Below are 64,486 nucleotides of genomic sequence, written 5' to 3' on the forward strand. Positions count from 1 at the left end.
TGCGCAAACAAAGGACATCTTTGTATATGTATCTGTGTGTCTGTGTTTGTGCTTAATGTATGTCCCCACCGAAATGCGCCCAAAGATAAAGGTAAGCACTTCACTAGAGATGAGAGCGTGACACGAAAAGGGGGGAAAAACATTGCATACTTAACAGATGAAAACAATTGAGGGCTGTACCGGATTGCTATAAAATTTAAATAAAAAAATAATAATAAAAAAAAATGTAAAAAAAAATAAAAAAAATAAAATAAACATAAATAAAAAAAATTTAATTTTAATTTTTTTTTTATTTATGATGCCAAATGTTGCGTGTGTTCGAGAAATAAAATTTAAAAAATAATTATTATTTTTATTAATATATAAAGCTATACAATAAAATAGTTTACAACAGCTATAAATATAAAAAAGAATTATATTTTTTTTTAAATAAAATAATATTAATAATAATAATAAAATTAATAATAATAATAATAATAATAATTAAATTAAATTATAATAATAATAAAATATATATGTCTTTGTATATTTATAATCAAAAATTATAGTATTTTTGAATTCATATTTATTTAAAAAATAAAATAAAATAAAATTTTTAAAAGTGTTTTTTTTTTCATTAAAAAAATGTATACCCATTATTCTTATATTTTAAAAGATTTCTGTTTATTATTTAATACAAGTAATAAAATTAAAAATATTTTCTTTCAATAGTTTGTTTTTAACCAGCTTAAAATTAATTGATTTTAAAATAGCTCCACAAAATATGTGTTTGTAAAAAAAATACCAAATACTTTAGATATTTGAAAGTATCTACGCCCATCTCTAGTCTCAACTGAAGCTACTAAACGGAGCGGGCGAACCCATAAAAAAAACGAACTTCATTTATTCGCAAAGAAATAAATCTTTTAATGCACATCGGAGAGTCGTTATTCGGGCATTGTTTTCTCATTTGCCACAACACCTACACACACGCACACACACAATCACATATACATATGTCGTGCGGCGCGGCCATCGAATGGACACTTTTGTCCCGTGCTGCCTCACTGAGCAAATGAACCTTGAATGGTTCCATGTATTTCAATGATTCTAATTATGGCGACGCCCCGCCCCGCACCACCCACCGCCCACCGCCCATTACCCCACTACCCCATTGTCCCACGCCCTGTTGCTGGAGCACAAAACTTTCTTAAGTATCGCGTGCATCATTGTTATTGTTTTTGTCCTTGGACGAGCAGACCAAATTGCTTTGTTGTATGCCTCGCCATCCTACCTATACACACACACACACATCAACATAGATATATGTGTGTAACTGTTTCAGTGCGTGGGCGGTACGCTCATTAGGTTTCCTGTGCCGCCATCGCTTCGCTGCGGCTCGGTTATGGCCCATGCAAAATGTCCCACAAGGGGCAGCCAGTTGTCGCGTTTCTCCTGTTCCAACTTGATGTTATGTGTTTATGTGTCCATTTCTCTGCAAGTGTGCGTGTGGGTGGGTATGTGTGTGTGTGTGACCTGCGAAAATGTCTGTGTCAAGTTGTGAGTAATAATGCGGAAATGCCAAAGAATAGAACAACCAAAATAAGCTCGTAAATAGCCAAGCAAGATGGAGATGATTTCATGCTAGCCGAATACAAGATACTCTAAGAATTCAATGAACAAATTATATATGTACATCAAAAAAAGATGTGACGAATTAGTAAAATGTAAAAATGTTAAAATTATAATAATAAAATATTTTTAAAAAACTCTTTAAAAATAACCGAATCATTTGTATATATACATATATATATATATATATATATATATATATATATATACATAAATAACCCAATCAGATGTATGTATATATATACATAAAATACACTATAGCATGAGCTTTTTGAAAAGTTCCACTGAAATTTAGCAAAAAGCTTTTGCATGAACTTTAATCTGAGCCTTACAATGAAATGCATATGTATCAAAAAAGTTCTCTAAGAACTACACAATAAACTATACAAGGACAACTTTAAAAAAACGTTACAAGGATCTTTAACATAAACCTTACCACAAGCCTTTTGATTAAAATTTACTACAGAACTTTACCATGAACTTCAATTTTAACTTCTCTTTAAAGTCTATTGCTTATATAACATGAACTTTAGCTCGAGCCGGTTACAATGAGCTTTATTAACTGACATGTTTTTTTTTGCAATTTTCATTAGTATGCCAAACTCTATTGTGCCCCGAATTCATAAAGGACACATAACACTTCATAATACTTCATGGTATTTTTGCCAGCTGGCACGTAATACAGCATATTTACCAGCTGACATGTGTCGCAAAGTGGATGACATATGCGATTAGATCGCTTAATTCGCAGCTGACAAATGTGGCGGGAATGAAAGGCACATTAATTAGCTGTACGTGTCCATGCATTACAGAAGCATTTGTTGTCCTTTTTGTGGCCATTGTTGTTGTTGTTGGTGTTGTTGTTGTTGGTGTTTATGCTGCGGGTTTGTCAAGCCGAACCAAATGACTAAAAGCTGTGACCCAAGCGCGACGAGGCGAACGCTTTCTGATGCCTCTCAGATGGATGTGTCCATGGACCACGTACATAAGCACATAATTACGAATCTTTCTTGTTCTGTTCATTTATTTTATTTCGTTTGTTTTTTTTTTTTTCCTTTGTGTTTTCTGTTTTGGTAGCGGGAAAGTTAAATTGCAGAAATCGCAAACTTTACTATCTGCAAGCAGAAAAATAATGGAATTGTGTAATTAACGAGACTCCAGGGTAAAGACTTGATGAAATGCCTTTGCCAAGAGTTATGCTCGTTGGCCAACTTGGGCCATTCTCTCTGTGTGTGCGTGTGTGTGTGTGTGTGTGTGCAGAAATTGTCGCCATTCAATCTTTAGTTTAACTTTAACCAAAATGCCAAACAGAATTTGCAACGGGAGAAGGAGCAGCAAGAGAGAGAGGGGAAAAGGAAGAGGAACGAGAAGAATAGGAAGGAGGGAAGAGCGAGACATTTTTGGTTCAGCATACAGCATACAGCATACATCGTACAGCATACAGCATACAGCATACAGCATACAGCATACAGCATACAGCATACAGCATACAGCATACAGCATACAGCATACTGCAAAAATATTTATATATGAATATTTTTATATAAATATATTTTTGATTTATTTTTCTGATAATGCAAGTGCTACCGTAGAAAACAAAATTTTTTATAAAAAAAAAACTATTATAATTTAGGTTAAAAATTGTCTTAAGAACTAAACTTTAATCTCTGCCAAAAAAAAAATGCATAGATATTAAAAAAATCATGATAAATTGAAGTACAATTAAATAAAATATAGAAAATTCTAAAATAGAAAAAAAAATATTTAGAGTAGATTAGAGGTATCTCTAAGCAAAAAGAATGCCTTGAACAATATTCGTGGGAAAGAGCATAGGCCAGTTAGAAGATTTGCTTATAGTTGGTCGAATTGTCGCTTCGTTGCAGCGTCTTCAATTTCTTCTTGTTGGGCTTAAAGGCCGCGGGCTGTGCCACGAGCGCTGCGGCTGCGACGGTGGCTGCATTGCGATCCTTACGGGTGACGGGCATGTCGTACGGCGTACGCACGATTTCCGGCAGATGGGCATAGTAGACGACTCGCTCGTTGCGGTTGCGGGGCGACGACAGCTGCTGCGGCAGCTTGGGCGAGACATATTTGTTGCTGTAGGAGTCGAGCACGGGCATGGCCATAGCCATGGGATCATCGATATAGCCACGCCGCGACTTGATGTAGTCTGCCGGCGGTGGGGTGTCCAGATGGCGATCGGGATACATGAGATAGGGTTCCGGATATTGGGGCACTCGTGGACTGTAGCTATCGTAGGGATCGAAGCGCTGCCGATGCACGTACATGTCCTCATAGTACGGCGGATAGGCGCGATGGTACTGCTCATCAAATCTGGGGGGGAAGGGAAAATGCCAAATTAAGGAAATGCCTTAGGGCCCACCTGTACTCACCTGTCGTAGCGTCTGATGTACGGGTCGTACGACCTGGATGGATACATGGCAATCGATTTGCCCGTATACTGTCCATACCAGGGCAATGGATTGGCCATCCTCTCGTCCGCGGGCTTCCGTACGTAACCCAAGCTCTGGTCTCGCCCAGGTGTGCGTATCGCTGCAGCGCCACTCAGATCATTCTCACCTGGCACCGTGTCCATTGTGCGCCGACCCGTTGTATAGTAATCGTAGTCCGCATACCTGGCCGAGGATTTGCCAGCCACTCTGAGCTGTTTGCCCGTTGCTCCATGCTCCACAGACTCAGCTGCCTCCACGTCCAAAATGCTGTCCGGACTCTCGAGTTCAGCATTCCGATTGCTATGCTCGTAGCCAGGCTCCGCACTCACGGCTAGCATCTGCAGTGAGCACAATATGAAGAGACCTTTCAGCTCCATCTCGATGCGATGCCAACTGCAGCTGCCAGTTGGCCAAAATAGACTGATGCCAAGCTGCGGCCCCTGGCGAAATAGACGAAGCCACGCAAATGGCTAACAATAATCCGGCGACATGGTAAGTTAAACTTCAATAGGCAATTGTATTATTTGATTTGGCTCGTTCGTTTTTTTGGTTCTATGGTCAGTCTATTGAATCAGTCAGTCCATGAAGCGCAAGAGTGCACAATTCAAGTCAAGCAGCAAACTACCCACTCGAATACCCACTAAAAAAGAGCAAACTATGCGCTGAGAGAGTTAGTGCCTGCTAGTGCTGGAAATATCAGGGCGAAATTGTTAGAAAAATATTTGCAATACAAACGACTCGGACCCACTGAATAATACTGAATAATACAGTTATGTTTATGTGAGAAGCGGCTCCACATAGAAGCTACAACTACAGGAGCTCAAAATTGTAGTACTTCAGCAGGAGCTCAGCCTTGATTCTACTGCCATACGTAACTCTAAAACTAAGACGTATAGACGCCCCTATGGACGGACTATATAATCCAGCCAAACAGAAGCTCTCCATTGATTCTACTGCCATGCTTAACAATCTTAACTCCAAAGTCTAGCAATGCCCAATTTTTCTTCCGCTGTACCAAGCAAAGGGGAGACTATATATATGATTCCACTATGGGTCAATATTGGATATTACATCCAATTACAAAAGTTTGTAAAGTTAGCGGTACGGCTATAGCCGTATACGTTTGCTATGACCTGATTCTATTTTATTTATATATCCAGACATCAAACATCGAACCATTAACCTTAACTCAAATTATTTACAGAGTAACTCAAATCAATACGCTCATTGAAGTAGCGATGCTCCACCTATATTTGATGTCACTTTGTATATATCTAACACACATACACACTCACACGCACACGCCCATCAACACAGCATAAAACTGCATTCTCTTTGAAGTTCAGAACAATAGCAGCTCGAACTTGTCCAAGCTACGCTCCGTTGGCTGCGACAAAATGCATTTTGTGATTTGCATTCGAAAACAATGAGAGTGAGAGAGAGAGAAAGAGAGAGAGGGAGAGAGAGGGAACAGGCAGGGGCTCGAGCTAACGGCATTTCTAAGTGATTAACAATATGGTCAGGGCTTTTAAGCTCAGCAATTCAACAAGAATTCAATTAATTGTGATTTTAATTATTATGAAATTTGTAATACAAATATATATTTCATAAAATTTCATAAATTAAATTATCAAGTCTTAAATTTAAAAATGATATAAATTAGTTTTGAATAACAAATTAATATATGTATATATATATAGTATGTATGTAAATCATTTGTAATGCTGGACAATTGTTTTGCTTTTTAACTTTTTTTTTTTTTTTTTTTTTTTTTAACTAGGTTTTTTTTTTTTGCTTGTTAAAAAACAATCATGTTTTGTAGCTGTGACAGCGTTGACCCAAAATGTATCGATTCCGGCAGATTTTTGATTTGCAACAGCCATCTTTGGCATTCTAGACACTTCCGCTGGCGATCCTCGCGTGTCACATCGACGCCCAGCCCGTTGGCAGCCCAAGAGTCCAGATTTTCTTGGATCATTGGCAAGAAGTTTGATAATATGATGCGCAGCGTATCGCAGGCTCTTGTGAAATGACTGCAAATGATGAAATGATCAATCAATATACATATATGATTCAAATTATGTATATATGCAATTTTCCTTACAATTTGTGTTGACTTTGCAACAGTTCATAGAGTTCTGGTAATACAAATGTACAAAAATCCAAATTCAATGAAGACCTAAATGAAAAGAAATTTAGAAAATATAGAGAAAATAGAGAAAAAAGCGAACATCAATATAGGGACTTACGGCTTCTCCAGTATTGCACCTAAAAGATCTATAAAAATGGAGCGTCCAGCTGACTTGGCCAACCTAAGTGCACTTAGAACATCATTAACACTAAACAAGTGGTAAATAAATCTATAAGTATCTCTGTTAAATATGGTAAATCTGATAATGCTCACCGTGTCGAATTGCGTAGCAAATCGAGACTGGCTTGACGATTGCTCAATTCCTGGAGCACAGCTTCGTGTGATCTCGAGAGCATATCAAAATCGTATTGTTCATCAATGAAATTACGATTCATATTCTTGCCCGAGGTTGGTATCAAATCCGGACGGTAATTCATTGGCGGCTATAATTCAAGATTTATCTTAGAATAACTGAAATTTGTTTGTTGTTCAATTCAATAATACATACATGGGTAGGCTTCTCCTGGACCTTTGTCTGATGTGCTGGGGTACGCATATCGAGGGTCGTACGGGATCTTATTGGTGGCTTCGTAATAATCTCCACACTTATATTCTTCTGCTGAGCATTCTCTTTGTAGTACTGACTCTGCGAGCCCATCATCGTTCGCTTGTTCTTGTTGACAACCGTTGTGGACGTTGACTTCTTGAGTACCATATTATCGTCGAGCTTGTGCAGCTCCATTGAACTAACTGAAGACGTCTGGCTCAGCTTGTTGTTGCCAAATATTGACGTCGAAGTCTGTTTGGTATTGCCCATCGCAGTGCTCCGTTTGTGCAATGTTGTCGTTGTCTTTTTAATTGATTTCGATGAGGCGTTTATTGTTGATGCAGGTACTGTCTTGTAGTTGCTGGCTGTGTAGTTCTGGTTGACTGGAAAGTCTTCGGCCATCTCACAGTTATCATAGTTATTGAGTATTGGCGGATTGCTGTCGTTAGGACTATACTCGACGTCATTTGCAATTGCAGCCTTATCCAATGGGTAGAGGTTGTAATCGTCTGGCACGTGCAATGAGCTCGGCTGATACACGTTCAGTACACGGCTGGAGCCCATCTCTATGCCATAGTTATAAGGCAGATTGTGTAATGATGACATTGACGATGATTCGATATGTTCCAGTGCAGCCTCATTGACAACCTCCAGACTCAAATTTGGTGACGATTGCTCGTCGTAAGTTTGACTTTTATTGTCCTCCTGCTCCTCCTCCACTTTGGCCGGCTTGGCTCCGCCCATCGATATTCTAAACTTTTGGGTACCGCGTGAGAAGCTCTTGCGATTGGTTGAGTTATGCTTGAAATTGGGCTCAGCATTTGCCGGCTGATAGAACGGTATCACACAATCAAGGCTAACTGTATTAATTGACACGGTATCAATTTCATGGCAGCCACAGATCTGAAAGGCAATCAAATACGAATTAATGATGCTATAATTAATTAATAGCTTTGTAGATAGCTTACAATCTTATTTTTGATCACTTTCATGTCATCCAATGAGACCCAGTTACCTTTGATGTGATCTAATTCACGGTCTGGTTCCCATCCAATCACAGTTATTCCGGCAGCGCTGCCCACAAACAGACACTCGCCATTCTCGCTAATGGGAGAATTGTTGTTATTAAATATTATAATAGATAGATGATTGCCCCCAATGGCTTACCTAAATGTAATGCATCTGATAGCCTGACCATAGAAATGAGTTGTTTGGGAGACAAGCAGTTGATGTTCCAAATCATAGATAGACACAGTGCCATCCACTCGGCCCGCTGCAAGCAGAAACTCAAATGGATGGAATTGTATGCAAGTGATAGCCGTAACGGGTGGCTCGGCTATAAACTCCATTATCTGTTTGCTCTTGCGTATATCCCATATTAGGATTGATCCTTCCAGGCCAGCGGAAGCGATCCAAAGTCCATCAGGTGAAAATTTCACAGAATTCACATGTGATATGTGTCCTTTGCAAACTTTAATGCATTTATTTTCGTTTTGAACATCCCATAATCTAAAAATGTAACAAAATAAACACAAAAGTTAATTAAATAGGAAAAACCGTTTAAACATAGCTCCTAACAATTGAGTCGACTAATGTAATTTGCAGAACAAACAAGTAAGAACGTTGCAGTCGGGCGATACCGATTGCAGAAGACTCATTCACAGCCCAAACGCTGTCAACCAGAGTATATAGTGCAATTTTCAAGTCTAGTGCGCAGCAAAAAACACGGCATTTTGCCATTAAAATTGGAAAATCATCGATAGCTATTGCATTCAAATTACATACATATATAATTTATACAATTTTGATTTTTATTATATATGTATTTATATCCATACATTGGATACCGGCTTCAAGCTAACAGCAGATCAGCGCGATTTTCCTATGCTTGTGCACACACTCATCGTATATTCTATGCGTACAGACAGAAGCGCGCCTTTTCTCACATTCTTAGAATTTCGATTGATTTCTGGACTTTCTAGCCGTTACTGTAGTTTTGTCTGATGACGCTCTCTTATTAAGCTATTCTATTTTAGCAACTGATTTCTCGATCAAAGCAGTGGCGCGGGTGCTAAGGGCGACACAAGTAATGTTAGAGTAGGGGAGGTTCGAACCTCTACTATGTTATTATTATTATTTTTTTTTTCATACATATTTCGTTTTTTATAAAATAGATATTTTATTGGGAAGGTGCGAGCTTGACTGAATGGCACTTAATACTTTTCATTTTCTTAGTCGAATAATTTTATAAGTTTAAATTTGTTCTTCTTAAATAGCCCTCAAATACATATACGCAAATACATACATATGTATATATAATTATATATGTTTGCCTGCGCGCATAGCATCAAGCATTCCAGCCTTATACACGCGCTCATTTGTATGTGTGTATGTATGTACACATAAATGCGTGCTCTAGCATATTCTAAGAATCCCGTTGCGATTGATTTGTCTGCATTGTTTTTGAATTTCCAGCCACCACTCTGGCTTTTCTTTGCTATGTGGCGTCATAACAATAATGTGATTTCATTTTAACTACTATTGATCGAAACGACGCGGTGGTGCTGTAGGCTGAAGCGCCGGCGATCTTTATTTTAGCTATTTTGACAAACATGCTGTTTGGGTTGGGTGCGAGTTCAAATCCCGCTGAAAACAATTTTTTGTAAATTGCAAATTTTTGTTATTTTAGCTTTTTTATATTTTATTAATTTTATAAAAATGTTTCCTTCCGTGCTATCAATGCCTATAAGCCTACTTATGTGTACATATACATAAATAGATGACTGACGCATATAAATGTCGCAATTCGGGCACTGTAAATGCCGATTGCCACGCCCCTAGTGGCCGTCGACTCCTCAATTTTAGCCAGTTCTTAGAACGAGCAACCGGTTACCTAAATGCAAAATTTGAATTCTTACGCTCAAAAAATGTGAAAATTACAGGGTATTTTTCGATATGCCACGCCCCTAAAGAGGCTTAAAAATTATTTTTGGGGCATCGATAGAGGAGGCCACCAGTAACTTAACTATCCAAATTTGAAGCTTCTAGCTCTTAAACTGTAGGAGATATAAACTTTTGCGGTTTGCCACGCCCCCTATAGGCGGACATATATCTACCATAGCTCGTTGGACTTGGGTGATCAACTCGCGTATATATACCAAATTTCAGATCTCTAGCATCAATAGTGCCTAAAATATAGCAGAATTCGAAAAATCACTATATCTTCAGGTCCGATTTGCCACGCCCCTAGTGGGCGTAGATATATAATTTTTTCACCCATCTTCATAGAATTAAAACATTAGCTTACGTGCAAAATTTCAGCATTCTAAGTTTATAACTTTAGGAGATACAGTTTTGTCCGATTTGCCACGCCCCTAATGGGCGGAGATATATCCGCCATAGCTTGTGATCTTGGGTGGTCGGCGCGGACCTACATACCAAATTTCAGCTTTCTAGCTCTTCAACAAACATGATTTCTGGTATATCGGAAAATGCATTTTCCGATTTGCCACGCCCCTAGTAGGCGGATCGGGAAAATTTTAACACTTTATAAATCGGAGATATACACGAGTATGTGTTCCAAATTTCAAGTCTCTAGCTTCAATAGCGCCGAAATAGATTGCGTTCATACGGACAGACGGACAGACGGACGGACAGCAAGACGGACATTGCACAAAACCAATATACTCATTTCACTTTCGTGAATGAGTCTAAAAATGCAGTTCAAAGTCGGCGGTTTATCGATATCGATATACTCGCTGCAGCCCTGTATAACTCCGTGCGATACTATCGACTAAGAAAATAAGCAACAGAGTGAACGACAATCGGCTAACATTCCACCACTTTCAACTGTCTGGCAATATAAAAATTGCTGTGAACCTCTGTTCATAATCCAGTTTTTGTTTTCATTTTGCAATAGGCTTATCGATAATTAAAGTGCCCTTTGTACCGGTGATACAAAGATAATTCCTAACTTAAGCAGCCAATATATGAGATAAAGGTAAAATATTCTTGCATTTGACATTATTAATATATGTTTTGTGAGTGAGTGTGTCTTTGCCGTACAACTATGTATATATATATATGTATGTGTATATAAATAAAAACTAAACAAAAACGTATGTTGCATTTATTTGGAATATACGAGATTGTTTACTTGTATGCGACCACATCGAACCATAGGACTTCGATCAAACATTAATCAATTTAAATTCAGACACGTAATCAACGTTTTCTCAATGGAAAGTAAGACTAAACTTTAAGTGCATCAACTAACACACACACGCACACACATACATATATACAAACAAGTCTGTGTTTTCTTAATGTATGGAATCTAATCTAACGCTGATATCCTATCAGTAAATATATTCATATGTGTATCTGTGACTGAGGTTGAAAGTTCGTCGACCACTCAGAGCTAAGCTAAAATTTTTCATTTATAGACGTCTCACAGCCGAATTGACAGTTGATTGCTTCGGTATCCGAATTGCAGAGAACAAGTTTATACCACAGACAAGTCTCTAACCATATACACAGAAAATGCCTTCAGCTGCGAAATTGCGATTTGATGGCCGTGTGGCGATTGTTACCGGCGCCGGAGCTGGCCTTGGCCGGGAGTATGCATTGCTGCTGGCATCGCGCGGCGCCAAGGTGGTGGTCAACGATCTGGGCGGCAGCCATGTGGGCGAGGGCGCCTCTCAGCGGGCAGCCGATGTGGTGGTCGAGGAGATTCGCAAGAACGGCGGAGAAGCAGTCGCCGATTACAATTCAGTTATTGATGGTGCAAAGGTCGTTGATACGGCCATCAAGGCATTCGGACGTGTTGACATTTTGATTAACAATGCAGGCATATTACGTGATCGCAGCATTATTAAGACGACGGATCAAGATTGGAACCTGGTGCTCGATGTGCATCTCAAGGGCAGCTTTAAATGCACACAGGCCGCCTTTCCGCACATGAAGGCCCAGAACTATGGACGCATCATCATGACGGCGTCCAACTCGGGCATTTACGGAAACTTTGGCCAGGCCAACTACTCGGCGGCCAAGATGGGTCTGGTTGGCCTGGCCAACACGGTGGCCATTGAGGGCCAGAAGAACAACATTCATTGCAACGTTATCATTCCAACTGCAGCCAGTCGCATGACTGAAGGCATCTTGCCCGACATACTCTTCCAGGAGCTGAAGCCCAGCCTAATTGCGCCCGTCGTTGTGTATCTGTGCCACGAGTCCTGCGAGGATAATGGTGCGTAATGCTCATCATATAAATATTCCCCTAATCTGATTGTCTATATCTTCTTTAACAGGCAGCTACATTGAAAGCGCTGCCGGCTGGGCGACCAAGGTGCATACGGTGCGCGGTAAGGGAGCTGTGGTGCGACCATCAATAGATGAACCCTCAACGCTTGAGTACGTGCAGAGTGCATGGAACAAGGTGACAGACATGTCGCAAGCGACACACATCAATTCCATTTCCGAAGCCTCGGGATCCCTGCTGCAGGTGCTAGAGAATCTGAAGGCCGGCGATAAGGATGCCATCGAGGATAGCTTTTCATTTGGCAACAAGGAGCTGATCCTTTACGCCCTGGGCATTGGCGCTTCAACCAAAAACCCCAACGACATTCGCTTCTTGTATGAGAACGATGGTGACTTTTCGCCGATCCCATCATTCTTTGTGCTGCCTGGCTTGCTGCTGACCATGAGCAGTCCCCTGGTGTCCACGGCGCTGCCCAATAGCAACGCCGATCTGACCAACATTCTGCACGGTGAGCAGTATTTGGAAATTGTTGACGACTTGCCCACCAGTGGCACATTGGTCACCAAGGGCAAGGTGTTCGATGTCATGGACAAGGGCTCCGGCGCCGTGGTCGTCACCAGCTGTGAGTCGTTCGATGAGAACGGTCGCCTTCTGGTGAAGAATCAAAGCGCCATTTTTGTGGTTGGCGCCGGCAAGTTTGGCGGCAAAAAGGATCCCATTGCCGGTGTTGTGCCCCTGGCAGCTGCTCCCAAACGGGCACCCGACGCCTCCATAGAATACAAGACCAGCGAGGATCAAGCTGCCCTGTATCGACTCTCCGGTGATCTGAACCCACTGCACATCGATTCGAACTTTGCACGCCTATCCGGCTTTAAGACACCCATTCTACATGGACTTTGCTCTCTGGGCTACTCGGTTCGTGCGGTGCTCAGCAAATACGCCAATAACAACAGTGAGCTCTTCAGGGCGGTGAAAGTGCGCTTCTCGGGCCCCGTGCTGCCGGGACAAACCCTAAGGATCGAGATGTGGAAGGAGAGGGCACGCATCCACCTGCGCACTGTAGTCGTAGAGACGGGCAAGGAGGTTATCTCGGGCGCCTATGTCGACCTGAAGGAGTCTACGGCCAAGCTGTAAATTCATATTCAAGGCTGCCTGAAGCGAGGCAATCATCACTTATACATACATACAAACATGTATATATAAATATACACATATATAATATTACAACATAACCAGGCGGTGGTATAAAAATATTGCAATCAACACACTTATAACTCTGCTAAATGTAATTGTTCTTTTGTCTAATTTTAATAAAAAAAACACAAATCGATGTCTACTTTACATAATACTCTGGAACAAAGAGTGCAAATCATGATCACAGTTCCGTAATTTCTACGGCGGAGTTAAATTAATAGACAATTGATATTGGCGAGGCATGCATTCAATTTACAATAACTAGAAATAGGGTAAAATAGATAGAGCGAGCGTATACAATAGCAGATAACAAATGATTAAGAACCGGATGGAAGCTAAAAATTATGAAGCGGGGAAAAATAAAATGACTGAGGGATATAATATATCATATCATATCATATGATATATACATATATATATAGACTTTTCGGATTAAAATGTGCAGTCTAACCCTAGAACCCTATTCAAATTTGTCTTGAGTACAAACTCTATAAAGCAATCGAAAGCAAATGAAATTGCATGACGCATATACATATATTAATATATACACCTATACATATGCACATACATCTATAATATATACATGACATAATGAAGTACAATCTACGATATCAGTTCAACCATATAAAAAAGATTTTTGCTAAACAATTACATGAATGACAGTGAGACGCAAGATGTTGTTGTCGCACTTCAAACTAAATCTCGGCTCATATAACAATTAGAGAATCGAAATGATATTATTGTAGAATAAACCAGATGTAAAACGATCTGTGTTAAAATAAGAGCTACGCGTACTTACCTAACCGTTGTATCATTGCTGCCCGATACTACGTACTCCCCGGATGGATTAAAGTCCAAGGTTCGCACACTCTTCATGTGCCCATTCAATGTTGAATAGATTTTCTGGGCATTCAAGTCCCAGCGCCGTATGATGCCAATATCATCGGCTGAATATACAAAATTATCCTTATATGCAAAGCGAACGCATTCAATCGAACGGTTGTGGCCAGTCAAAGACTTTATAGGGAGGAAAAGTGATATGGTTGTGAATGAAATATATATATTTGATATTCACTATAGATCTTCATATACAAACCATGAAGCATTCATCTTGCCCAATCGCCCATAGATTGACATTCCGATCTTCGCCTCCAGTGACCAGCACTCGACCCGTTTCACCCAAATCGAGGCTTGTGACTCTGCCATCGTGTGCCTTAATGTCATCTGTATATAATGAAATAAATAAATATACATATATATTGATTACAAGAAATGTTTGGATTAGAGTCAAATGCGAGTTAAATGTTTGCTTATAGCTTGTCGTTCATTTTACGTCTACGAACAGCATTCGATTTCCTTACTCAGAAAACATATGTATGTATGCACCGAATCGAGGCTAGGCTAACTTAATGGGAAATTGAAAGATATATTGTTTATTTCTTGGGCGGAAACTGACTGACGATCGTATTACTCTTCTAGTGATTTATTGATGATTCAGTGGAAACTAGAATCAAAATTAAATTTATTTCAATTTATGAAGTGAAATTTAAAACACATCAAAATATAATAAGTTATAGATTTATTTTAAGATCAATTCAATCTATTGGGTAAAATAATTGAAGTACATTATAAAGGGTGATGAAATCAGTTACAGATTTATATGAGAAGAAATATTAATACTTTAAGATCCGTTCTATCTATTAAAAAAATATTTTAAGTTAAATGAATTATAAATTTATATGACGTCGATTAGTGGAAATATATAGACATATATTCTAAAATCTATTCCATCAATTAAAAAATCCATTCAATACATTTAATAAAACTACTTAAATGCATTTTAAATAGTTAGAATTTATCATTCTATATTTATATAAGATCAATCAACGAAAATATATAGATTTTAAAAGTAAAGTGATTTAAATATATTTCATAGATATTCTAGATTCATGATACATGAGATCCATTCCTGAATATAAACAAATGTTCCATACATGCACATACCCACACATACATGTGTATCAGTGTATTATATGCAACAGATACGGCATGCTGTAATGTTTTGCCGATATTTAGGAAGTTGTTTATGTTAATCTATACAATAGTGGAATGTTTATTTTAGCTTTTTATGGTTGTTTGATGTCGTGACCTCATCTTAACCTAACTCCAATACTTTTACATATATTAACACACGCACATTACACACGCACGCACGCACACACACATGCAGCGGCACACATGTGTAACTGCATGGCTCCTTACAAGGGCTGCATCCCACATGCAATTATTTGCATGTTATTGGCCAAAACCGTCTGACACACAAAACACAAACACACACACATCCTCGCACACATGTACGCACTCACAGATAAACCGCTCGGTGTGCAAGTGTGTCGGCCAATAAGTATGAGAACTACTTTCATAGAGTTGAAATTCTATTTTACTTACATATCTTTGCCACAAGATTTCTCGGCAGCGCCATTTCCAAGAAAATTACCGTTACAGGTGTAAGTTTAGGTTGAGCCCAATATTATATGTTTAAAGCGACAATATTATGAATATTTTATTTTATTTTGTCGCAGGTGTGATAATTTTAGTGGGTTTGAGTTAAGTCGGATCAGCTGTCCGCTATCTCTTTTATGAGCCTTACAGACAACTTTATTAAAAAACACAAGAAATCATAAACGCATATGAACAGACGTAACTAAACCGTTTTACATGATTAATACCGTATTAATATTATACAACCGTCACATCAAATAACGATAAACTTTACAAAATTCGTAGACTAAACAAATGCACATCATATATGTATGTAAATACACACATATATATATATATAAGACTACCAGGGCTGTATAGCAATTTTTTACTCATATGCTGTTGCCACCTCGTTTTTGGTATGATTATTGAAGGCAGAATGTGGCCAGTCATTGTCAACAGTGCCAAAATGTTATCGATACCTTGGTGAGCATAACAACTCTGTGGTTCTGTCAGGCTTTCCTCAAAAAAGCATCATCATTGCGCTGTCGAAAATTTGCCGACTGCATTTAAAAGTTTTATTAAGTTAATTTACGCTGCGTGTTTAAAGGGAATTAATTAAAGATGTCTTCACGTTACGATCGAGCTGTTACTATTTTCTCTCCCGATGGTCATTTACTTCAGGTCGAATATGCTCAAGAAGCGGTTCGCAAAGGCTCCACAGCGGTATGTTAACAACTTGTTATTTTCATTGATAGTGCTCAAATTTATTCATTAATTTCTGCAAAAGGTTGGCGTGCGTGGTGCCAACTGCGTTGTCCTGGGCGTTGAGAAAAAGTCGGTCGGCAAACTGCAGGAAGATCGCACAGTGCGCAAAATTTGCGTTCTCGACCATCACGTACTAATGGCATTTGCTGGCCTCACTGCCGATGCACGCATCCTTATAAATCGTGCCCAAGTCGAATGTCAGAGCCATCGTCTCAATGTTGAGGATCCCGTTACACTTGAATATATAACCAGGTACAACAAGCACGATGCTCCAACATTTGGGATTCAATACTGAAATTGTTTTGTTTTGCTTTGCAGATACATCGCACAACTGAAACAGAAGTACACCCAAAGTAATGGACGACGTCCATTTGGTATATCATGTCTAATTGGAGGCTTCGATGCTGATGGATCGGCACACTTGTTTCAAACCGAACCATCGGGCATATTCTATGAGTACAAAGCCAATGCCACCGGACGTTCGGCAAAAACGGTGCGTGAGTTTTTCGAGAAAAACTATCGTGAGGAGGATGTCAGCACTGAGCATGGCACTGTGAAGCTGGCCATTCGCGCTTTACTCGAGGTTGCTCAATCTGGTCAAAATAATTTGGAGGTGGCCATCATGGAGAATGGGAAACCGCTTAAAATGCTGGATCGCGAAGTCATATTAGAATATGTGGCTATCATTGAAAAGGAGAAGGAAGAGGAGCTGGAAAAGAAGAAACAGAAAAAGTAATACCAATTCCAATTTCATGTTAAGTCATTGGTATTGGTATTATCCTGTGTTATTCTTTAACTACAATAAAAACGAAAAAATCTTTTTAATTTCATATTTTTATAAAATTTAAAAAGGTGTACAATGGAACACGAATATTTAAAAGATATGTATCAAATACATGGTCCTCAAAAAAAAAAACGCAGCTTTATATACTTAATGAGCAGGCAGGCATACATTGAAAGATTCTACCGGCTGTAAATTAATAATAAATTAAGAGAACTATACTTGGGGCCACACGCGATACATGATATTAAAAACTTTAAAAGGTTTCCAGCTGCAATTCACGTTGACGGACTCTTCATAAAATATATGCTACAAAACAAAATTGTACATAAAAATAATTTTTTTTTTTTTTTTTTACATTCTTCTCCTTATCTTAAATTAAATTAAGAATACCTCGGAGGCATTTAATTTAGGCTCGAAAGAATTTAAAAGGCAAAGTCGATATAGTGTTAACAGTGACGATAGTTGGAGAACGGCAGGCAACGATAACTGGAGCTTTGCGCAAAGTTCATATTGAACGATACTATTGAAACCCATCCCTAAGGCAAACAAGTGCTTTAGAACACTGGCAGCAACAGTGCTGCAGATTGCACGCCTAAATTCATATGAGAATTTCGCTTAGTTTACTACTACCACTGTCCGGAGTCGGAAGTTTCGCCGAAGAGAAACCGAAGCAATAATACAAAAAATACAACAGAAAAAAAGAAACTATTGAATTGAATTGTATAAAGCGAATATCGAGAACAAGAATATTAAACGCTTCTGCTGCTATACGACAACATAAAAAGAACAAAAATTAACAAAACGCCAGCACTGTTTCGCTTTTCATTCCCTTTGCCTGTCATTCCAAACCAAGCAACACCATCAGACTAAAATCAATAATTTAGTTGTGTGGTTTTCGCGGCTTTTTGTGTTTTCTTTAAAAAACAATCAATACCCGAAGGTAACGTGTGTAGTAAAATAACAATTCACCTCAGTGTGCGTTTGCATTCGTTGACGCTTGACATATTGGTACACAATTTATTTATTTATTTAGTTTTTCTATAAATCATTTTTGTTCTCTTTTTTTTATTGTTTGTTTTATAAATCATACGAATAACATGAGCATTATGAACAAGATAATTTTTGGCATCCTTCAAATCTCGAAGCACTTAGCACCATGTTAAAAGGCTGCCAACCCTTCCGCCCCCTCCACACACACACTCTCTCACACACATACACACTTACACACTACACACGCATTAAGTATAAGAAAAACCACGTACTATTTATGAAATGTATATAAATACATATGTACATGCCTCTATGTACATACATGCATACATGCAGCATACATATATACGCATGCACACACACACAGACACATACGCATTAACTTAAAGTTTTTATTTGCGCTTCCGCATATATTGGTAGAATGCGTTAAGCAGAAACAAGTACAAAAACAGAACTCAAATCGAAACGAATCGAATTCAATATATTGCTGCATATAAATGATTTGCATATATTAAATATACACATGCATGTATATAATGTAAATGTGTAGAGATAATATACATACATATATATTATTTTCACTTCGAATATAATTTGTTTATACGTTCGGTACATACATGTGTACATATATGACTTTTATAATGCACCAAATTATGTATATGTATATGTATTTGTGTGTATACACATGTATCGGTATCCCTATGTACACACACTGACGCTCCAATCTTATCTTTGGCATAAGTGGTCCGCGACGGTTGGAAAAGGCCTGTCCTCTTATCTCTGTTCAGTTCAGACTGTCACAATCATCCAATACACCGTATTACGAACAGAGTCATATACAAACATACACACACACATACACATACTTATAGATACTTTGGTTGAATTCCATTAGGATTTACACTTGTTAATCGAAACTCTGACTCAGTATAACTCTGTCTAACTCTCCTCCCCTTAGGTATCAAGATCTCAAGATTTCAAGCAAGCGCATCAAAATATATCAAATCCATAATGAACTTAATCAAATATTCTGTAAATATATAAATACATATGTATTGTAAATAAGACAAAATTAAAAACTGTATATAGAACTTTATAATGTATTATATGTACTTTTGGTCTGTAGATTTTCTCATTTCGTTTTTCATACCATGAACCATATTCGGTTCGCCGAATAGCATAAAATTTCCCAATTTTCTGCCCTTTCCTTTTACTTTACTGTCTGTGTGTGTGTGTGCGTGTGTTGACCCGACCTGACACTCTCCGTATTTCACATATAATACAATAGAATGGGCACAGAAACGAAGAGCAACAGTTACACAGGACAGATTTCAACAAGTGGCGGCAACCCTAAAGTGATGAAAGATTCTTTATCTTTAGTTCGTCAAGCGGTCAAACAGCAGCAATCGAATCAAATCAATTTGAATTCAAATTCGAACACCAATCCGAATCCGAACTCCAACTCCAACACCAACTCCAATTCGATAACATATTCAAGCGAACAACAACAACAGAACAACACGGGTGATATTGATATACGACCAGCCAAGCAGGAGGATAATAACACACGAAGCATAGCGAAAGATACGGTTGTGCCATTCGTGCCAATATTTGTGGAAGAAGCCGATGTTATACAAGGTGCTAAGGATATACTGAAAGTAATACGACCTAATTGGGACCTCAATCACGTTGACTTTAAGGTAATTTAAACACATATGTAAATATATATGTATATATTCTACGGTTATTTTAAGAGTAAGATAAGAGCCAGCTAAAATAATATTCTTCAGCAAGATATACCTCATGTATCATTGAGATAATCCATTGTTGTATGTATGTATCCAATTAGAGCTGCGCCTATTGGTAAATACTACATTTGACATTCACAAACTATTTGCGTCTTATTCTAAACTATTGAAAAATATAACAGGCTATGTATGTATATATCCTTAATTATAGATCTATAAACAGTTATGGTCATGGAAATAATAGTAAATAGAATTTACTGTTAAATACAAAAAAAAAAAAAGAAAAACAATATTGAAACACATATTAAAGTGCACAGATTTCTCTTTTAATCTTTCTTTCTTAATCATCCTAAAACAAAACCCAAATTTCCCATTTTCAATGGGTTTAGGGTATAAAAAACGAATATATATTCTCAACGAAAAAACCGTTAATTTTTATAATTTTTCTAGATTGCTTTCTACACTAATCAGAAAGTGATGATTTTTTAATTTTCCTATTTGTGTAGTGCAACACTATTATTTTTATGACAACTGTTCAGTTAATATATGTATATTTCTATATAATATATTTATATACCTATATATATATATATATATGCACACAGCTGTAATTTGTAAAGTGTTTTTTGTGTGCAAAACGCGTTGAATGATTACAATGCATAGCACGAGGTTTCAATAACTCATTAGTTAGTTATTATTTGCTCGTTAAATCGCGACTCAATAACAACTTCCCACACGTATTTTTTGTATGAATATATGTAGCACACAGATGTAAATATATATGTGTTTTACCTAATATATATAAAGGTACATATATATGTATATACATATACATATATATAAATCTTTGTTTATAATCAATTTAAAATGCGTGACAGCTTGACTGTTGTTTGACAGAATTGCCTGAAACGTTGAACTATTATTTGTACATAAACATAAACATATAAATCAGTTTCAAGCCTCGCACTTTGTGCTTAATGGTTTTACTACTGAATATATGTATGTATGTGTGCGGGTGTGCATATATATTTATTCAGTAATTGAAGGAAACCAGTTTAACTATTACTATTCGCTATTTTTTTGTTATTGTTGCTAATTGCGTTGCTGTAAATTAGATTTAATTTAATGCGAAACTCAAAATGCGCATACGTCTGCGTATACGCAATGTATATAAGGCTTAGCCTGGCTATATAGCATATCAGTTTATGAATTTATTGATGTTGATAATACACTATATGATGATAGCACAAACACACATACACACACACACAAACGCACAAACACACAGCTGGCACTTAAATCACAAGAATTTCATTAAAAATTGTTCGCTTTTGACTGAAGGCTTATCAAAACGATTATGTCTGGACCCCCATAAGCACATGGCTTTATTTATGTGCATGTGTGTGTGTGTGTGTGAGCGTGTATTTGTGTATATAATATAGTTTTAATGAGCAACTGCAGAAGTATTTGTGTGAGTGCGCGCGCTTCATTATTTCAAAAGTCACAAAGTTTATCAAATTTGATTACTAATACAGAAACACACACACATGTGTGTATATGTGAGTGTCTTAAAATCCGTTTTAAGCATTCAAAAACATGGCTGATGCTTAGCTAGATTAACTGCACATTTAATACAAATTAAATTCAGACTTTGAGCATCAAATACTGGACGACCTATAAAATAAAATACCCCATATACACGGACATGTACATACACACACACACACACACACACAGAAATACATACATACACAGCTATCGGAACTTGCTATATATGACTTTAGCTTAGGAATTTTTTAATCTATTTGTAAATCAATTAACATCTTTGTTAGTTAGCAAGTTCATATTAGTTTTCTTTAGAGTTAAATGTAAAAATTACAGCGAACAGTTTGAGACCATGTAAATATATATATATATGTGATGTATATACATACGTATACATATGTATGTACGTAGTATGTAGAAGTAAAGCCTTTTCAGTCGGGCATAACCAACTGTCTAACACTCATTCATGTGGCTAAATTTGGACTCACCACGCCCATGAAGGGGGCGTTTTATACAATTTGAAAGCAGGTCAAACTTGACATTCGTAGCACTGAAGCTGTGGGACATATGCCCAAGACGCAAAGCTATATATACTAATTATTTTTAGCTAAAATAGGTGTACGAGAGTGCATAAATAAATACAAATATCTAAACTCTATTATTTAAGGTGCTACACCGTTGGTATATGAAATATAATATAAATGTTTAACACGTTATATACTATGTATATATGTATATATGACTGTATATATATATGACTGTCTAGATTCAATAACAGTTTAGATAATAGAGTTTTACTTAGGTACGTCAATTTATAGTAATAGCTAATTTATGAGGTCGTCACGCTTGAGACTCCAGCTGTCTAACTCGATCGGTCTAGTTTCAATAGGATTTTCCTACCTAAGAGATAAGCTATATATAAGCTATATGAATTTGAAGTACAGAATGCTTGAAATACTTTCACAGTCATAAAGACATATAGAGATAGACACATGACACAAAACAAATATAATCGCATTTTTGCTGAGCAAACGAGAATGACTATTCTTCTATATAATGAAAGTTAAAGTGGAAGTAATACGTTTCTATGTAGCAAATATTCACTACATTATGACCGTAAGCCGAGCTACAGCCCTATGTTAGGAGGCGTATATACCCAAAAAAGTTATCTCAACTCCTCATCAATCAAGCTTTTTCCCAAGCTAGCAACTCGTATTGCTTCTGATACCATATTTGCAGAGATCGTAACTTTTTAGTTATATTATATATTACATAGATCTCTACTAAATCAGCGAATATGCTCCCTATAAACAGTAATCATATTAATGATTAGTAAGCCCAAACAACTTCATTACTAACTTTCTATTATATATACATATAGTATAAATATTATATAGTTACTTTTACTATACATACCTGCATTAGATATACTTCCTACTACTACCTCCCTCTCAACATGCACTTCGCACACTTATAATATACCCATTAATCCTCGACTGCAGTGTACGAACTACGCCCCAAAAAGTTAGATCAATATTCTTGCAATTACACTGTAATCTTTAGTATCTTTAGTATACAAATATACATATATAGAGAATAAACACTCTTTTAGATTATCTCTTGTTATTTACTCATTGTATGGCTTTCCATTTGGTCTTTCCAGAAATTTACAGATGGCATAACAAATAAGCTAGTCGGCTGTTTTCACAATTGCTCCAAATTGGGCAACGACAATGACGAATCCTATTTATCAATCAATAATGCGACGAGAATTTTGCCAGTCCAATCGGAGGATCCGGTTATCCTATCCGATGAATTTACGACAATTGATGGCGAGACAACGGAACAACAGAATGATCTACAATTACCTATACAATACTCCGATAACGTAGTGCTTGTCCGAGTTTATGGTAATAAAACGGACCTACTGATCGATCGGAAAGCTGAAACGCAAAATTTTCAATTACTGCACACGTACGGCTTGGCGCCATCCCTCTATGCGACATTCAAAAATGGGCTCGTCTACGAATATGTACCTGGCATTACCTTAAATACAGAAAGTGTGCTATGCCCAGATATTTGGCCACTGGTCGCTCGCCGCATGGCCGAGATGCATCGTGTGGTTAGGAAGACGAATGTGGATGGCAAACCGACGCCAATGATATGGAAGAAGACGCAAAGCTTTCTGGACTTAGTACCTGAACGATTTAGTGATGCTGAAAAACACAAAAGGTACAAATCAAATGCAATACGATACGATACAATAATATATGATCTCAATATTTCTATCTATCTAAATCTCTTTTTTCTATCTTTGCCTTGCCAGAGTGAAAGGAACATTTTTACCTATCGGACGACTGCGTGAGGAGTTCAATAACTTGTACAAATACTTGGAGGCACTAGAGAGTCCAATTGTTTTCTCACACAACGACCTGTTATTGGGCAATGTCGTCTATACGAAATCAAAGAATGCTGTTAACTTTATCGACTACGAGTACGCCGATTACAATTTCCAGGCCTTCGATATTGGCAATCATTTTGCGGAAATGTGCGGCGTCGATGAGGTCGACTATACGCGTTATCCGAAACGCGAATTTCAGCTCGAATGGCTGCGCGTCTATCTCGAGTGCTATCTGCAGCGGAATAATATCCAAAATGAAGAGGTCGAACGGCTCTTTGTCCAAGTGAATCAATTCGCCTTGGCTGCCCACATTTTCTGGACAGTTTGGTCTCTACTACAAGCTGAGCATTCCACAATTGACTTTGATTATGTTGGGTAAGACAAATGATGCATCTATATATTTACATGCATATAATAATCATTTTCTTTATCCTTTATACAGCTATGCATTTCTTCGTTACAATGAATATTTGGCTCGCAAGGATGAGTTCTTATCGTTGACTGCTTCAAAGAACAATAAATGATTTTTTCCCAGCAATATGCAAATAATAATATTGAAACGAAATACACACAATTTTGTGTCCAACCCCAGTGATGTACTTATATATATTGATATATATGTATATGTATATGTGTATATATATGTGCGTGTATATACATATATATACATGTATCTATTCTATTGTATAAACTATGGCTAGCATTGATATACTATATATGTACAATTATACATAGTATATACATACATACATTTATGCATGCGTATTTGATGTATACAGATGTATATAGAGAAAATGATGTGTTCACAAAACTTCATTAATTAGTGCCGTGGCCCTACCAGCCGTAGTCTATGCATATATACACACATATATGTATACATATATATAATGAATTTGTATATGTTCTTTAATTTGTATATTGATATTTTGTAGTCATAAATAAATAAACATAAATATTTAGTTTTCATATTAATGCATCTATACCCTACAAGTTCTCTCATTCTCTAGCTTTATAATACAATGTATATATACATATACATATATGTACAGTTATATGTATTTCGAACCAAAAATCACCTGTACATAAATGTATCGTTACAGTGGGAAAATGTACAAGGTGTAAATCACAAGGTACATTCTAGTCGAATCCCATTTGTCAATTAGCGAATATCCCTCATTCAAAATTTCACTATATATAAGCGCTAGAGTTCAGCGTGGAGCACATGATGCAGAAAGGGACGGAAGATAATATTGCCTATCTGCTCACTCCGCTGGCAACAAGTGCGCCTTAATAGTAAAGCCTTTAAATAAGAATGATGGCAACGTTATATAAACTTTTTAAACTAGCCCAATTATGGCTATCTTTTTCGGTTTATTATTCTTAATGATTGTGAATGTTTAGCAAAAAAAAAAAAAAAATGTTTATAAATGTATATATATAATATACATGCACTCCATAATAAATACTTAGGAATATATATGTATTTACATATATTTTGGGCGTTTAACAAAAGGTTTTACACAACAACGAATTTATTTAATTTATACAACATTATTGTATAATTTCAAATACTTCCTAAATAAGGTTTAATTTTATACAGTTGTCCGATTCCCATCGCCACCAAGTTTTTGAACAATCTGAAATATAAATATAAAAAAAAAAAATACAAGAATCAGATGATTTGAAATAATTATTGAATCTAACGATATTTTTCATTTGAATTGCTGTTGGCCGCAATTCGATTTTGACAATTTAGTTGGCTGTACAGCACTGACACTTGAGTGTTTCGATTGTCAAGCAAAGCATATCGATATATTTATTTTTAGGTGATTGCCATCACCAGTTTGTCAGCTGTCATACCTAAAATAAAGGGAAACTAGAGTCAAGCGAACGACTTCCTAAAATTACGATTTATTATTAATCATGAGCAACTATATTGCTAGGAAGGGACCTTTGGTTTTCTGTAAGTATACCCTCATTCTACTAACCAATATATTGCGAAATCATAAAAGGCGCAACCTTAACCGCTGCGCATTTGGCTGATTACGTAAATTTGTAACACAAACTTTGCAATTCTACATTCCAGCTAACTTGGGAAAATGGGCCTACAATCTGTCTGGATTCAACCAATACGGTAAGCGCTAATTGGACAGCACAACTTATTTGAATGTTTCATGAATAATGTCATTTAAGGTCTGCACCGTGATGATTGTCTCTATGAGAACGAAGATGTTGCGGAAGCAATCCGCCGCCTTCCACGCAAACTGTACGATGAGCGCAACTATCGCATAATTCGTGCTTTGCACTTGTCCATGACCAAGACCGTTTTGCCTAAGGAGCAGTGGACAAAGTACGAGGAAGATGTCAAGTACTTGGAGCCCTATCTGAAGGAAGTGCAAAAGGAACGCGAGGAACGTGAGGATTGGAACAAGAATCACTAAAATTCTTCTCATTGTGCGGATTTGTAAATGTTGGAAAATACATAGATTAGATTCAAATTAAAACTATTCTGAGAAGAAATCATTAATTCATTGATAGCTATGGGCAAATTCGATGACATATACATATGTAACTACAATTTATTTATAGGTATTAATTAAGTAAACTGTAATTTGAATGCAGGAATGGGGCAAAAGAGCGATTCTATTGCTAACGCTTATAAAGAATTTTGCGTCCTATATAATACTGGCGAGTTCCTTCAGGCCGCACTTGGAACAGTGCTTGAAATGTTAACTTATGTGTCGTTAGTCCTGTTTATCTTACCTTTTGCATAAAGGGTAGATTGAATAATGATCCTAATATGGGCACACGGCCGAGGAAATTGACGGCTACAGGGAAGAAGCCACTGAAAGAGGGAAACATGAATTAGCACGTGCTCCGGCAGGGTTCATTTAGATGTTTGTGTACGAACCTGAATAGTGCGAAAAATCCATAGGATTCAATGATCATGCCAATTATGGGGAATCCAAGCAACACAATAACAATTCCACCAAAAAAAGCTGTTGTCCCTTTGACTTTGTGGCGCTGAAAGAAAAAGCGTAGAGTTCGCTCAACGCCAATGACGCAGCCAAGGCCGGATATGAAGAGAATCTGTAACAGAAATGCAATTGCTATAATATCCATGCCATAGATTTCTTATATATGCAATATAGCCATCTCACGCACATTGCCAATGGCAAGCAAGCCCTTGTCAAATAAAAGCAACATGCCAAGAAATAAAAACGATATGCCGAAGCCAGCCAAGCCGATTCCAATTTCTGCAAATAGTGTGCAATAATTAATATGAGCTGTGTTAATATGCCAATAACGAATATAACTTATTGTCTAACATACTTTGGAGATCTGTTATTTCAATCATTCTGCTTTATTTGGGATATTTATGCTTAAAAGGATAAGAAAGTGCATTGGGTGTATTCCACGTAAACACCAAATGTTTCATTATTATGAATATAAACAATCATCGCAGGGTTGCATTATCAAAATCAGTGTTGAGAAACACGCAAAAAAGAATGTCATACATACCTCGATTTCAATATTTAGACAATACTTATATCAATATTTTCAGTAAAAAACTATTTACAAACAAAATTATGCAATTGAAAGAACTTGATCAAAAGATATTTGAAAATCCAGTTAACTGAGAAAGTCGATTTAATTTTGAGGTTCTTTCTTTTTGTTCAATAATCGTCCTAGGATACAGCAAAATAAATGTTTATTGTGATCTAAAATTTGTTTCAGCGCCAAAGAAATCGCCGCTATCTTGCCTCCTGCTAATCGACTAGGTGTTCAATTCGTTTTCGATTGCTTGACAGATGGGCGATAAATAAATTTCTTACATCCCTAGATTCACACGCCATTTTTACAATAAAAAGTCAAGTCGAATTTTCGACTGACGCTGGTGTTGGGAAAAAGAAACGCAAGAAGTGAAAGAAGTTTGAGAAAAGTAAAAATTTTTTCCCACAAAAAAAGCAGTAAACTTATTCGTGTTTGAGTAATGGATCGTAAGTGGACAATAGCAAAATACGCTGTTAAAGTTGAAGAAAAATATTGAATGTGCAATTTTCAGGTGGCGGTTATGGTGGTGGTGGTGGTGGTGGCGGCGGCGGCGGCAGCGCCGGGCAGTATAATAATTTTGCTGTTCCTCCGCCAAATTACCAGCAAATGCCAAATAAAACTGGTAACTATAACGAGCCCCCTCCAAACTATAACAAGCCAGGCGGAGGTAAGTACTATCCAGAAATTCAATCCAAATAGCTTGCAGCAAAACAACAATATTTTTCTTTAAGGTTATGATTCAGGCCATCGTGGTGGCGGTGGCAGCAGCAGCGGCGGCGGCGGCGGTGGTGGCGGTGGTTCATGGAATGATAGAGGCAATTCTTATGGGTATGTTATTATTATTATGATTCTACTAAAATACAATGGGGATAGTGTACAATGTGGCTACGAGTATTACAAATTCAGAGTGTGTTGCCAAATAAGAATTCCATTAGAACAAAAAAAAAAAAAAAAAACAAATTTAAAAAAACAAAAAAAAAAAAACGAGCATACATACGAATACGTAAATATCGTAAGAGAAAAGAAAAGAAAAACGAACAAACTTTTGCAAATAATATAACATTCTTTTCTCAAATTGGACTTTGAATGAATTTGCCAAGAATAAGCACAGAGAGAAAATATCCTTGTGAGTTTATCGTAATAAAGTAGAGCCAATTTTTGTTATTTATATATATATTATAAAGTCCATGTCGCATACAAAAATAAAAAACTCGTATTATCGTGATAAACAAGATAATGCAAAGACAATTAGATTCAAGCTGGTATTTCAGATGTAAAAATGATTATTTATTTTGTTCGAGCGCACATTGAACTATAATGATGTACATTTGGTCCTCACTAATGAAATAAATTATGTGTCCAAATTAAAACTAAAAGTACTAAGTACAAATATAATGACAACGAATCAAGGTGGTTTCCCATATATATACATATATATAGATATATAATAATTGCATGGTTGTATATCCAAGATGTTCCAAAGCATAATATGCTGTCATCTACATAGTGTACAGATCGTTAATTGATAATTACAGAGTGATGAGGAGAGTAATTTACAATTCTGAATTGATCTTCGAATGGTCTATCTGAATGTATACGTACTACTGATATATACTAACATTTAATGAAGTCTCATTTGTATGAAATGCTTTGATTTTAAGCTAAATTAAATGGTGAACGAAAACGATGATTTGCTCGATGCGACTTATAACAACATGATTTACAAATATAGCTCTCTCTCCCGAATTGTTGAGACGGACGCCCTCCAGCATATTGAATGGGATCGATTTTACTCGCTCTCTCATACCTTCTGCAATTGTCTCTCTCTCGCTCTCCCTTTCTGAATCCAGCAAATAATTCATTATTTGAGCACACATTCTGCATATTTCGTATAGATCATCCATATAAAACTGCGTTATACTTTAAGCATTTTAACAAATAATTAAGGAATTAATCATTGGCATTTGTAATAGTTGAAGCCGTTTAAACTGCTACTGTTATACACAAAGGTGTTTGTATAACACTTGGGATGTTAAGTACTCTTTTAAACTTAGTCGTAGTCGCAGCAATCAATTGTCGATTTATCGATTGTCACATTCAAATTAGAACGCAACTGGAAAGTTGTTGTGTTTGCGCGCTTTTTGGATTATACAAAATAAAAAATATTAAGTAGTTTATATCGAATTCGTACATGTTTTATGTTAAAAATATAATGTGAAAATATATATATATATTTAGTATTTGAATATTACAATTTGTGTGTAATCAATGCCTAATCACAATCACAATCAATATAGTTATAATAAATGTATGTACATGTTACTAATAGTATGTTAAACTTTAATAATATTAACGATAAGTAGCAAAAATAATTATTGAAAATGTATGTGCTTTTCTATTATTATGCAATTCCTATAAAAAGAGAAAGCAAAAGTCGAGCAAAATGTTGTGTACGTTCAATATATTTAAGCTGTTTTAGTGAACTTGAATGATACTATATATAAAAGTAGGGGTTATGTGTGTATATATAACATTGAAGAAATCAATTTCGTATTTTGGTTATTATAAAATGAAAACATGTAGTTTGTTTCGAAATATGTTTCATATATGTATGTATGTTGATCATAATTTGAAATGTGAATGCAAAATGTATCCATGCAGAGCCAAGAATAGATTAACGACGACTTACATCTGAACAAAGAAAGAAACAAATCATAACCAAAAATATAAACGACTTTTACAAATTATAATCATGTTATCTATAAGAACTATGTAATTTATAAAACATATTTGAGGCGCGAAGGAAGCGTCAACTGTCTGCATGGTTACAGTGAAGCCTCGGTGCACCGATAAAGCTATATGCCATAAATACGTTTTCTCTGACAAAATCCAGGCAAACGTCGCACATTATAATTGTAATATGTAAATTTGAGGGTGGCACAGATGTATTCAGCATTTGAGTAAAACTAATTACGTAGCTTTTAAAAGTTGTAAACATTTCTGTTCCAATGGATGATTATTTACCAGATCACTTCGAATGTCGCTGGATTATCGAATGCGCATCAAAGTGCGCTGGTAAAGATCATGAGACCCTTTTTTTTTTTGTATGTTTAAATAATTGATTTAGTTAACAGTACACACATACATATTTGCATGTATGTGTGTGTATATGTACGTATGTATGTATATAGTCACATGTTGTTGTACGATGATACTAGCGGAGACGTTCGTGGGCGTTAACTTCCATCATAATGCATTACAATCCAAAAACAAAACAAAAACAACCATCAAAATCCAAAAACATTAAATAAGTTATTCAATATCCTCTTTTAGAAATGGAGGCGCCAGCAAGGACAACTACAACAAAGGTAAAATAATGCAAAACAATTTGCAACCATATCGAGTAATGTATAACATTAATTTACTACAAATCAAACAACAAATTAATAATAACTATGCAAAAAAAACTAGAGAGAAGATGAGTAAATTTCTGGTACTTAAGTCTAAAAAAAACGCGAAAGAAACGAAATAACAGGATAATACGAAAACAAAAATAACAAAAGTAAAATGAGTTCAAAGCTTCGTCATTTCGAGTTGTTTAGCTTCTATGCCAAGCTGAGTGTTTAAGTGTGTATATTCGAACGTTAAACAATTAAGTTCAATATGCGGCCCGGGGTCATTGGGTCAAGGTTTACGTTTATCTTGGTTTTGGTCACTGATCACTGGTTTATCCTGCTTGCAAAATATGTAGGGCTATTGGTATAATGTGTGTAATGAGTGTGTGTATGAGCGTGCGTGTATGTGTGTGAGTGTGTGTGTGTGTGAGTGAGTGTGCCTACGGTTGTGTGTTGCGTCAAAATATATATATTTATATAATATTCCTAGCGACTTATCACATCTGTCTGAGACAGCAGCTTAAGTAATATCTATAGGTAATACGAGTAAACGTAAAGGTATACAACCTGAAATCGGTACTTATATATATATATTTACAGTTCTACAGGTGTTTCTGTTGAAATTCTGGTTTCAAATGCAAAGCAATACCTTATAAGATTATCTGTCTATCATCTAGATGAAGAGCAAGAGTTATCCTCCATATATTTATATATATATACTCTTAACTAGATATATATATAGAGTTTAAGCAAGTGTATGCACAGCGCTGTTGCTGCCCTAAAATTGATATGATGCGTGTAATGTTGTTACGAGTGTCCAGCAGTTCCACACTTCTATCGATCTAAGGGTTTTTCATCCGTTTCTGAACTTCTAAACTTGTCTTTCTAATGCGATTTTTCGTTTTGTAGGAGGATATGGTGGTAACAATAGCAGCGGAGGCGGCGGTGGTGGTGGTGGAGGCAACGATATGATCACACAGGAGGATACCATCTTTGTATCGGGCATGGATCCATCCACCACTGAGCAGGACATTGAAACCCATTTCGGAGCCATTGGCATAATAAAGGCAAGTGAAGACAGCATATGCTTAGCATTGTAAATAACTAATCATTGTTGGTTACCGCTTGCAGAAGGATAAGCGCACCATGAAGCCAAAGATTTGGCTGTACAAGAACAAGGAGACGGGCACCTCAAAGGGCGAGGCCACGGTCACATATGATGATGTGAATGCGGCTCAGTCGGCCATTCAGTGGTTCGATGGCAACGATTTCAATGGTGCCCAAATCAAAGTCTCGCTGGCCCAGCGTCAGAACAACTGGAACAAAGGCGGCGGCGGCGGTGGTCGCGGCGGTTTCGGTGGACGCAATCGCGGTGGCGGTGGCGGCGGCGGTGGTGGTGGTGGTGGTCGTTTCGATCGTGGCGGAGGCGGCGGTGGCGGTGACTTCGATCGTGGCGGCGGCGGTGGCCGTGGTGGTGGTCGTTTCGGTGGCGGCGGCGGCGGTGGTGGCGGCGGTGCCGGTGGTAATGTCCAGCCTCGTGACGGAGATTGGAAATGCAGCAGCTGCAACAACACAAACTTTGCTTGGCGCAACGAGTGCAATCGGTAAGCCGGCGTAAATCGTGACGCATTGCATCATGGACTCATTGAAACTCTTTTATTTTAGCTGCAAAACACCAAAGGGCGATGATGACGGCAACTCTGGTGGCAATAGTGGTTATGGAGGAGGAGGCGGCGGCGGCGGTGGCGGCGGTGGTGGTGGCAGCTATGGCAATATGAATGATCGTGGCAATGATCGCGGTTCCGGCGGTGGCTACCAAAACAGAGACAGAGGCAGTGGTGGGGGCGGCGGTGGCGGTGGATACTCACGTTACGGCAATGACAATGGTGGCGGCGGTGGACGTGGTCGCGGAGGTGGCGGCGGCGGTGGCCGTCGTGATGGTGGCGCCATGCGTAACGATGGTGGCATGCGCTCTAGACCATATTAAGGATGCTGCATGCCATGCAAAACTATTTTTTCTAACTTACGTATTAATTATACTACATAGCAAGTACTCAATTTTAAATGTACTTTTATATTACGCTCCACTCTCTTTTCCCAGACCACCACCCCCCACCCCCCCTCCCTCACAACCTCACCAGTCAAAACAACAACTGCAACAACAAACAAACAAAACAACCAAAATGCAGATCGTGCATTCAAGTCATTTATCCATTGATTTCCGATTTCAGAACTTGTTACAAACTGTAGCATTTTATCACTCGTTTTGACTCTAGCATATTATAATATGTATATGTAATCTAATTTTACAAACAAAAAACAAAAACATAATTGTAATAGATACATACAAATAAAAATTAATGAAAAAAACAAATTATATATATGATTTACAATATGGGTTCAGTGTTTCGGTTTCTGAAAATAAGTTTAAAGAGAGCCAAGTGGATTTTAAAGCAATCCGCTCAAAATATCTCGCATGTACTAGAGAGAGACGGATATACTGAGAGGATGGATATGCTTAGAGAGAGAGAAATAGAAGGAGGAATATACTTAAAGAGAAGCATATACTAGAGAGAGCGAGAGGTAGGTATATTTTAAGAGAGAGTAAGCGAGAGAGAGGGGCATACTTATAGAGACAGAAAGAGAGCGAGAGGGAGGGATATACTTGAGAGAGTGAGATGGAGGAAAATACGTACAAAACAGAGCGAGAGGTAGGCATATACTTATAGAGAGAGCGAGAGGAAGCTATATGCTTCGAGAGTGAGAGGGAAGCAAACACAAAATAGAGCGGGAGGAAGGTATTGCACCTAAGTTGCTAGGTCTAAAAAGTCAACATGAGCTTCCTGCTGCAATATTATACGCTCCTGCACATATTTGATCAAACTCAGCAAATTATACATACATATGCTCAAAGTCAACTCCATTTATATACTTACATGTGTATGAACTGAGTTCCACATAAAAATAAAAACAATAACAAATAAAATGTATGCAAATTTATCATTTCAAAGTTCAGTTTTAATGGGACATTAATAAACTATTATTCCTGATGAGCTGGCTCTCGATTAATATGTATTTATTTATAGTTAAACGGTGCCACTAACTGGCACGCACACTGAGAGAAATTGGATTTGGAGTGTTAGCTGCGTCATAAAACAGACGATTAACATTTGACTTGAATTTTATAAAATTTTAATAATTATATTTAAATGAATATACATTTGTAATATTACAGTTCATCTTTTTCCAGCAAGGTATAACGGTGTTTCGATGGACCCAGTTCCTTAAATTTAGACTCGGGCGGCGATGTACCCTTACCATTGTCCGACTGGATTTCATTACTTGTGGGATCCGGCCCATAATGAAACTCTCTGCAATTAAGTAGTTATTAGATATCTCTATATAAATACAGTTCATCAATTATTGCATACCTGTGCAGTTTCCCACTGTAAAGATCCTGCAAAAATTGCTTTAGCTTGCCGGGCGTATACATATCATTGAAGTGGGGGAAGAGGTACATGTGCTTGAACGAGTCGATGGCTATGACCGGTAGATCATCTTCGGATTTGCCCAAGTGGTGTAGCGGATGCGCAAACCGTTTGCCGTCCGCAGTTAGGAAATTGACATTCTCTGCATGGAATAAACAAATACAGATGTTAATTGATATAGGAGATCAAATTAAAACTTGAGCAAACGTACGCTTTTCGTCCATCAACTGTTGCTCGATGATTGCTTTGTAATCTTTAATGGAATTCAGATCATCGGGCTTATAGAAGAGAATCAGGAACGGCAGCCCTTCCTCCGTTAGCTCCTCAGCGGTCTCGAATGTGATCTCCCTGACGAGCGGCACACATTTCTCCTGTATCCACACCTTCAGCTCATCGAAATTGGACAGGCTGCCCGTATAGGTTTCATCATTTTCGTGCGACAAGGCCACATCTGGTCTGAAGACGATAATGGGTGTGCCTAAAGGAGTTAAATTGCATCAGTTAATTGTGTGAATACAACCAAGTACTTCCGACACTTACCAGGTGGATGCATTGCCTGCGATGCTTCACCGAATCCAACATGAAATTGGCAATCCTCCTTGAGGTTGGTGGCCACCTTGCGGAATATATTATATTCGGCTTGATCGCGCCTATCGAAATAGCCTATAATACTACGCTTCTTGGAGTCGAGATTCTCCAGATCCTTCAGTGATTTGAACTCCTTGATGGGGTCCTCCAGCTGTTTCTTGACAAACTCCAAGAACGCCTCGGCCGACCGCTGGCCCCGATACTCCCGCTTGCTCAGCTGCCCATTGCGCACAATCTTCAGTGTGGGATATTTGCTAATGTGGAAACGGGAGGCAATGGCCGTCTCTCGATCACAATCCACTTTGCCTAGCACCACCTTCCCAGCTTCCGGGAATTCCGCTTTAATCTGTAATTCATTTGATTTCGCAAAAAATGAAATAATCAACAACAACAACAACAATAAGAATTCTACATTTTTCGTTAGTTTATACAGCTTGAATTGAGATAACATGCGCCTAATTTAAACAACAGGCAAAATTCCCCAGAAAAGACTAAAATGTTTTGTGCTCCACATATTTTTGTTAAAATTCTTCTTCTGTTTTTTCCTCCAGCTGTTTCATTGTTTATGCCCAAACAGCTGGTAGCATATATACTTCAATTCATTGTATATATTCCGAGCTATTGACGAACTTTTTGAGCAGACCTCGCCTGCATACACAATTATTACTATCCCATTGTTATCAAATTTAGCTTAGAGTATTTTCATTGGAACTAACTTTCCATATAGTTATATGACGTTTTCTAAGGCTTTATATTCGCTTATATTTATGTTTATAAAATATAAATTATATATAATTTGAGTATCGCTTACCTTATCCGCCGCTTCATTGAAAATTGGCGCTAAAATATTACTAAAACGACACCATTCCGCATAAAAATTAAGGAAAACCAATTCGTTAGACGCTGCAAAACAATAAAATAAAAAATTAATTATTATTAAATATATTAAATAACGTATTTACATATTTATATGTCAAAAAAGATATACATATAATGTATATATGTACATATTTTCACAATCTCGTGACTACAAAAACATATTAAGTCAAGAATTGTTTATTTTCTTTAAACTATTTTTTTTTTCTTAAAAGTTATCAGATGCCAGCGCTATCTTTATCTATAAATTGGTCCACAAACAGTTCCTCCAGACTGGGACTCTGATTTTCGTTTACCGTGCTCCCACGGCAGCATTCTTCTTATAGATCTTCCATCATTAATCAATTGTAAAACAATCCTGGGATTATTTTGTTACATTATTTGATTAATGATGATAGAAATCCTGTCTTAGTTTTTCCGATCGTGTTAGATCGTTTCTTTTACTGTACATATAATTATTCTCTTTATCATGCATTCTATTTTTCCTTTCTCTCCTTTTTCAACTTTCTTTTAGTCTTCACTTTTATACTTTCTCTATTTTTTAATAATCATACTTAAGATTTTTTAATAAGTACTTTTTGAGTTTCCTTTAACACTCTAAAACTTATCAGATGATAGCTTTATCTATAACGTTTCTAACTGTTAAGACAACAATATAAAATTGCCAAAGAAAATATAAACATTTTTGTATTTTTAACAATTTTTGACTACATAAGAAGGAAGTCAAGAATTGTAGAATCTTTGACAAGTTGCTTCCCTTAAAGAATTGGAAAGCCAGCAGGTGACAACTTTATCTAAAAGATAATAGGAATGAGAGTATAGACAGATATACATAGATACATACATACATATGTACATAATATTCTGTCTGTATTGTAACACATTAATTGCTACTCTATTACTATTACTACTGCCTGGACCAACAGCAATTAATCTTATCAACCCGTGGCAGAGCGTGTAATTGTGCCTATCAGAGTTTTCTATGCTTATTAACTGATAAGAATTACTATTAGCAATATTAGTAACAAATGGGAAATGTTAGTTGGTTAGGCTTTTCCCTATTCGGCGCGAAATATTGGCAAAAACCCACATTAAAGGACACCGCATTGCAGCTGATCATGCAGCAAAGTTAAATTAAAGCTCTAACTATATATTTACATATAGTTCGTATGCTGTTTACCTGTGCTCACTCGAATGTCAAATTGACTATGACTAATTACAGTTTATTGAGTCTTGTGAGCGTAACGACTATATTTCTGGAGCAGCGTACCACCACGCTGGCAAATTCTGTGAAATTTATCGAGCTTCAGATTTTCAATTTGTGACACGTCAAGCGACACTCACACACGCACGCGCCGAAGCTCGCGCGTGTGTGTGAGTGCGTGTGCGTGAGCCTGTTTGTATGTATGCATGCGTATTGGTGCACCAGCTGAGTTATTAAGTAAATATGCTTGGATGCGAGATGTGTGTATGTATGTATATATGTAGTCCATGCGGCTTTTAATGCACTTGCTCTAGCTATGTTTATGTTGCACCAGGTGCTATCATTATCGGCTTACCTAATGTCATATCAATATTTTCACTGGTCAGGGGCAACGCACCACCAGTCGCATCTGTTGGCTGGTAAAGGACATGTAGAACCTGAAATTAGCATAAGGCAGAAAACAATAACCACTCATTCATTAGTTGATCATATTCCAGTGAGCTCGAATATGTATTGATTCACAGGTCATTTGTCACATGTCGCTTTGGTCATTGGCCACTGATCATTGACCAAACAAGCTTGAGACATTTCCACGTCTTAGCCGGCCGACTCACCGTCGCTCTGATTCGAGCGGGTGCGGGTAGAACACGTCGACTTACCGCAACAATGGCTAAGCAGGAGACCAGCAATGGCTTTATGGATTCGGTCATGTTGGTGCTGTGGGCGGCAGGCTGGGCCAATATTTATAAACTACTGAAAACTAATTTATTTAATTTTAATTCACTTTTACATTAGGTGGAATGAAAACGCAGTCACGACGTATCTATATATATAATAATTATAACAACTTCGTTGATTATCGTATAGTGTTGGTTAATGCCTGAAAATAGAAGTACCCGTACAGAAAAGTATTCGTTTCGTGTAACGATTATATCCCAGTCGTGACTACACAGGCTGATTGATTATTTATGTTTATTCCAATCAAAAAATACAAGTTATAGTTAATAAAAGGTCGTCACTACATTTTAAGCTAAATAAAAATAAATAATAACAGGCATTAAATAAGTGCCTACTTGTAAAATTAAATTTAATAATAAAAATAAGATTATTAAAATTATTAATATGTAATAAATTGATAATTTTAATAATCTTATTGACATAGAAAATCCAATTGGGAGACCAATTTAGCGTTAGGCCAGCCAATTCAAACTATCAAAGTCAGTTCGATAACGATAAAAAAGTATTCGATTTTTGTAAGTGACAGAAGTAGTCGGTTTGTTAACGAATACCTATTTATATGTATGTGAATTATTGTACATCGACATATGTATAAGCAACAATATCTGCGAATCTTTGTTTATAATAGCTGACGTTTATGGAGTTTATGGTGCTAAATAAAGAGGAAAACCGCAAAACGGGTCATTTGATTTTAGTGCAAATATCAGGAAACTAACCACAATTGTTATCTAAAGGTGTTCATCGCAGCAATGTATGTATGTTTATATGTTTGTTTTGGTGTTTTTGTTTTATAAATATTGTGGAATCGCATACATATATGTATGTATACTCAAGCGCAAGTTTAAGTGTTTGTGTGCTGGTGCCTAATTACTTTGTTTATAAAACATATTTATTTATTTTTTTCCTTTTTTTTTTGCTTGGCATATGTCCCACGGCAAGGACTCAGCGAAAATCCAAATAATATTGTTAAAAAAAAGTTCACCCATATGCAATGCACATATACATACATATATATGCATGTATGTGCATAATAGAACGCTGCGTATTATACGCAATTGTATTAAAATGTATGTGTGCATTTGTACAAAAGTACATATGTATGTATATATGCATACCTACATATATACTTATTATCTACACTGGCAACCACCACACACAAAAAATTGTATTTGTTCATATCTAGTATAACTGCTAATAAGGTGTTTGGATGTTTGAAACATTTTGCATTTAATTGCTTTGCCTTGAGTTCTCGTTTCGAGATATATATATGTATGTATGTATGTCCATACGTGTGTATGTACAATTGTGTGTGCGTGTGTATATATATAGATGCATGTTTATATGTATGCGACGTCCTGTTTAACTGGTGTCATAAACGCATAAACAATTTATGTACGAAATTTTTCCATTGTTGCGCTACAACAATTAATTTAAATAGTAACCCTGAGAGGATCTCAGGTGTTCGAACTCGCGCTCTATATGTATATTCATATGTCTTATGAGTCTTACATACATACATATGCATGTTTGTGACTGTTTGCATTTGTGTGGGGGCTTTCGTGATTGTGTTTGTGCACTAATTGAATCTTTTATTGCAGTCGCAACACATGATGTCAGATGGATCGCCGCCCCCATCGATTTGTTTCATTCGAGCCGCGGAATCATATCCAAAATCACAAATGGAGAAGGAAGACTCGCAGCTGTCGGTTCCCTTTCAAGAGCGTAAGTTGATTAAATATATATTATTGATACATGAATAAATAATATTGAATTTCCGATACAATAGTTTCCGGCGAGTCAACTAAATACCTGGGCCGCACCGACGATGGTGTCCTAGCTTTGTCCAATTACCGCATATGCCTCTCAAAGAAATCAACGAATGAAACTTATGTGCCGCTCGGATTGATTGAGTCGGTGCAGGTGCGTGATCCCTTCCAGTTGATTGTCAATTGCAAAGATGCCAGCACCGTCCGCTGTTCGTTTCCCACGGCGGAGCAGTGCCTGGAGTGGCAGCGCCGCATTCAGCTGCTAATTGGTGTGCCCGAAACGCTTGAGACAATGTTCGCATTTCCATTTTACTCCTGGACATGCGACATTATTGGGAACAAAGAGCGTGCCGCTCTGACCAACGGTAACAGCAACGGCAACGGCAACGGCAACTTCAGCTTTAACAAATCAACACCAGCGCCTGATAGTTCAAGTCTGCAGACGGCAAGTGAACATTTACATCGCCTACAGCGGGAGATCCGGTATGAGAGCGACTTCAAGAATGAGGTTGCACGGCTGGGATTCGATTTGAAGGGATCGTGGCGCATCTCGACGGCGAATGCTGACTTCAAGCTCTGTCCATCGTATCCGCAAAAGCTACTTGTTCCGTGCTGCATTACCGACGAAATGCTCCACAATGTTGCCAATTTTCGGGGATCGCGCCGATTGCCGGCCGTCGTCTGGCGCCATCAGAAATCTGGCGCAATTCTGGCCCGTTGCAGTCAGCCGGAGGTCGGCTGGCTGGGCTGGCGAAACTACAAGGATGAGCAGCTGCTGAAAGCGCTTGCTGATGCCTGTGCCTTCGATCGAGGTGAACATGCGCGACGACAGGCCAAGGATACCAATGGAGAGGCTGGATCCTCGGGCAAGAGCTCTCCCTCACTGGAGGACTCCTCGCACGAGGAGCTTGCCTTAGATGAAATCAGGGTAAGCTTAAGTTCAATTTCACCATCATGTCATCCCAAGTGAAGAACAAGAAATACATATGTATATATATATTGTTAATGCCACATAATCAACCATTAATCCGCACTTTCAATTATATTTTTAGAAAATTCTTATCGTCGATGCACGCAGCTATACGTCGGCGGTCACAAATCGGGCACGCGGCGGCGGCTGCGAATGTATTGAATACTATCCATGCGCCGAAATCGAATTCATGAATCTGGGCAACATACATGCCATACGAAAGAGTTTTCATGCCGTTCGCCAGTTATGTGCATCTTCACCCGACGATCCAAAGTAATTATCTATACATAGATTATAGCAATGTGTTCTTCACAAACTTCTACTTGACAGTTGGTTTGGGCAATTGGAGAAAACGATGTGGATGCAACATCTGTCGGGTCTGTTGGGCGCCACAATGACTGTCGTGCATACGATTGAGAAGAATGGTCGTCCAGTTCTGGTGCACTGCTCCGATGGCTGGGATCGCACGCCCCAAATTGTGGCAACGGCCCAACTTTGTCTGGATCCATTTTATAGAACAGTTGAAGTAGGTTGAGACATTAATAGATTCCCCAAAGTCTACATTAAATGTCTATAATTCTAGGGTTTCCGTGTTCTGGTGGAGCGTGAATGGCTAAATTTCGGGCACAAGTTTGCGGATCGATCCGGTAATGGTCCCAATTCGGATGAGGTGAATGAACGTTGTCCAGTGTTTCTGCAGTGGCTCGACCTGGTGCACCAAATACACAAGCAATATCCGTGCAGCTTTGAGTTCAGCACGGGTTATTTGGTAAGCAGATTGGATTTGCTATGAACGAGCAATTGACTAATTGAGCTATAATTCATATTTTCAGATAAAACTCGCCCAGCACTCACTGTCATGTCTGTTTGGCACGTTCCTATGCAACTCACTGAAAGAACGAATTGAGAATTCGGTATTTGACCGAACATTCTCTGTCTGGCCATTCTTAGCCGAAACGATGTATAGAAATCCGCTCTATAAACACGAGACTGAAAAGGTGAATTCAACTGCAATTAATTATCGAATCGCTTGAGTTTCCAATTCGTTCATTTCAGGTACTTTGGCCGGCGCACAATGTGCGCTATTTGCACTTCTGGTCCGATGTATATCTTGGCAATTTGGGCAATAAAAACGGCACCGATCTTCCCTTACAAAGCAATGAACGGCAAAGTGTTCACAGCGTGAATGGTAAATGGAGACAATGTCTGAATATTATTATGCTTAAAGTTGATATATATTTGTTTATTTTAGGAGCGACCGTGAAAACTCGTTCGACAGAAAACATTGCAACAAATGAGCTGTCACAGAGTACGATATCGAGAAGATCAAGTGATCCCAATCTGACCGTGGATCCAATGTACTTATATATTCGATATGATATTACTGAACAATCATTAATCAAGTTCAATATTTGCAGTGTAACGGAGGGAATCAATTTGAGTGCGAGCAGCAATTCCATGTTTGACATTCGGCTGGAGCCAAAGGAATGCATAATCGATGCGAAATCAGATGTCAAATTGGACAGCGATTCAGTTGATAGTCCAAAGCTGGCGGAGCATGCACAAAATGGTTCCGCCAAATTGTTAACTGAATTCAAAAACAATGACCAAAGCACTACAGCAGTTCAACGTGATACATTGAGCGAGAGTTCTGCATCCATAAATGGCAAGATCACCATTCAGCGCATGGACTCCAAGCCCATTGACTTAGCAATACATACCCCTTGTGATTCCCCAAACGGTTTGTTAATTAGCTAAAAGTCAGTTGCCTTATCTATAAATGATTAATTGAAATTTTCGAATATTTAGACTATGCTCCCTCCATCTGTGAAAGCTTTAGTGATAAGAGTCAGACTCTGTGTCAGAGTGGTGGCCAAATCGATACTAGTACGGATACCTTAATTCCTATAGAAGCGACACAGCAAGAGACGCTTGTGGTGTCGCAAGATCCAATTAAAGACAGCGACGTGCCTTCAGAACAAGATGCCGATGTCATACCTCATGAAAAAAAGACCGAAGCAACGACCGTTGCGCATACCAATAAAATTAGTCAAAGCTATAGCAATTTGCCTCGAGTTCACATCAAGCCCAACAATCTGAGATACTTTCAACAGAACGCCAGCGCAGCAGCTTTGGAGAAAAGCAATGCATTCGAGCAGCCGTTGGAAGGCCACAAGACAGCGAACGGGGAGAGCAGCAAGGAGACGAATGCCACAAAAGATATTTTGAATGGAACAGTTACCTTAAACTATGGCAGCAACACCAGCGAATCCTTGCCGCTATCACCTGAGCATCACCGATGCAATTCTCAAACGCATAATATGTTTGCGCCCTTTGATGAGTCGGCGGCAAGTAGAAGAAACACGCTCTGGTCGAATCTCAATCGGGAGCATACGCATTCGAAATATGCAGAAAACGTTAGGTAAATATCGTAAATGGAAACTCATTAAATAAAGACAATTAATTAATTTCTATATATATATATATTGCAGTGCACTTAACTTCCCGGCGTCTGGACTTATATCATTGCCTCCGACCCCGCAAGGCTCGCAAGAGCGAACACAATTTACAATATCCTGCCCAGATGGCCTGTCCCATGGCTTAAGTGAACAGAACATACGCCTACATCAGATCGTTCAAGAGCACAAGGTTCTCATATATATATTTCTATGGCACTTGAATGTAATGCAAATTGCTAATCTAAATGTTATTTCTATTGCTCCAGCTACGCGAGGAAGTCCTTTTGCGCGAAATTCACGGAATGCGTTTGGCGTTGCTGCAAAAAGGTTGTCCGAGCTGCAACAGCGTCGTATCGACAAATGTGGAGCATGTAATTATGTCATTAAATGTTATATAAATTCCATATGAATTACGCACAACAAATTTGCAAACATAAAGAAAAAGCAATATTATGGATTGCCAAATGTTTGTAAATTTGTTCATATGTTTACTCTAAACTGAACACAAAATGAGATGAATATATCCAGCCATATCTGCGCATTTACCACATGTCATGTCATCAGTTCAACTCTGGCTGGATAGTTTCGAGACATACTATACTATATATAATATAGAATTGCATAAATCTAGGCTAAATCCTTTAGATTTAAATGTTGAATTCGGGGCAACGAAATTGTCATGTGAATGGTTTGTGTTGTTTTTCGTTGTTTGGTCTAATTATTTACATTTCTTTAGGAAAACGGATCGGATATTGTTGAAAATGCATCAACATGTTCATGGGAAGCCGTAGAAGAGCGTAGTGGTCCATCATCGTATGCCACATCCACGATACAAGAGAAAAAGGCTTCCAGTGTCCTCTGGGTGCCCGATCATGCCGTTTCGCGTTGCTCGAATTGTCAAATTGAGTTCTGGCTTGGACGAAGAAAACATCATTGTCGGTGCGCATTTCAACATATTCTTTTTAATTTGTCCTGTACCTGTATCTGTACCACGTATCTGTATTATGTTCATAACATGTCTTAGTTACCTTAGCTACACACCCACAAACACACAAACACACACACACTTACTCTAACTGTATGGGCCAACAGCCATTTCTAAGCAATCAATCTGGCAGCAGTTCGTAACTAATATCTTATCTTATCTATGTACTATATTATTATTCTATTTTATATATATGTATTACCATATTTTACTTTCATCATCAGCAAAGCTTTTCGCTCAATTATTAGTTTGCTATCATAAGGTCCTTTATTTGTTGCTGCTTTATTCTTTCTAGCATTGGTTCGCAACAAGACGACGATGTCAGATTTGAAGACAGTGAAAGTAAATTACAAATAAATACGGAACTAATGTCAGATTGGCTGTGATAAATATTTGCTCATTTTGTAACAAACTCAGATTAACATATCGTATTCAATGCTAAATATGGTTGTGTTCAATTTGCGATTGTTTTTCGATCAAACAACAGAATTAACACGTCTATTTCAACTAGTATATTAACAATTTCGATCCCGATCAATATCAAATGAAAAATTTTCTATTTATCTCTCTCTTTTCAGATCATGTGGCGAAATTTTCTGTGCTGACTGCTCTGAATTCTGGGCGCCTTTACCATACGAAAAGCTTTTTAATCCAGTAAGACTTTGCGGCTCCTGTTATACGACCGTTACGGCACAAGTGCACGATTGTAGCGTTCCTTCCACGACAAATTCAAATGCAAGTTCAAATTTAAATACAAATTCGATGGCAATTGCAATTGCGAGCGATGGGGCTACGCTGAAGCCGGCTGCAAGCTCTCAAGAGTAGTTTTCCACTAGCTTTAGGATTCTGACGTTGAAACAATATGTAAATATAATATACTCACATATTTATTGCATATATATAAATGTTAACACTATTATAGCAGAAAGAATTATATAAAATAAACAAATTGTGCGCTCTTGTAGAAGAAACACACATGAAATTATACAAAACAAATTTTGTTAGACATCTATGTGGATATATATATATATATATATATATATTCATATGTTATATGGACACAATTGTAAATTCAAATACCAAACTAAAACAATTATAATAATAATAACAACAAAAACAATGTTTTTGACTTATGATTGAGAATTGCATAAAAGAGAGAGCTTTATGCAAGGAGCGATCAAGAGAAAAAGAGAGACATGTTTATCATTTAACATGTTATCTATATTTTTTATGTACATCAATTATATTACATATAAACACATTCAACAACAAAAACATATTAGACGAGCTTTCCGTTTTGAGTATTTACGAGTATTCCCGCTCGAAGGCTACTCGCTCACTCTCTAGCTTCTACGTGATGATGAGGTAGTTTTGGCGGCAATTTATAGGGTCGTATATATTTGATATTCGTTTTGAGCGTTTGAGGCATTGCATTGGATAGCAGGCAGCGCAGAAAGAAATATGTCAAGTAGCCCGTGACTCCCCAGATGCGTAGCTCATCCACCACAAAGACGGGATTACTGTAGCCGCTGCGAAATTGCGTGTGTCGTGCGACTGCTGGAGAGATTAGCGTGTTGATCGGTATGCTGAAGGCCTCCTCCACTTCGTCTAGGTTGAGCTTCAGCTCGGACACATGAAAATCGGGCACCACGCCCACAACTGGTACGATGGCGGCGGTGCGTGGTAATATTATGGGACTGGCTTCTCCCCAAATTTGGATGCGTTCTCGTGGCAGACCAATCTCTTCCTCTGTTTCGCGCAGTGCACAATCAACATAGCTCTCGTCAGTCTCATCCCTTTTGCCTCCCGGAAATGATATCTGCAGACTGTGGCTACGCAAGTGCCGTGAGCGGCGGGTATACAACAGTGAAATTTCATTCCTATGTGATTTGAGTTTTATTAAATGCCTGATGAACCAGTCGTAAATATATTTACTTACGTTTCGCGCTCCTGGCATAAAGCTATTAGAACCGAGGCTGAGCTTTTCTCATTCCTGTTGTGCAGCAACATTTTAGGACGAGAAAAAGGCGGCAACTTGCGTAGCAGATCCAGACAGCGTTGTCGCTGCTCATCGCCCAGAAGTACCGAAAAATCGTCCGCTGTTAAAACTTTTACGTTGGCAGCTGTTGCATTTCTACTCTTGTTTCTCGTTTGAGTACATATTAGTTGCTGCAGCCGACGACTCCTTGTCAGAGAGCCCATGACGTGAGCTTTGGCCAGGCATATTTCCGCAAGAATCATGAACTAATAGGTGAATAGGGGAGAGTGATGTAAACAAAACCGAAACGGATTTGAACTTTGTATTTCCATCTGCACGGTCAGCTGTTTTTGGTTCAATCTGTGATGGGCGCAATGCAAAATTCTATCGCATAAAACACCTATCGATATTCGTTTGCCTAATAGGTGAATATTTGTTGTGTACTCTATCGATATGTCGTCGAGGCTTACATCTCTAATCGGCAAGGCTTTTGCATAAGCGTAAGTTAATAACAACATAGAATTCGGCAATTTTTTAACAAAGCTCATTAACGCCGTTAGGAAACTAATACGCACTTGACGCGCGTGCGTACAGAGTAAGCCATTATCTTCATCGTACACAGCTAAATAAATTTGGCAGTGGTGTTTCATGCATTTTCATTACGTAACCCAAGAAAACAAATAATAAAATCGCAGACTTTTAACACGTTCTTGTTGTTGCTCATTACTTGTCTGTTTACAGTTTCATTCGCATTGACCAAGACACATACATATGGGCAGTAGCATCATCTCGCATCTGGCGCGAAAGTACGGTGCAGTGATATTCTTTCCAACTGTTACAGTCGGCTCCATTTACGCTGATTGGTCCCATACACGCGAGTGGAAGCGCCAACAAAATTTAGCAGCACAAAGCGCGGCGCTGAAGAGTCAAAGCTAAAAGCATAAACAAATCATCAACATTGAGGATGGTTCTCGGTCTGGACAAACGTGCCTTGTGGGCAGCACTGCCTCTGCTTGGATTTGCGATCGGTCACTTCTTGGACAAGAAGGAAACGGAACGCATGACCATGTTCCGGGATAAGAGTGCCCTCTATGGCCGCCCTGGCAGCGAGGACAGGCCACCGTCTTGGTGATTAGGCATTAGAATCACAACTAATTTTTTTTCTTCTCACTGTCGTTAAAATAAATTGTAATATGGCTATGTGAAATGTTCGAAAAAGTGATCTATGGCTTATTAAGTGGAATTTTTTTTGTTACGTGTGTGTGTGTGTGTACCTGCACCTCTGGCAGTGCATGTCCAGAAACCCAGAAATCATTACAAACCAATCTGGCTGACCTAACGTCTTGCGGTGGCTTCTACCAGTGCTGACAACTTTTTAGCTGCAGCAGGATAGCAATGGCAGCTACTCTAGACTTGCCTAGAATTGTGGAAATTCATGCTAGATTTTGAATAATGAGTTATTAAAATTCAGTATTTAGTTCAGCGTCAGTTCCTTACTTTCTAACGTTAAGAATTAAAAACCGCTAAAAGTGACTCAAACTACCGCAGTCTGGCTTTTTTTTTCAAATACGCCACTTCTGCTGCTAGCCAGATTGGACAGCAAGCTAAAGGATTTAGCAACACTGGTTTGTGCACAAACAATGGTAAGCAATAAACACAAACCGCGGACCGTGGGCCAGTCGTAGCGAGATTTGTTTGTTAAGGATTACGTCGCTGCCTGTTTCTTTTGGCCATTGTTTGTTTTAGACATGAAAAACCATAAAACCATCAACACACGGGCCAACGATAAGCCCACAGATAACTCGTTTACTTAGTCTTCTACCTGGTACTGACACACACACACACGCACAGTCATTCACACACACACGCATGGGAACGAAAATCACAGCTAGCATAAATATTGCAGCTTGTGCGCAAGCGAGATAGCACGAGCATGGTGTTTTTATGCGCAAAATCCGTTAGGATTTAAAGCGGCTCGAGTTTTGCTGAATGAAAAATATCATATTGAAATTCATAATAACTAAGCTCTCAAATAGAAATTTTCCTATGTATGTGTGTGTGTGGCTGTGTAACATAATCCGTTTGAGCGGCGCAAACGCAGACACCGAGCGAAACAACAGACGCACAAATTGAAATACCAATGCAACAAAACTAATTTATTTTTATGGTCACCAAGCATAGACAATTGTTAAAATTGCGGGCGTGCTGTGCCAAAGGACCCATGTCCTTAGACATAGCCATCAATGCACATCCAACGGTTTTTATTTTGTACACAGGCTCAAGGCAACAGAGCGACGGCGCAGCGTGCAAGATTTGCAAAGTGTGTACTATTGTCGCAGTCGTGCCCTTCTCTCTCTCTTTTTCTTTTCGTGTGTGTGTGTGTATGCTTGAGTGCGACAGCGATAGCAGCAACCTTCTAGGAACGTAACAAGATATGCAACTAGTGATGAGCAGCGCTGTGATTTTTGAAGGCTCACCACGATACGTGACTATTGCTGTGACTATAGTTTATGTACGTGTGTGAGTGATTTTTAATGATTTTCTGAATAAAGTTTAACTCCGATAGAGCTAGATGCTATATTTACTTGCATTATTATTATTGTTTGTTGCTATTTAATACTATAGTTATAAAATATTTTTTTTATGCATATTCTTTGCCGTGATCTTTCGGTGTGTGTCTGCGCTTCCTTCGGTCACAGTAACACGTCCACGCCTGCCGCTCATCTCTAATGTGTAGGCAGTATGCAACACTTGTTTGGTATACGTGCTGTTGTTGTTTTTCGCAGGTAAAATTGTGTGTGTGGGTGCGCATGCGATGTGTGTCAGTATGTGTGTGTGTGCGTGCGTGATTTTGCCGAAAAACTTGTTTGCAGGAGCAAAGCCATGAAATCAGTTAGTTTTCGGTATTCAAAGCAAACAGAACGGGAGCACGGAGCTGTAGAAATTGAAAAGTGGAAAGAGTTTTTGAAATAAATGAATAGCAACAGCTCCTCTACTGGAAATCACAGCCCCAAGATGAGCAAAGAGCAGCAGGCCGAAGGTGGCGGCTCGACAATGAAATCCACCTCAGAGTTTGCAAACAAGACGCTGCAGGATTACGAGGTGCTGGCCGTGATGGGCAACGGAGCCTTCGGCACCTGCTACAAGGTGAAGGATAAGACCACTGGCGTGCTCTACGCCTGGAAGGGCATGAACTACGATGAGCTGGACGACGAGAAATGTGAATCTCTTATATCCGAGATAACTGTGCTCCGACAGCTGCAGCATCCCAATATTGTGCAGTACTATCATCACCTTGTCAATCGCGAAGCCAAGTCCATTTATATTGTGATGGAGTGCTGCGACGGCGGTGATCTCGCCCAGCTCATACAGCGTGCCCGCTCACAGCGGAAGCGTTTCGAGGAGCCGTACATCTGGCGCGTGCTCTTCCAGCTGTGCCGTGCACTGCAGGTGTGCCATAATAAGATACCCAGTGGAACGATTCTACATCGGGACATCAAGCCGGCGAACATCTTCCTGGATGCCTGTGGGAATGTGAAGCTCGGGGATTTTGGCTTGGCGCGTGTCCTACGCCGCGATCAGAGCTTTGCGGCCAGCTTTGTGGGCACGCCGCACTACATGAGCCCGGAGCTGGTCAAGGGCCGGCAATACGACCGCAAGAGTGACGTCTGGGCTGTGGGCTGTTTGATTTACGAGCTGTGCGCATTGCGTCCGCCGTTCCGGGGACGCGCCTTTGAGCAGCTCTCGGAGAATATTGCCCATGGCCAGTTCAGCTGCATTCCGGCAGTCTACAGCGCCGATCTGCAGTCGATAATTGGCTTTATGCTGGCCGTGGATCATGAGCAGCGACCGGGCATTGAGGTGATCACTCGACATCCACTGCTGGTGCGGAACATCAACCAATTGCCAGCTGAATTTCCGCGCCTCGTGGATGCTGGCGAGGATTTCCAGTTGCCCGGTGCGGGCAAGCTATTTCCCGACTCGCCCGAGCTGTCCAGCACACTCTTCACGGAGCAGTATAGCTTCAATGAGGGCTACGGCCAGCGGCGTCTGAGCGTCACGGGCGTCTTTACGCCCGATCTGCGCAACGAGCTTTTCTACTCAGCTAAGCGTCGCATCTTTGGCAGCAGGCAGCTACTCAAGTCGGATCCATCGCTCTACGAGAGCATCAAGCGTGAGCATAGTCCGCAACGCATCACCCAGAACATATTCGATGAGGCGCTGCAGAAGCGTATGCATGCCATACGGGCTCAGGAGTCGCTACTGGAGCAGCGCGCGAATGAGCTGGCGGCGGCCGAGCAGCGCGTGAAGGCAATGGAACGCGAGCTGCGGCTTAAGTTGGAGCAGGTGGAGCAGCAGGCGCAGGCGCAGGTGCAGGCACAGGCACAGTCACAGAAACTGTGCACTTGCCAGATGGTGCCGCCCGTGCCGCCACGCAAGCCGCTGGCCAAGCACCACGATGACACCTATTGCAGCATTGAGCTGAATGAGACGTCGCCAACGGTGGCCAAAATGAATCTGGCCCTGATGACGGCGCCCAAACAGCTGCAGCTACAGAGCCAGAGCAGCACGTTGCGCAAGGTCACGTTTCAATCACCGCCCAAGTGCAGCAAGTTTGGGCCGGAGCAGTCAGCTGGTGCTGCTCCTGCTCCTGCTCCCCCTGTGCTGCCCATGCAGACGAGTGTCTCCAGTAATGAGTCTGCCCAGAGTGAGGCCTCTAGCACGCGTCGCAAGTCCATTCTGTCTCTGTTCGGGCTGAGTCGAGTGAGCAAGGCGCCGGCCAAATCTACAGCAGCAGCTGCAGCTCCAACTTCAGCTGCAACCAAGCAGCAGCAGCGACGCCCGCCCTTGGCTGTTAAGCTGCCAGCTACGCAGCAACTGCCGTCCCAACAGCAGCAACAGCAACAAAAACAACCGCAGCAGTTCAACAACATGTGGACTAAGGAGCAAAAGCGAGCAGCCTTCGACCTGCTGGCGGCCATGAATGCTGCGGAGAAGGATTCAGCCAGCGTGGTGGCCGCGCGTCGTCAGCAGCTGCGGCAATCGGTGCGCGAGCGCAACAGCAGCATGCAGCGCAATCGTGCAATGAGACGTTCCCTCGTTCTGACAGCTGGCGGAGCACAGCCGAAGCCATTAATGCTTGGCTCGCGTGAACAAATGTTGATTTAAGTTGCAATCGAGGAATCCGTTTCGAGTGACTGAAGGGGGCACTCAAAGTGGCCCGCCTTGTGATGTGGACTAAGTACCAATTTTTTTGTCAATCTTTTTTTTTTCAACTACAATCTTGTTCCTACTTTATGTTTAAATCGTGTATTTTATAGTTGTAAGCAAATACAAACATATATGCAATTTACAATTTAATAAAAAACAAATTAGCCGTTAGAATTGAATTCCTTGTTCAGATCGATATATATCGGAAGTAGGCGCAGCAAATAATTGTTGCGATTTAGTAAACGTGCGTATCAAGGATTAGAAAGAAAATTGATTTGGTAAAATTATTAAAATAATTGAGTAAGTGAATAAATTGTGGGAATTGTGCAGCAGCTATAATTGAATAATTGCATTCGCAGTGCTGGCCAATGACTGACCAGCGTTTGATAGGTAAATATCGTAGTGAATATCAGTTGCACTGCTCATCTCTAGCAAACGATATTTAGCGGGGTTTTGTTATTGTTTTCTACTTGTTTGTTTACATTTAAAATTGATAGTAGTGCTGGTTAATGATTGACCAGCGATTGATAGGTAATTATCGATATTAGCTGCAGTGAATATCAGTTGCACTGCACATCTCTAGAGCACCACATTTAGCGGGTTTTTGTTTTTGTTTTCTTTTTGTTTACATTTAACATGTTTACGCTTGTCGATGAGGATGTGCCCGAATTTCTCTTACAACGTGATACAGTCGCTTACTGCAGTCAGCTGCATGTCCAGAAATCCAAATCTAGCCTTGTGCTGGGACGCAATCTTAAGTTCTATGAATTCCGCAAAAAGGAGTTGTTGCACTACATCGATCTCAAAGAATCGAGTCTCCAGCAGCTGGCGACAGAACTTAGATCGTACAATGGACCGCTCAGTAGATTTCTCATACGCGATGATGTGGCCGATATCAGCGGCGATGCCACCAGTTACAATATGCTGCATGCCCCCGAAGATCTGCCCCTGAGCATAGGCAAATACGTTTGGCTGGGCGAGCACATATACGTGCTGCTCCAGTGCTGGCAGAAGTTGCTGGTGCTGCAGCGACCGGCCGAACAAGGCGCCAGTTTTAAGCTAATAGCGCAGCATGATAATCTGCAGGAGTACCGGCTGGTCAGGGGCCCTATCAAGTATCAGGCCTATGTGGAGCTGGAGTTCACCAATGGAAAGCGATTGCGCACAAATTTTCAAGGTAGTGAGGCGCCAGAGAGTCCTTCAACTAGTAGCGGCAGCACTGTTGTTGGATTCAAGCGGTTGATGCAGCGCGTCCACTGCGCACGCGCCGAGCTGCATTCGCAACGCACACAAACTCAGCTGGACTTTATGCAGTCACGCGAGCTGCAGGCCTTCGGCTTGCCGGGCCAGCGTTCGTTGCTATTGGAGGAGAAGCAGCTGCTGCGACGCTGCGGCGACATATGGACACGCATCTGCGGCGACTCTCTGGTGCTGGGCATCCTCCTGACCAATGCGGCGGGCAGCAATTACAACAGCACGTTGCATGCTCTGCGCCCGCTGCTGCGCCTGCCTCAGGGTCCTGGCCTAAACTACGTGTATCGACTGTACGAGCTGCCGTTGCAGGCTGATGGCCAGCCGCCGGAGGATTACGACCAGCTAGCCCAGTTCTGGGCCCTGCAGGAGCAACAGTCGAGCAACTCGGGCTTAAGCTGGCAGCCCGCCTCTCGTGTTGACCAGCTGTCACCTGAGCGCAGCGTCGTGCTGCTGGTGCGCCTGCAGCTGGAGGATTTGCTAACGCTGGACAGCATACAACTGCTTGCCCTGTACGAGCTGCAGGACGAATGCCGGCGGCAGCTGCAGCTGCATTTAGCCAGCATCAATGTGGCCGCCTTGCTGCAGCAGCAGGAGCTGCATGTGCCCAGCTTTTCGCCGCGGACGTTGCATCAGGATTTTCTCGCCGTGATCATGACTCAAGCCGCGCACTGCGCTTTGCGACTGGTGTTCCAGGACGTCGATCAGCAAACCCAATTCGAGCAGCTGCTGCTGACCAAACTCAACTTTGTGACCACAGCTGTGCCGCAGGAGAAGCAGCAAGGTCAGCGGAGAGATTGTGAGTAGCTCAGCTCCTTTATATAAGTGAATCTCTAAAGAATCTCTCTCTGTCTTCTACAGCTGTACAACTGCTTGATGACTCTGGTGCGGAGCAGGAGTTTGCCTTTGGCCATAGCAATATGAATGGCAACAGCAGCTGCACTGCACCTACCCAGCGCATCTTCTATAATGGCCCGAAGCAGCTGCTTCTGCTGCGCAACGATCCTGGCCAGCATTGGCAGCTCTATGCCAGCACAGAGACGCAGCTCTGCCTCCTGCTGCGCCGCCTGCTACGGGATCTCTTACAGCTGCACTGCAATCTCTCGCTGCTCGACCTGCAGGCGGAGGCGTGCAGTGCGCCCCCAAATGCAACACTACTCCTGGAATCCGCGCTGCGCGACGAGCTGCAAGCCCGAGCCGATCTGCTGCAGCTGCAGCCAAAGCGAGCGCAGCTTCAGCGCCTCCATCAACTGGAAATGGCCAGCGATTCGCTGATAACTGTGATAAAGACCCAAATGCAGTTAGATACTAGCTAGCTGCTGCTTGGGGCAACATTTAATATTCAGTGTTCATTAGAAAATATTTTTGTTTTACCTTTTATTAAAACATCATTTTGTATACAATATATGCGGGCATTTATTATTTATTACACAGTAGAGAAATGTTTCGTGCTTAAATATAAATCAAAAATAAAACTTTTAGCTTGGACGGACAGTTTTATACATGAAGCTTATCCTGAATAGGAATATATATGTAGGTCATATATGCTTTTTAGGATTACACTTGCATTACACTTGCCTCTTATGCAATTTGCAGAATTGCACAAATTGTTAAGAAACATTTACAATTTTATACACAACAAAACTTAAAACTAATTTAAAGCACTTCAAATGAATTTTGTTATGGAAAACTTCGAGTATATAAAAATATATGTATATATAGATGTAGATATCGAGAGCCTAGAGTTTTTCCGAAAAGTTTCGTGAGCTTCGAGCACTGCAACTGCTGCGCCGCTGTTGCTCCTCGCCTTTGATGATATTGTCAAGGACATTCTCCAGATTTTGTGTAGCCGCCGAGAGCTCGGCATTGTCGCTGTACGAGTCCTCGACAATCTCTTTGACCTTGTTCAGCAGCAGCTTAAAGTTAACCATTTCCGTATCACGCATATCCACATTGACCGACTGCTCCAGCAATGCGCCCAGTGGCAGCTGCTGTTGCTGTTGCTGCATGTTGCTGGCAGCCGAGTGCAACAAACTGGAGCGTCGCTGATCGAACCACAAACTAATGTCGCTCAGTGAGTAATCCGATTTGTTGGCCTCCAAGTAGCTGCGGTTCAACTCGGCGCCATTGACTAAGGGGGGAGTAGTTTTCAGTTATAATTTGTAGGATATTACAATATGTTACAGTTCTTACTTGAATGTGTTAAATTGGCGCCCACAGGTGCGTACATATCGTATGCAGCTTTTGCAGCTGGCGGCGAGGAACGTTGCGGCGTGCTGGCGTTGAGGAACGTGGAGCTGATCAGCGGTGCAGCAGACGAAGCGCGCTGCATAAGCAAAGGAAATCATCAGATATATATGATCAGACTTGTATATATATATAGCTCACCGATAATTGTCGCATGTCCTCAATTATTTGCAGCAAGAAACTTTGATGGGCGCTCAGAAAATCACATATTTGAGCGCTCGATGTGCTCGGCAGCTGTTTCAGTTGCATCTCCAGTTTGCTGCAAGGAATGAGTATGACAAGCTATTGCAAAGGTAATACGCGTTCTATTACTCACACATTCTGCAGTAAAACACGGTCGATAATGGATTGTAAGCGCTCCGAGGCGCTGCTCGCCAGCCCAGTTAAGGAGCCTGCAATGTGTAAAGGGTATGGGTTGAATTATCGAAAAAATTGGTTCAAATACTTTTCCAAGGACGTACAGAGTTCCTGTTGTGGTTGCTGCTGCAGTTGCGGCTGAGGCTGCGGTTGCGGCTGCGCCTGGGGCTGGGGCTGTGGCTTCTCGTTTGGCGACGCTTTGAGACGCAACGTTGAGTTGCTGCGAATGCTGCGCGTTTCGGCGGGGATGGGCGCCAATTCGGTTGCATTGCTGGGCTGGCCGATGCCCGCGCCGCTTTCCTGTGCATTGCAGAAGCCGCGTCGCTCCTCCTCCTCGGCATCGGCGCGCTGGCCTTTCTGTGCATAGGGAAACCAGCTGCAGAGGCGTGCCAGATGTTGGGTCCAGCGCTTCGGCTGCGGCTGATCCTCGACAAAGACTTCGCACATGCGATGCGACGGCTCATGCTTGCCACTCACATGCACGGCCGAGGCAAAGCAGGGCAGGCACAGCGACAGATCACGACACACTTGGCACTTGAAACGTATGCCAATGATGTGCTCCATGCGACAGCCGGCGCACTGATTGCTGTGTATCAAGTGCTCCGTGTCCTCGATGCGCTTGATCAGAGCCAACAGATTGCCATAGATTAGAAAGCGTGTCTGGGTGTGCGTCCACAAATTGTGAAACTGCTGCTCGCCAAGGCCGGCGAGGCCGTGCGGACAGCGGGCAAACGACTGCTCCAGCATCGGCTGCAAATTGTGGGGTCCATAGGCTTTCGACTCGCCCAGATAGCTAAATAGCTTGCTCAGCGTAAGCAGAAGCTGCTCAAATGCATAGCGCGAAACACACTGAAATTTGGCATCGGCCAGCATGCTATAGAAGTCGCTAACCATGTGCTCGCTGCTGTACAGCTTGCAGAGCAGCAAAAAAGTCACCTTGATCTCCAGCAGCGAAATGGAGTGACGTCGTTGCCTGCAAAGGAGAAACAGGGAGAGACAGAGAGAGATATGGATAAATACATCTATCCATAGCACAGACAAAGGCAACTCTTACGGATCGTAGATATTCCAAAAAAAGTTGGCCAACAGTGCAGTGGCCGTGTCGAGTTGATAGTTTTGTGTTTTGGTAAAATGTCCCAGTTTCTCGCAGGCGAAATAAATGTCGTGCAGCAGCGAGGTTAGCTGAAACGGCGGCACCATCAAATTCAAATTGCAATTGCTGCTGCTCACGGGCATGCCATGGCGTTGCAATATGGCCATCACAAGTTTATAGGGTATTTTACTAGCTGCAAATGCCAGAAAATTGCGAAATCAGAAAGAAGTCAAATGCGATGCAAATTTAATAAAATTTTAGCTTACTGTGAAATATCTTCTGCAGGGCGACAAATTTGCTAGCACATCGATAGACGGTATATTTGTAATTGCCATAGTCCAATTGCAGTTTGCTTATAATCTCAGTCAGGTTGCAGGCAACTTGTTGCGGCACCTGTTGCTGTTTTTTGCTTTCGAGTTGTTGTCCTTTGTTGTTCGCCAAGGACGCGACGGCGGCGGCGCCTGTGCGCAGCGTTGTCAATGGTGGGTTTACTGCAGTACTCAGCATATTGCACAGTTATTCTATTATTCCTGGTGTGATTTTGTAATAGTACTTTATTTATATATATCTATTATAGTTTTCAGCGTCGTTTTCTCTTGATTCTGGCGTTCTCCACGACGTTCGTTAGCGCAAAAGTCAAATTTGAAATGAATGTGTGGCAACGCTGTTGCGCATGCGCTTAACAACACTGCAGTGCTGCCAGCTGATACAACATTCGGCCGTTGCACTTTGAAATGCATTTTAATCGAGTTGGCGTGTTCCATCAAATTTTTTTCAAAACAAATGATATTTGTGATTTATATAATCATCTAAATATTATTCTGCTATTTCTTAAAGCAGCATAAATGATAATGAGCCATATAACAATTTGATTGACCGCTTTTAGCTGAGTATGTAGATCATTAATCACTTGCAGGAAGCGTCATCGATATTTTTATCGATTATTTTAAGTTAAGTCAATGGGTGGCAATTTATTTAAGTAACTGAAACGGGCCTATGGAACGAATGCGTGTAAATCATTTAATAAAAATATGAAAAAATAATTGAAACACATACATATATAAGTTATACAACTGCTTATAATGTGCAGCCGACCTAACAGCAGCAGTGCAGTCACTACATGACATTCTAAACACTATCTTTTATCATCATACCTTCCCTACTCAGCTATTCTCACATAATATTAACCGTTTCTTCTTGAAATACATGCGCTCGTATGAACATACATACATACATTTGTATATGGTTCAGTGCCTGTACGATAATCTAAACTAAGTATGTGACGCCCACTCTCAAGTCGCTGATTGACTAGCTGACAAATTGTTGCAGTCATATCATTGCCCCACCCATTTCCCACCTGTGCAAAATGGTTCAAATGTCATAAGAAGATGGAGCACACATGTCATGCCAGCACAAAGCTCATGCATGCATACATACATATGTACATGTATATATGTACATGTATATACATACAGACACAGCCATAGATACTTGGACAAGCACACCTACATACATATATGTACATATACAATTGCAATTGCATTTGCATGCACAACGTACAATGGCGGACAGAGAAATGGGTCTGGGAACAATGAGAAGCATGTTGGGCATCGTTGGCGTCCAACTGCCTGCACCAGGCAATAATAATTCGCCAGTGCCAGGCCATTGACAATGTCGGTGCCATAATGGCTCTCCACTGACTGACTGACTGACTGCTGCAGAATTTCTTATACCCTGTGCCGATAGTTGTGTCAAGGGATATACATATATTTACATACATATATACATATGTATGTATATAAAATGAGAAGCTGTTATGTTGTCGATGTCTTCAAAGTTCCAGACTTAATTATAAAGCTAAAGGATTGAGAGAGAGATTTAATTTATTAAATTTCGTGTTGCTTCTTATTTTATTTTGTTTGATTTTTTCTGATATTATAATTTACTTCTGGTTTATTTTCATTTTAAATATTACTTAGATTATGTTTATTTATTTTGTTCTAAATTGATTTACATATCTCTTAGATCATTTCACTTTAGACAGCTCTAATTACAGGGTATTGTAAAGTGACATATGCCAATTGTCACATTTGCTGCTTTTGTTGTCAATGCTGCCGACAGAGGGCGCTACACCTACAATTGTGAGAGTCGTCTAAATGAATGAATTAAGTCAGCCATGTGACATAACTGGAATGACCGCCCAGCTGCTGCTGCTGCTGCTGCTGCGGATGCCCAAAGTCCCAGTCTCAGTCGCTGGCTTACGTTAAGTCCCTTAGTCCCCTGGCTAGAGTCGCAGCCGAGGCAACTGCTGCCAACGCCTCACGTTGAACATTTGCCACATTGTTTTGTTGCTGTCATTTCTGACGCCTTCTCTGTTGCTGCCGTTGCCGTTGCTGCTGCCGCTGCGGCTGCTACTACTGTTGGTGCTGCCGTTGTTTGTGTTGTTGTTGTTGTTGTTGTGATTACGTATTTGCTGGCCGTTGCCAAAGTTATATGGCGCACACGTACAACAGCAGCTCCCGCTGCAGGACAATGGCAAATGCCAGAATGCAAATGGCGTGTGGACGTGAACGAATCGCGCACACGGCGCAAAATGTTGTTGGCCTGCCCTCTTCAATTACATATGCAGGCCGTGGGAGGCTGAACTCATCACATTGCACTTAGCGATGAGCGTGACACGTGACACGAACAGAAATTAAAATGTGCTATGCAGTTTCAAGTGCACGTGTATGCAGATATACGGAGATAGTATGAAAGAAAATACTAATATGAAAAAATTGGCTATAAACGTAATTAAATGAATTAATTTATTATTTATTCAATAATAATTTGCATAATGGATTTGAATAATTAAATGCATATTGCATCGATAGTCGTTTGCTTTGAGCCAGATGCACCCGAGGCTCATCTCTAAATCGAATAACCAGTTACTCTGGCCTAGTGTTACGGGTCTGCCGTCCAGCGCGCCAATTAAGCAACAAAAGGCTGGCCGCTTTGGGGTGGGGCTGCGCCTCCGCCATTACCGTTACCGTTACTGTTGGCATCGTCGGCACGGCGATGTTGACGACTTGGCCGCCATTAAAACGAAGCGACGTTGTGAAATGTTTTGATGAAGCCAATGCCCTGCCCACTCGCCCCCAAAAACGAGCTGTCTCTGCGCAACTTTTAAAGCGATTGTTGTTTTTTTTCTTCTTGTTTTCTGCTCCTGTTTGTTGCACATTTTGCAACAAAGTTTCCTCTGAGATGCCGTTGCTCTGGCGCACCGGCCAATACGTTTGCCAAATGGCTGCAGCGCCCAGCGTCCGACTCCTATGGCCTAGGGCATTCAATTTCTCTTAACATTTTCTAGTTGTTGTTTTCCGTTTATTCTTTCTCTCTTTCTTCTTTTTCTTTATTATTGTTTAAAGAGGGAAGCAGGAAACAACAACACGAATGGGAGAGTGGGGAAGCAGAACTTGAAGTCGGTGCGCACAACAAGTGGACATAGAGTAGGAGCCAAGATGGCCGCCTGCCTGCCTGCCTGCATCCTTGGCTGCCTTTGCTTGGTAGGCTGCTTGGCTGCTAGTTCGTATGTAGCTCGTTAACGGTAATGGGAGCAAAGGCTGGTCTATTACGGGTCACGTGGATGGTTTAATTATGACTTTCAGTGCTTGCACTATTATCACATAATAAAAAATGCATTTGCTGCTAATGATGTGAATTTCATGAAATGTGCAGTATTTCAATTCATTAGACGCATTGAAAATTGAATAAAAATTTTAGCACAATTCTAACTTTAATTTAACATCTAATTGACATTCAAACTGATTGCCAAAAAAATGCTCGACATGCTGTGAGTCGAGCACGTCAACTAAGCACATTGTGATCACGTACATAATTACTAGATTAAAGTCGTTTGTCATTTTAATCGAAAGCGTCTGATGGAAATGAATGCATATGTATGTATGTATATATATATATATATATATTTTTTTTTTTTCATTGAAATGTTTGCTGCTCTTTGCACTGCCAGCGCGTGTGCAAACAGACACACACACACATCGACTATTTATTTACCCACGAAATGCACACCTCAGCAATATGGCCGCCATTTATTTATTTATGTGACAATAAAGCACACAATGTTCGCGCCGTTATGTCACTTCCATTTATTGGGACTGAAAATGAAATGGAATGTAAAAATAAAACAAACAAAAAAATGCATTGCGCTGTCCATTGTAAATATCGTTCGTGCACGAATAATATCGATAGGCGATCTCCTGACACGCGCCCACCGCTGCAGCTGATCGGCTCCCATTTGGAAACAAAATGGCTGCTGCTGCTCATTTCAAATCGAACAAATTTTAATGGCTACTTTTCGCATGTGTGGGAGGAAAAGAAAGAGAGAGAGAAAGAGAAAAAGAAGAGCGAGCGAGGAAGAGAGTAAATATTAAAACGTCTGGTGACTGGCGCTCGTTGCTGAATGGCCGACGTCAATCCAATTAGTTGCGGACAGTGCAAACACGCAGCGTCCGGCATCGTCTACTCAGTTTCACTTCGAATGTGGCTGCCGGGCAATAAAAATGAAAACAGCAACAAACAACAATATCAGCAGCAGCTAGAACAGCAACAACAGTAGCAGCCAGCAACAGCAGCCGCAGCAGCAGCAGCAGCCGCAGCAGCAGCAGCTGCAACAATAACAACAGTTGCCCAAGTGGTATGAAGAAGCAAGCGAAGGGACATGGAGCCATGCCGAACGGGGCCACATTCACACGCATTGGCACGTGGACAGGCAACGTGTGTGTGTGTTGTTGTTGCTATTGTTGCTGTTGCCATTGTTGCTGTGCATTGGTAAGTTGATGCGGGTGATGGACGCGCACGAAGAGAAGCTCTTAAATACCTCGCACTGTTGCAGAGGCTGTGGGGTATGCTAAGCATATTGAGATCTTATCTTTTTGTATGTGCTACTCTCTCAAAGAAGAAAAGTTAAAATTACTATTATTGGTGTAAAAATATATATATTTGTTCGATAAATCTTCAAAGCTCTTGATGTCAAACATTTATCGATAATATGCTGAATTGGAATTTTTTTAAAATTATACTTAGCTTGGAATTTAAATATATATTTATATAAAATGATACATAAGACTTATAAAGACTTGTAAAATGTTGATAAAAATCGATAGTTATCGATTAACACATATTTATATTTCCTATTATATATTCCATTTGATGTTCACCAATTTTTAGTCAGAAAAGAGCAGAATACTTTTCTTTTACAGCTAATTACAGGGTATTGCGTCGTCCATTTCTAAGAATCACTTCACTCACACGTCCATTTTTTCCTTGGGCTTTCAACTATTTATGAGGTTGAGCTGTTTGCTTAGTTTTTATTATATTGCAAAAGGACTTCTGACTTGTGACTTGTGTCATAATTTAATTTTGTCCGAGGGCTTTCACTGAAATCATTGTGAAAATTTAATAGTCGTTTAATTTTAATTGGATTTCAAATCGAATTCGAAAATGCTTGGAGAGTTTTATTTCACTAGACGTAAAGTAAAAATAGCTTTTAAACTTGAGATATAAATATTTTGTTAATGGTTATATATAGCATTATTTCATCTTTAGCTTAAAGTCAGCTGAAGCTCTCATTTTCTCGTCTCTTGATCAATTCTGTTGGTATTCCACTTTAAATTCCATGTCCTTTGTAATAATTAGAAATTAATGTGTTATAGCTTATGTTATTTCGTTAAATTGAAATATAATAGCAATTCCGTTTGCGTAAAACATTTTCAATGAATTTATTTCAAATTGAGATGCGAATTTTTGGCCCAATCAGCTTTACGCATTTTAAGCCAACTAGTTAATCAATTGTATGCCAAACGTATGGGTGATGGAGTCAAAGATACCTTGTAAAATTTTGCACTCTACGATGGCTTGCTGTAAGGGCAACCTTTTATTGTTATATTATATTAAAGAATTTATAGTCAATGAGAATGTCGAATTTGAAACGTATTTTCTGTTATCGATTGCAGTAATCGATAACTCAAAACAGATATTTAGGCAAATATCGATGCTGAATATACGAACATGAGATGAGATTATTTCATTACAAATTTGTCAAGATAAAATGCCCTTCATTAGAGCATTTTTTAATGGGTACATACAATAAATGTGTGTTACATATATATAAATATATATATATATTTGAATACACATTTGTACTTAAAATTTCAATAAACTAATCAAATATGTGAGAATGCATGGAAATGCAGGCATGCAATTTAACAAACGATGCATTTTGGCTAAACCGCACTCTCGAGTCCAACAACGCTCAAATGGCCAACAACAGACGACTGACTGACTGCTGTTGAAGATTGGGTGAGTCGATGGGCGTGGGCGTGGACTGGCGAAAGGTGTCTTCATTGGCAGCAGCTTTAATTAAAAAGTTACCTGCAAAAATGTATAGCTATTTTTGCCCGCCAGTCATTGCAAATGTTTGCCCGACCAGAGGGAGGGGGCAACGACGATGAACTGAGAGGCCAACCCCAAGCAAAGCAACCCATCGAAGTTGCCAGTCAATGGAATTTTGCAGGTTTTGCGGTGCTCTAGCTAAACTTTCAATTAGATTGTGCCAACACTCGATGGCCTTGCACCCGCTGCTCAGAGCCAAGAGCCAAGCTCGAGCCCAAAACACGTTTTCATTCCCAATTGCAGTTGCACTTGCTGGCCCCCTCGCTCTCGCCCTCTCTCTGGCTCTATCTCTACCCCTCTCTCTCTCTCCCTCTTTGCCTTTGTCTTTGGTTTTTAGTTGTATCCGTGTCCATATTCCGTTCAACTAGGTTAGCATAGCCAGGAGGCATTTCAGGCCAACTCTTGGCCCCTCGCTGCCCGCTGTCCCCTGCCCGCTGCCTGCTGCCCACTGCTGGCTGGGCACTTCCTCCTGGTTAGCCATTTGCCACATATTTCTTTATCAATTTGCGTTTACATATTGCATTTTAATGAATTTTCTGGTGCCATTTAAAATTGCTTTAAGCCTTTCCGCTTCCAATTCGAGTCCATTCAAAGTGTGCGCATCGAGCATCCCATTGCCACTCCCTGCTCTCCTCTGCAGCATCTGCTCTGCTTTAATGCAACGCAAAGGCTCTTCGATTTGCAATTTTCCCAGAATTTCATCAAATTTTCAACTTTTGCATTTTGATAGTCAAAGTCTTGGGCTAAATGGAATTTGTATTGGCTTAAATCGAGCTCGATTTCAATTCGTATATTAGCAAACGCAAGAGTCCTTTTCATTTTCATAGTTGATCTTTCCATCGAAATAAAAACTCAATTACCGAATGCTTAAATATTTTATCTAGAGCCCATGGAAATTTGCTTCACATAAATTAACTTGCATTTGAAAGTATTGCCTAATAGGACTCAATACATTTAACCTGTCATATGCTCAAGTGTATGGGGTAGGGTATGCTTGGCGAACAAAATACCCCTTCAGTCTTAACTAATTAATTTATCTATAGTTTATATTATATTATATCGTATTATTTTATCATACAGAAATATATAAAATGTAAAAATATGTAGCAGGCTACTAGCCTATGTATACTGTAGCTGGTTACTAGCCTATGTTATATTAGATTTAAGTTAACAGCATTATGGTTAACCATCGATAGATACACATCTATCGATAGTTAACCATATTGGTGGCTGAGGAGGCTGTCGATATGCAACATGCCATTTTGAGTAATAGAAAGAGGAGGATCGATACATTTTAAGCTTAAAGGTGAACAATAGCAGACGTGTGTATATCAAGAAATTATGAAATAAAGAAATTAAACAAAAGGCCTACTACAATCTCAGAAGTGGGATAAAGTACACTAATTTTTCAAATTAAATAAAATGAATTTAAGCATAAATGAAATTAAGCATAGACGAAGTATCTGTGGTGCAGTTAAAGAAGTGGCTAGCTGCATTGGGCTTGTCGACTCAAGGGTGCAAGACTGAACTTGTCGCTCGCCTCAATGGCGTGCCCGCAAATTTGCGCGGCAGCGCCCCCGAAGTGGAACAGGGAGAGGAGGAGTCAGATCAAACTGGAGTATCGCAGACAGTGCAAATGCAACAGGAGGAAATAGACAGGAATGAAAATATTTTGCGAGAGCTAAGTGAGCAGATCGACGCAGCAAAGAAGCAGCTAAAAAATTTTCACACACGACAATTGGACAGAGACGGCAATAGCAAGCGTGCCGAAATTAGCGCAAATGGCGTCGATGCAGAAGTTGAATTCGAAGAACGCGCGACTGACGCGCGCCAAAAGGGCGCCAGTGAAAATTGTGTAATAAATACAACGCACAATGATGAAGTGATGTCAATGATGTTTAAACTAGCTAAAGAAATTATGGTGGAATTCACTGGGGAGGAGTCTATTAGCAACTGGAT

General features: G+C 39.8%; 17 protein-coding genes across 21 annotated transcripts in view; 11 read left to right on the top strand and 6 right to left on the bottom strand.

Moving 5' to 3' along the window:
* Positions 1-3,179: 3,179 nt before the first annotated feature.
* LOC6586146 lies at positions 3,180-4,756 on the bottom strand. Its single transcript, XM_002011733.3, has 2 exons — positions 4,005-4,756; positions 3,180-3,945 (listed from the first exon to the last, which is right to left on the bottom strand). Exons 1-2 carry the CDS (start codon positions 4,439-4,441, stop codon positions 3,450-3,452), a joined length of 933 nt encoding a protein of 310 aa, XP_002011769.1. The 5' UTR covers positions 4,442-4,756; the 3' UTR covers positions 3,180-3,449.
* Positions 4,757-5,818: 1,062 nt separating this feature from the next.
* LOC6586147 (katanin p80 WD40 repeat-containing subunit B1) lies at positions 5,819-16,044 on the bottom strand. Its single transcript, XM_002011734.4, has 10 exons — positions 15,645-16,044; positions 14,293-14,420; positions 13,996-14,213; positions 7,910-8,251; positions 7,711-7,846; positions 6,704-7,645; positions 6,469-6,638; positions 6,314-6,403; positions 6,169-6,243; positions 5,819-6,097 (listed from the first exon to the last, which is right to left on the bottom strand). The coding sequence occupies exons 1-10, from the start codon at positions 15,676-15,678 to the stop codon at positions 5,863-5,865; spliced, it is 2,370 nt and encodes a 789-aa protein (XP_002011770.1). The 5' UTR covers positions 15,679-16,044; the 3' UTR covers positions 5,819-5,862.
* On the top strand, positions 10,592-13,332 carry LOC6586148 (peroxisomal multifunctional enzyme type 2). Its single transcript, XM_015160643.3, has 3 exons — positions 10,592-10,742; positions 11,188-11,990; positions 12,052-13,332. Exons 2-3 carry the CDS (start codon positions 11,285-11,287, stop codon positions 13,134-13,136), a joined length of 1,791 nt encoding a protein of 596 aa, XP_015016129.1. The 5' UTR covers positions 10,592-10,742; positions 11,188-11,284; the 3' UTR covers positions 13,137-13,332.
* Positions 16,045-16,170: 126 nt separating the features above from the next.
* On the top strand, positions 16,171-17,270 carry LOC6586149 (proteasome subunit alpha type-7-1). The gene is made up of 3 exons (XM_002011736.4): positions 16,171-16,403; positions 16,468-16,697; positions 16,764-17,270. The coding sequence occupies exons 1-3, from the start codon at positions 16,302-16,304 to the stop codon at positions 17,179-17,181; spliced, it is 750 nt and encodes a 249-aa protein (XP_002011772.1). The 5' UTR covers positions 16,171-16,301; the 3' UTR covers positions 17,182-17,270.
* A 572-nt stretch (positions 17,271-17,842) lies between these two features.
* Positions 17,843-25,365, top strand: LOC6586150 (ethanolamine kinase). Of its 2 annotated transcripts, none has more exons than XM_015160644.3 (5): positions 17,843-18,169; positions 19,508-19,919; positions 23,176-23,744; positions 23,839-24,288; positions 24,356-25,365. In XM_015160644.3, the coding sequence occupies exons 2-5, from the start codon at positions 19,509-19,511 to the stop codon at positions 24,435-24,437; spliced, it is 1,512 nt and encodes a 503-aa protein (XP_015016130.1). In that variant the 5' UTR covers positions 17,843-18,169; position 19,508; the 3' UTR covers positions 24,438-25,365. The 2 variants fall into 2 exon arrangements, with proteins under 2 accessions (XP_015016130.1, XP_002011773.1); XM_002011737.4 differs by lacking the exon at positions 17,843-18,169 and adding an exon at positions 18,220-18,237.
* A 62-nt stretch (positions 25,366-25,427) lies between these two features.
* On the bottom strand, positions 25,428-27,615 carry LOC6586151 (vesicle transport protein GOT1B). The gene is made up of 6 exons (XM_015160646.3): positions 27,436-27,615; positions 27,247-27,295; positions 27,079-27,170; positions 26,825-27,003; positions 26,677-26,758; positions 25,428-25,550 (listed from the first exon to the last, which is right to left on the bottom strand). The coding sequence occupies exons 2-6, from the start codon at positions 27,269-27,271 to the stop codon at positions 25,506-25,508; spliced, it is 423 nt and encodes a 140-aa protein (XP_015016132.1). The 5' UTR covers positions 27,272-27,295; positions 27,436-27,615; the 3' UTR covers positions 25,428-25,505.
* Positions 25,750-26,420, top strand: LOC6586152 (cytochrome b-c1 complex subunit 7). The gene is made up of 3 exons (XM_002011739.4): positions 25,750-25,876; positions 26,000-26,047; positions 26,107-26,420. The coding sequence occupies exons 1-3, from the start codon at positions 25,837-25,839 to the stop codon at positions 26,352-26,354; spliced, it is 336 nt and encodes a 111-aa protein (XP_002011775.1). The 5' UTR covers positions 25,750-25,836; the 3' UTR covers positions 26,355-26,420.
* Positions 27,616-27,745: 130 nt separating the features above from the next.
* LOC6586153 (RNA-binding protein cabeza) lies at positions 27,746-33,206 on the top strand. The gene is made up of 7 exons (XM_002011740.4): positions 27,746-27,914; positions 27,980-28,135; positions 28,200-28,296; positions 30,802-30,836; positions 31,773-31,930; positions 31,995-32,467; positions 32,529-33,206. The coding sequence occupies exons 1-7, from the start codon at positions 27,908-27,910 to the stop codon at positions 32,848-32,850; spliced, it is 1,248 nt and encodes a 415-aa protein (XP_002011776.2). The 5' UTR covers positions 27,746-27,907; the 3' UTR covers positions 32,851-33,206.
* An 826-nt stretch (positions 33,207-34,032) lies between these two features.
* Positions 34,033-37,882, bottom strand: LOC6586154 (endoplasmic reticulum resident protein 44). Its single transcript, XM_002011741.4, has 7 exons — positions 37,679-37,882; positions 37,375-37,456; positions 35,751-35,842; positions 34,892-35,285; positions 34,563-34,829; positions 34,295-34,493; positions 34,033-34,234 (listed from the first exon to the last, which is right to left on the bottom strand). Exons 1-7 carry the CDS (start codon positions 37,727-37,729, stop codon positions 34,093-34,095), a joined length of 1,227 nt encoding a protein of 408 aa, XP_002011777.1. The 5' UTR covers positions 37,730-37,882; the 3' UTR covers positions 34,033-34,092.
* A 418-nt stretch (positions 37,883-38,300) lies between these two features.
* Positions 38,301-44,933, top strand: LOC6586155 (myotubularin-related protein 3). 3 transcript variants are annotated; one of them, XM_044009569.1, is made up of 15 exons: positions 38,301-38,512; positions 39,356-39,479; positions 39,544-40,451; positions 40,576-40,766; positions 40,824-41,019; positions 41,077-41,262; positions 41,327-41,491; positions 41,550-41,682; positions 41,746-41,851; positions 41,912-42,234; positions 42,303-42,915; positions 42,986-43,142; positions 43,219-43,323; positions 43,689-43,891; positions 44,516-44,933. In XM_044009569.1, exons 1-15 carry the CDS (start codon positions 38,507-38,509, stop codon positions 44,760-44,762), a joined length of 3,663 nt encoding a protein of 1,220 aa, XP_043865504.1. In that variant the 5' UTR covers positions 38,301-38,506; the 3' UTR covers positions 44,763-44,933. The 3 variants fall into 3 exon arrangements, with proteins under 3 accessions (XP_043865504.1, XP_043865508.1, XP_043865506.1); XM_044009571.1 differs by having other exon boundaries at positions 38,302-38,508; XM_044009573.1 differs by lacking the exon at positions 43,689-43,891 and having other exon boundaries at positions 44,516-44,632.
* A 210-nt stretch (positions 44,934-45,143) lies between these two features.
* On the bottom strand, positions 45,144-46,274 carry LOC6586156 (nucleoside diphosphate-linked moiety X motif 8). The gene is made up of 2 exons (XM_002011743.4): positions 45,877-46,274; positions 45,144-45,817 (listed from the first exon to the last, which is right to left on the bottom strand). Exons 1-2 carry the CDS (start codon positions 46,176-46,178, stop codon positions 45,274-45,276), a joined length of 846 nt encoding a protein of 281 aa, XP_002011779.2. The 5' UTR covers positions 46,179-46,274; the 3' UTR covers positions 45,144-45,273.
* Positions 46,275-46,335: 61 nt separating this feature from the next.
* Positions 46,336-46,851, top strand: LOC116803662. 2 transcript variants are annotated; one of them, XM_032733136.2, is made up of 3 exons: positions 46,384-46,415; positions 46,476-46,510; positions 46,657-46,851. In XM_032733136.2, exon 3 carries the CDS (start codon positions 46,687-46,689, stop codon positions 46,849-46,851), a length of 165 nt encoding a protein of 54 aa, XP_032589027.1. In that variant the 5' UTR covers positions 46,384-46,415; positions 46,476-46,510; positions 46,657-46,686. The 2 variants fall into 2 exon arrangements, with proteins under 2 accessions (XP_015016135.2, XP_032589027.1); XM_015160649.3 differs by lacking the exon at positions 46,476-46,510 and having other exon boundaries at positions 46,336-46,415.
* Positions 46,852-46,879: 28 nt separating this feature from the next.
* Positions 46,880-47,152, top strand: LOC6586157 (NADH dehydrogenase [ubiquinone] 1 beta subcomplex subunit 1). Its single transcript, XM_032733135.2, has one exon. It carries the CDS (start codon positions 46,880-46,882, stop codon positions 47,045-47,047), a length of 168 nt encoding a protein of 55 aa, XP_032589026.1. The 3' UTR covers positions 47,048-47,152.
* A 1,595-nt stretch (positions 47,153-48,747) lies between these two features.
* LOC6586158 (serine/threonine-protein kinase Nek2) lies at positions 48,748-51,305 on the top strand. Its single transcript, XM_002011745.4, has one exon. It carries the CDS (start codon positions 48,889-48,891, stop codon positions 51,082-51,084), a length of 2,196 nt encoding a protein of 731 aa, XP_002011781.2. The 5' UTR covers positions 48,748-48,888; the 3' UTR covers positions 51,085-51,305.
* Positions 51,306-51,624: 319 nt separating this feature from the next.
* LOC6586159 lies at positions 51,625-53,782 on the top strand. The gene is made up of 2 exons (XM_002011746.4): positions 51,625-53,176; positions 53,239-53,782. The coding sequence occupies exons 1-2, from the start codon at positions 51,763-51,765 to the stop codon at positions 53,691-53,693; spliced, it is 1,869 nt and encodes a 622-aa protein (XP_002011782.2). The 5' UTR covers positions 51,625-51,762; the 3' UTR covers positions 53,694-53,782.
* An 8-nt stretch (positions 53,783-53,790) lies between these two features.
* LOC6586160 (dystrotelin) lies at positions 53,791-56,724 on the bottom strand. The gene is made up of 7 exons (XM_002011747.4): positions 56,341-56,724; positions 56,036-56,267; positions 55,086-55,954; positions 54,941-55,016; positions 54,766-54,883; positions 54,571-54,703; positions 53,791-54,508 (listed from the first exon to the last, which is right to left on the bottom strand). Exons 1-7 carry the CDS (start codon positions 56,579-56,581, stop codon positions 54,117-54,119), a joined length of 2,061 nt encoding a protein of 686 aa, XP_002011783.1. The 5' UTR covers positions 56,582-56,724; the 3' UTR covers positions 53,791-54,116.
* Positions 56,725-63,631: 6,907 nt separating this feature from the next.
* The window catches only part of LOC116804631, a 1,725-nt gene continuing 870 nt past the window's right edge, over positions 63,632-64,486 (top strand). Inside the window, exon 1 of the mRNA XM_032733159.2 lies at positions 63,632-64,486. This exon is cut by the window's right edge and continues 633 nt beyond it. The gene's annotated coding sequence lies outside the window, so the exon portion shown is untranslated.

The sequence above is a fragment of the Drosophila mojavensis genome, unplaced genomic scaffold (genome assembly GCF_018153725.1).
Source record: "Drosophila mojavensis isolate 15081-1352.22 unplaced genomic scaffold, ASM1815372v1 contig_136, whole genome shotgun sequence".
Taxonomy (NCBI): Eukaryota; Metazoa; Arthropoda; class Insecta; order Diptera; family Drosophilidae; genus Drosophila; species Drosophila mojavensis.

Coding starts and splice junctions, on each gene's coding strand:
- LOC6586148 (XM_015160643.3), top strand. CDS start 11,285: ATGCCTTCAGCTGCGAAATTGCGATTTGATGGCCGTGTGGCGATTGTT. Junction 11,991..12,051: donor CGAGTCCTGCGAGGATAATG/GTGCGTAATGCT, acceptor CTTCTTTAACAG/GCAGCTACATTGAAAGCGCT.
- LOC6586157 (XM_032733135.2), top strand. CDS start 46,880: ATGGTTCTCGGTCTGGACAAACGTGCCTTGTGGGCAGCACTGCCTCTG.
- LOC6586146 (XM_002011733.3), bottom strand. CDS start 4,441: ATGGAGCTGAAAGGTCTCTTCATATTGTGCTCACTGCAGATGCTAGCC. Junction 3,946..4,004: donor TACATCAGACGCTACGACAG/GTGAGTACAGGT, acceptor CTTCCCCCCCAG/ATTTGATGAGCAGTACCATC.
- LOC6586158 (XM_002011745.4), top strand. CDS start 48,889: ATGAATAGCAACAGCTCCTCTACTGGAAATCACAGCCCCAAGATGAGC.
- LOC6586153 (XM_002011740.4), top strand. Junction 28,297..30,801: donor GATAGAGGCAATTCTTATGG/GTATGTTATTAT, acceptor ATCCTCTTTTAG/AAATGGAGGCGCCAGCAAGG. Junction 31,931..31,994: donor GAGCCATTGGCATAATAAAG/GCAAGTGAAGAC, acceptor TACCGCTTGCAG/AAGGATAAGCGCACCATGAA.
- LOC6586159 (XM_002011746.4), top strand. CDS start 51,763: ATGTTTACGCTTGTCGATGAGGATGTGCCCGAATTTCTCTTACAACGT. Junction 53,177..53,238: donor GCAAGGTCAGCGGAGAGATT/GTGAGTAGCTCA, acceptor TGTCTTCTACAG/CTGTACAACTGCTTGATGAC.
- LOC6586156 (XM_002011743.4), bottom strand. CDS start 46,178: ATGATTCTTGCGGAAATATGCCTGGCCAAAGCTCACGTCATGGGCTCT. Junction 45,818..45,876: donor TTATGCCAGGAGCGCGAAAC/GTAAGTAAATAT, acceptor CAAATCACATAG/GAATGAAATTTCACTGTTGT.
- LOC6586160 (XM_002011747.4), bottom strand. CDS start 56,581: ATGCTGAGTACTGCAGTAAACCCACCATTGACAACGCTGCGCACAGGC. Junction 55,955..56,035: donor TTTTGGAATATCTACGATCC/GTAAGAGTTGCC, acceptor TCTCCTTTGCAG/GCAACGACGTCACTCCATTT. Junction 54,704..54,765: donor AGGACATGCGACAATTATCG/GTGAGCTATATA, acceptor TTGCTTATGCAG/CGCGCTTCGTCTGCTGCACC.
- LOC6586155 (XM_044009569.1), top strand. Junction 40,767..40,823: donor TCTTCACCCGACGATCCAAA/GTAATTATCTAT, acceptor TCTACTTGACAG/TTGGTTTGGGCAATTGGAGA. Junction 43,324..43,688: donor TATCGACAAATGTGGAGCAT/GTAATTATGTCA, acceptor ACATTTCTTTAG/GAAAACGGATCGGATATTGT.
- LOC6586151 (XM_015160646.3), bottom strand. CDS start 27,271: ATGATTGAAATAACAGATCTCCAAA. Junction 27,004..27,078: donor GCTTGCTTGCCATTGGCAAT/GTGCGTGAGATG, acceptor TTTCTGTTACAG/ATTCTCTTCATATCCGGCCT. Junction 26,759..26,824: donor GGATTTTTCGCACTATTCAG/GTTCGTACACAA, acceptor TCCCTCTTTCAG/TGGCTTCTTCCCTGTAGCCG.
- LOC116803662 (XM_015160649.3), top strand. CDS start 46,687: ATGGGCAGTAGCATCATCTCGCATCTGGCGCGAAAGTACGGTGCAGTG.
- LOC6586154 (XM_002011741.4), bottom strand. CDS start 37,729: ATGACCGAATCCATAAAGCCATTGCTGGTCTCCTGCTTAGCCATTGTT. Junction 35,286..35,750: donor TCAATGAAGCGGCGGATAAG/GTAAGCGATACT, acceptor AATGAATTACAG/ATTAAAGCGGAATTCCCGGA. Junction 34,235..34,294: donor TACAGTGGGAAACTGCACAG/GTATGCAATAAT, acceptor ACTTAATTGCAG/AGAGTTTCATTATGGGCCGG.
- LOC6586152 (XM_002011739.4), top strand. CDS start 25,837: ATGAGCAACTATATTGCTAGGAAGGGACCTTTGGTTTTCT. Junction 25,877..25,999: donor GAAGGGACCTTTGGTTTTCT/GTAAGTATACCC, acceptor TCTACATTCCAG/CTAACTTGGGAAAATGGGCC. Junction 26,048..26,106: donor GTCTGGATTCAACCAATACG/GTAAGCGCTAAT, acceptor ATGTCATTTAAG/GTCTGCACCGTGATGATTGT.
- LOC6586150 (XM_015160644.3), top strand. CDS start 19,509: ATGGGCACAGAAACGAAGAGCAACAGTTACACAGGACAGATTTCAACA. Junction 23,745..23,838: donor GATGCTGAAAAACACAAAAG/GTACAAATCAAA, acceptor TTGCCTTGCCAG/AGTGAAAGGAACATTTTTAC. Junction 24,289..24,355: donor ATTGACTTTGATTATGTTGG/GTAAGACAAATG, acceptor TCCTTTATACAG/CTATGCATTTCTTCGTTACA.
- LOC6586147 (XM_002011734.4), bottom strand. CDS start 15,678: ATGGCGCTGCCGAGAAATCTTGTGGCAAAGATAT. Junction 14,421..15,644: donor AAATCTTGTGGCAAAGATAT/GTAAGTAAAATA, acceptor CATTATATACAG/ATGACATTAAGGCACACGAT. Junction 7,646..7,710: donor AAGTGATCAAAAATAAGATT/GTAAGCTATCTA, acceptor ATTGCCTTTCAG/ATCTGTGGCTGCCATGAAAT.
- LOC6586149 (XM_002011736.4), top strand. CDS start 16,302: ATGTCTTCACGTTACGATCGAGCTGTTACTATTTTCTCTCCCGATGGT. Junction 16,404..16,467: donor TTCGCAAAGGCTCCACAGCG/GTATGTTAACAA, acceptor TTTCTGCAAAAG/GTTGGCGTGCGTGGTGCCAA. Junction 16,698..16,763: donor ACACTTGAATATATAACCAG/GTACAACAAGCA, acceptor TTTGCTTTGCAG/ATACATCGCACAACTGAAAC.